Below are 72089 nucleotides of genomic sequence, written 5' to 3' on the forward strand. Positions count from 1 at the left end.
AGAAAAAACGTGAAATAATATGAAATTCAGAAAGACAAGGAAGTCTCCAAAGTACAAAAAGACTCAAGTTGCTAGAATTTCTGGTTGCTGGCGATCTACAGAGTGCGCTATAAGTCACCGTACGCCTAGATTTAACACCGTTCATATCTATTGATCTAACGGGTCTGTATGAATTCAATTATTGTTTCTGCAGTTTGATGCATCTCCAGATCCTTTGTGACATTTTATGTAACATCTGTTATGTAATAGCCTAGTTGCGAAGGCGATTGTCACAGTATCTTTTAGTTCATCATTTGGTAGCGATTTGTAACCATTTTCTCTTTGATGTATTTCCAAAGGCTGTTGTCCTATGTAGTCAAATCGGGACTTCGTGGAGGCCATGGTAATGATCGTAGTGATGTTGGAGATGTACAGCCAATCCTCTCTCCTGAGAAGTTATCGTTTAGAAAACCATGAAAAGGTAACGCGAAATGGACCGGTGTACTAACCATACCTGATACGTAAGTCCTCTTTCAGTTAGTTGGGGTTGATTCGCCCTGGTTGGGCTATTAAACAATCTCGAAGAATCTCCAGAAACGTTATTGCATTGACAGGTCGTTCAAAAAATTTGGCTTAATCACATAATTTGCAGCAACACATACCCACAACATAACGTATGATGGATTGTGCTTCAATTTCAACTTGAAATGTGGGTTTTCTTTGCCCAAAAATATATTTCGATCGCGATTGCTCCCGCAAATCGTACACTCATCATAAAAGAGGATATGTCGAGATAATGGTGGAAACTCCTGGAGTAATAAGGCACATGCTTCGGTACATTAGTTCATATCACCATCACTAAATTCATTGACGAAAAAAGATCGAAATGGTATCACCTGTAAGTCCTTCATGTGACGACGCATTGTTGTTACCAAAATATTCTTATTAGTCACTAGGTGATGTTCCAAGTTATAATTTACATAAGTTACATGAACGTAAAGTATCACGTGGTTATAATAATTAAACTGACGGTGTTCAGCGTAGCACAGTACGGACTGTAATGATCGTAGAAGAGTGAAACCTCGTAGATATGATTATAATTAAGCAATGCGCCCGCGAATTATGCAAAAAAATAATTACTTACATGTCTTGCCACCAGGTGAAAATATGGCGTTATAAGCAGTCAGAACGTGGTTTGGGCGCAGGAAAAAGGCAGGAATGCTCAAACACAAGATAACGGTGGTTATTCCGTATAATATATAATTTAATCAACAGTATAATCGTCATTATAGTTGACGAGCAGTATATATTTTATTTTCTTCAATGCAAAAATTAAAGACAGTGTTGGTTTTGACACTGCTTATATAGAAAATATTCCTAATGCGTTCGTTACAAAAGTAAGACCAAATTGGAAGAAAAAATATTAGAGAGGTGCTATTTCTTCAGCAGAATGGTGTCAGGCTTTTGTTGGTAGCGTGAGACGAGAAGCTGTTGATACCAACATGCACATCGGAAGCTATTGACCGAAGTTAGTATCTTTCATCAACTGACATCACAAGAATGATGAAATTATCCTCAGGTCTTGCCATTATGCGCGAGACACTTATAACTGTTTAACAGAACATAACGTCCAGTTTGTTATTATGTAGACGATAATATTGTAATTTTACTCAGGCTGGCCTGCAAATATTTTGGAGCTTTCTCAGTTTTGAGGTTTACAGCAATGTTAGGAGAGCTGAAAAAGTGGAAAAGTTACGAAGCAGAATCCTTTAGAAATCTTGAGCAGTAGATTTCTCTTGTAGTGGATTTGGGACCGATAGTTCATGTCAGAACGAAATTCTGTCAAATTGAAAACCATAGGCCATATGGCGCTGTTTAATTTTGTGAATGTCTAGACAGAAATACGTATAAAGCAATTTTACGTATTATTTATAGCAACATGCAATAGCTTGTTAATTTCATCGTTAATTCTGTGTCAAGATTTTTATTACATATGGTATGTTATCCTTACGAAGGAATCTGTATTCATGTGTTGGAATTATTAAGTGCATACATTTTGTTTTTGCTGTAAATCGTAGTGATTTATAAAGTCCAGGAAAAAGTTGCTTTAAACAAATATGATTAATTGTAGACGATGGATACTTAAATAAAAGTAATGATTATAATAATGATGACAAAGTTTCTTGAATCAGCATAGTTTTGTAAAAACTGAGAAGCTTTGGATCCCTCTCTGAGACAGTGGCGTCTGATTGACTGAGGCAAGTGAGGCCGGACCTCAGTCATTTGGCTTAACTGAAATCAAAATTTTGTGGTTTTAAATGCTATATTAGTTATTTGAATGAAGCATGTAGCGTAGTAGAAGTATTTGAAAACTTCGTGATATATTTAGACCTGTCTTGCAGTAAAATTTGTTCCTGAGGTCTGATACCTTCTGGCCGGGTCTGGCTTCTGCATTTCGTAAGTTTTTGCCGGTTTTGAGGTTGCACATGGAAAGCTGTAAATGAGGCAAAATTCTTCTGACCTCTTGGTCTTGTCAGCTTGAACTTCTCCCATCCTATGGCCGGTCTCAAGGAAGGCAAGAGGATGCGAATAGCAGTGGTGACTCGACTTTCCAAAAGCCATAAATAAAACAAAAATTATCGTCTAGCAGGCACGAGCCCACATTGCTCTCTCTCCTTATTCTTAGTTTATTACTTATGAGAGGGTGTCGTACTATTGTAATTCGCAGTACAATGGTGATGGTCCAGTGTTGTGTGTTTCGGAAAAAATATAAACAGAAACAGATGCGAGAAATAAGATGATACCTTAATTCATTGTTAGAATATCCTTTTTTGGAGAAGTTTGAAAGAAGGGAAGTTTTAAATAAAGGGATATGCGATCACTAACAATTTTTGAGGAAGACAATGTTTAGACGCGAGCTTTCAATGCATGTTCGTATGGGCAACATAAATTATGGTTATGTGTGCGAAATCAACTTTTCTGTTGACCGTGCTTGTTGTTGTCGGGTGGGGGGGAGCAGTGAGTCTACCCAGGATTTCAGCGGCCTGAAAAATATATACAGGGGAATTTGAACACATGCTTCTTCAGCAGAGCACAATATGCATAGCTTCATAATATTAAAACCGTCACTGAATAAATTCACAATATAGTAATTTATTTGGTGAGGGACATTTTTCGTTAATAATAATAATAATAATAATAATAATAATAATGAATATGATAATGATGATAATAATAGAGTAATCTTTATGTTAGTAGTTAATAAAAATAATAATTGCTCGTAATATCATGAATAATACACATTTTGTATGGGCGTTACCCTACTTAAACTGAAGTTAGGTACAGTTACCCTGAATAAGAATGAGACGATTCTTGGTCGTCGGAAGTTAAAGTTCTACAGTGCGGTTCACTCGATATCGACGTAACGATACATAACATGACAAATAGTACAAGAATTGTAACAAGGACAAGGACCAGAGTAAGGATCACGAAGAAGACTGCCATTTAAGGCCAGGATTTCACAAAATATCATTGCTTCTCTGTACCGAATGGCAAATGCCTGCTAAGGGATCTACATTCTGGACTGCTGCTGTCACTGTCTTGTCTCGTTACCTCATATAGGAGCGTGTCGGTTCCACTGTATAACCGAAACGTCTCGTGTTCGATCCCGGGTAAAACTTTTTTTTTATCGAGGTGTAATTAATATGTTCAGAGTTCCTCGACTGTCTAATTTGTCGAAAAATATGGAATAATTTATGCCCAATTTCTGGGTCTTACAAGTGGGCTGAACCTCGTCAAAAAGAAAATAAATAAATCTTATTTGGAAGTTAAAAGTATTCTTCCTCAAACAAAAATCATAAGAAACAAAAAGAGACATGTTAACTTAAAATCTTGTCCACATTCCATCAGCTTCTATTACAGCTCTAAGTCGATCCGGCATGGATGTCACGAGATTATGGAATAAGTTCTGATCCCCGGCGAGATCTTTCCAGGTGTCAACAACTTGATCCCACAATTCGTTTCGATTTCGAGGGCGTCGGTGGGCATAGGTGGCTATCCTTCTCTTTTGCAATTCCGCCCATAAATTTTCGACGACATTCAAATCAGGTGACTTCGGAGGCCAATTAATGATTTCGATCTCGGGTCTCCTTTGAAACCATCTTTGAATGCTTGCAGCATAGTGCAAGGGATGGTTATCCTGCTGGAACAGCAATGTTCCTTCGGGAAAACGTTCTCGGGCGGAGGGAAGGAATATATTTTCCAGAATGTGCTCGTAAGTTCCGGCATTAAACCGGCCATCGATGCGTTCTATAACGCCAGGTCCATCGTAAGACATCCACCCCCAACACGATATGCTAAAGCGCCCCGATCTTTCACGTCGGTGCATATAGCGCTGGTCATGTCGAAGACCATCCTCACGATAGACACGGACAGGACCTTGGTAATCACTCGAGATGGTTGTTTCGTCGGAGAAAATTACATTTCTCCAATCGAAATCCACTCGATTGGTAGCGAAGACAAGATGGTCGACAGCTTGTGCTTCCCCCAATATTTCCATTTGCGCAGCCCTCCGGCTCCTAATACCGCAGTTCCTCAACCTGCTGATCACAGTCTGTGAAGAGCCGGGAAAGTTAGATGCTGCTCTTATTTCGTTAGCAGTCAGAAAGGGGTCCTGTCGAACTGTCTCGAATAAGAGAGCATCCTTTTCCAATGAAGAAATCCGCGGACGCCCAGGAATAGGGCGATTTTCGACCTCCCCTAAATTTTGGTAACGATGAACCCACCTCTCGGCTGTACTTCCAGGAACACCGACCAAACGGCCAGCAGATCTAGCCCCATATCCAGCCTCAACTAGAGCTATAACTCGCTGTCTCATGTCACGTCGGTTCGCCATTACGGTGAGAAATGAGGGATGACGATAATACTTTAGTGTAGACAATGACTATTTAACGTGATATAGAATTATTGAAATAAGGGTCATCTTGCACAGTAAGAGTTAATAAATCAACCCAAAATTAAATATCTAAATAACAGGATATAACAGGAAGTCCAATTGTTGCGAAACTAATCAAATTAAATCTAATTACATTAAGTAAACAAACCCCAAATTATGACACCACATTGCTACAGCTAAATTGTAGGTTATTAACATAAGCATTGAATAGGTCCGTGGTTGTGCGTTGGACGACAAAACCATCATCGAAAGTTCGAATCTCGCGGAGGAATGTAACTTCTTGCTTTTTATAATGTAAATCAGACTTCTAACTACAATGATTCATATTTCTTAGATTATTTATTAATATTTATAGCGAACATTGAATTTGTAAAGAAAAGACTTTACAAATCTCATATGGAATTTGTGATCTGTAGTAACATAAACATAGATTATCTCTCGGAACTTTTCCGTAAAAGTAAATTAAATTCACTCCTTGAAACTGGAAACCTTAGTCGCAGAGTAATTTTCCCATAGCATACAAGCCGAAGTAGCACAGCCATTGATAAATGTTTTGTACACAGAATTACACTGAATTCCTATTCGACAGAACCTATATAATCAATGGTTTATCTGAACATGATAAACAAATCCTAAGTGTTTCCAATGTTACTGAACAATTTCAAAATATTAATTTAAAAACTAAGAAAAGATCGTAAATGTTGTATCTAGTGATTATTCACATTTATGTCTACAAAATGAATCTTGGAAAAACAGATATGATACTGGTACTATTGATATTAAGAGTAAATGTATTGAATTTTTCATTTAATTTCATAATCACTTCAGTGGATGTTCTCCACTCAATATTGTGAAAAAATTCAAAAGTAAAAACATGTAGATAACGCAGGGACTTCAAAATCTCATGTATTAAAAAGAAGAATCTGTATGTAATGTGTTGCAATGTAATGATCCTCATGTTCTTAAATACTGCAAGAAGTACAGTGTAATTTATCAAAAATTATGAAAGAGGGAAATATAATATATTTGAATAGAAAAGTACAAAATTCAGATAATACAATTAAACCTATTCGGAATATTATTAAATTTAAACTTGTAGATATCCTAAGAAAGAAAATATTTTTTTTTCATTAATACCAATGTTTATAAAGTAGAGGCTCCCAAATCTATTGCAAATTCTTTTAACGTATTATAGTATATAGTACAGAAATATTATTGACAACTTAAACATTCAATATTTTGCAAAAGATACTGCAATTGGTTGCTTAACAGATGCATTTAATAATTAATATTAATATATGTAATTAGTCAATAACTGCAACAGTGTTTTTCATTCAATCATAACATGAATAAAATTGAATGCACATTAAATTAAACACTATTTCAAACACGTAGATAAAATAGTTAAAATTGACTGAAGGGGTGAGAATGAAATAATCCAAAGCCATACTTTTAACAAAAATTATTTTGTGCGAGTGCATTTCTTACACATATGGGAAAGCTATTAAAAAATATTGTAATAATTACTCAACAAATGACTTAGCCTAAGGACTCAAGGGCTCTAAACCTTTGTCAAAGTTTGTTTATTATTACATATATTTTTTAATTTCATTTTAATTGTTAGTTTTTAATATAATATGCATTTACATTGTATATGTGCGTATAAATGCATTCATTAGATTAACGTTTTATAACTTGCAATTTTGTATTGTTTGCGATCATTAACACTTAATCTCAGGACTTTGTAAATCTATATTTCAACGTTACTTAGCTATTTCAACGTTATTTAGACAAAAAAAAATCGTTGAAAATCGTTGAAAAAAGAATCGAACTCGCACTCTTCTACACAACACGCAGAAGTCTTACCATCTGAGCTATTGAAACGACATTAAAGCATTCCTTTCTGTGCGGAGTGTCGATCTAGTCATGAAGGTCCATTGTCGATTTAACTACACGATTTATATATGTATATTTATCTTTTATTTACGTAATATTATCATATTTTTGCAGTTTTTGAAGTGAATTTCGGAACGATGCTAGTAACAAACCAAACAGCCTGAATTTAAGTAACTCAATATTCGTTATCTTGTGTATCAGTGCTCTGGCCTCCGATCATGCGCAGTGTCTTACATCTGAGACTTAGGAATATTCAATCGTCTCATCCTTTTCCAGGGAAACTGTACATCAGACCTCACCGGGGATTTCTGTCAGCGGCCGCTACTGCTCTGAGGGTTAGGTGGATGGAGCGTGATTTTAACTCTCACTGTTTTCTAATTTCAGTTTTTTGTATCATAGAAATTGTGTGTAGAGAGGCATGTACCATGGACTAATGTATTATAAAATTGTGTTGAAGTGTCCTATGAATAATCTGAAAAATGGCTACAATGTACGCAAGAGAGAAGACGTGCAACTTTAACGTCGCCAGTGAGTCACACTGCACCTGAGTATTGATGTTTGTCACTGTAATGACCCGTGCTATCTAAAGAGGTTACCTAGTATCGTGCTTCCTCCACGTCAGAAGATCTTCGTTGAATTTGCTGCCTAATTTAGATTGAGAAGAGTATAAATTCTGGAATCATTATTGAAATTACTCGATTGATTAAAGAAAATGACAGTTTCACAGTTGTCATTAAGTAGTTGCTCGAATAGTTTTAAATTGCAGTAAATAAATTACTGGCTATGCAATTTTTGTTTGTAACTTATCTCAACTGAACAACTAACCTGAAGTAAAATTTGCATGAATCACACATTGAATTGTGCGATAGCGCAAGTTATTATTTTTGCTTATGATAGGCCTATTGTTTTATCAAATTTGAATCAAGTAACGGTCATTTTTATGCATCCTGCTACTGTATGCGTACATTCATTTCAACTCCAGCTTTATAGTTTAAAGTTTATGTTGCAGTTTTATTTCCCCGTTTTAAAAGTACTGTGTGAATAAAATGTTATACTGCAGTTTTTTATTTCATACATTTTAATAATACTTCGCAGTGCATATAAAAGAACATATTAATTCTCAACAGAAGCGTATGTGTGTACATAAAATAGGAAGAGATATTTAATAACATATCGACGACTGTAAAGTCTGAAAATATTGGCGAGCTTCAAAGTACACTATCGGAATTAATTCTAAGAAGGAATAAACTTCATTTCCTTTATTGTATGCATTTGACAGAAAACAGCTACAGAGAGATTCTATTTATGATTTTAAATGAGACTTCACATAGGACTGTAATAACCACTGTGGATTAAATCGCATGTGGTTTCGAGAATCTGTTTCAACTACGAATATTAAAAAAAAAAAAAAAACAGAAGACTTCTTTTAAGGATGAGAACAAAAATGTTAGACTATGTGCAATTAAAGTCATTTGTATCACACTTCTTTACTTCAAAGATTAAAATATAATACTTCAAGATAAAGCCACAGGTACATAAGGATGTATCAGCAGTAGTGAAATTAGTTCTTTGAGGGAGTAAAAACATTGTAATGAAGTTCTCATTCTATTAGTCACATGGAATTACTTTGAGCTTATATAATTACTAAGCTTATACATGAAATACATATATTAGACGCAGTGCTACGTATATCAATAGGGTTACTAGATATTTTTGAGTCTCTTCGTAAACATTTAGTTTTATAAAGTAATCAAAAGTTACCTAAATTTTATCTCCTTACATACCCAATCATAAGAATAATCCTTGTTTTGTGCATTAATCATTCTGTTGTTGATTGATTGATTGATTGATTGATTATTGCTGTAAAATACTCTGTGTGAAATGGTTAGTTTTGATAACATTGAATGCGATGTTACACTTAGAAGTTATGTGTTGCTCCTTTTTCTTGTTCTTTTCAATTCTTTTGGAATAGATAGCTTCTCCATCTGCCCATTTTTAGATCATTTAAAAGTGATACAATGGTACATTCTCATTTCATCATTGATAGAATTATACTAAACATCATTCGGGAAACTGTTGCAAGTATATGTAACAATGCAAAGTTGTATGGCATATTGTTTTAATTGGTTTATTTAACGACGCTTTATCAACAACGATGGTTGTCTAGCGTCTGAGTGAAATGAAGGTGATAATGCTAGTGAAATGAGTCCAGGGTACAGCACTGAAAGTTAAGCAGTATTTTGCTCTTAATGTGTTCATTGTTCAGGGATAACCCCGGAAAAATCCTCAACTACAGCTCATGCATTTTGTGAAGACACTCGCGATACGCAGTAGGGGAACAACGTTTCTGTACAGGGGGTAGGAGTAGAAGGAATGGTCGGGCGTGTATCTACAGAGTTCAAGGCAAAGGCTAACCCATTTCCCTATAATTCGTAAGTAGACCCATCCGATCTCGTGCGCAGCTCTGTAGGAGGAGTGTCTGAACATAATGCATGAGCCGTAGATAAATTGTCTCAACCAGGATTTGAACCCAGTCCCGCTCTTTTCACGATCAGGCATACTAACTGTTATTCCGCGGCAGTGAACTATTGTTTTAACTGTGTTACAAGGAAATGTAATATAGATGTCAGGTGACATTCTCTGGTAGGAATAAATCAGGAAAAACGTTGTTTAACCAAATAACGTGTAGTCATTTTGAGCTGGCCATAATAATAAAATATTTCTATATTTGATTAAAGTAAGGTGATTTATTTGAATTTATTTAACAGAGCAAATTTAGCTCGGATAAGTTTGAGAAGTGGCCTAAATAATAATATTTCTCTCAATTTGACAATTCTAAATATATGAGATTGGTGAAATGATAAGAACTGTAACAAACCAGTATTCAGACTTCAGTGCAGGAGGAAAAGAAAGCGTTGACGACTATTTCTTCACCTTAGCTGCTGCAATTATTTGCAGAGATAAAACCCGAGTAGTCAAGATGACGGATACACCTCAACTAATTTCAATATTCTAACAACGAAAAGTTTCAAGTTAAGCTACAGATTGACAATAATGGAGATAATTACTACAGTTGTCTGAACACTATTTATTGATAAAATAAATAAAATAATAAAAGTGGTTAGAAACCATACATGTTTCGGGGGCTATGCTCCCCCATCTTCAGTGGTTGTACCACGACTGCAACAAGAGAATGGAATGTATAAAGATCTTGAATATGCTACAAAATTATAAAATTTATAAAATACTAAGTCTGAGACATTATCGTTAAAAAGTAAAATGTTCTAATGTATTGAATTGAAATTTTATTATAAACTTCATAAAAAATCTTGAGAATATATATTAAACATTATTAAATGATATCTTATAGAAGAAATATATATAATTCAATTCTGATGATACAATATATAATCTTAAGTAATACTAATGGTGACGCAAGTATAATGTTAAAATGTCATATTATTATAGAATGTCAATGACAAGATGTGAATGTTATTCATTCCAAGATATTTAGAATTAAAGATTAATCATCAATGAAGTTAAAAACATATGTTAAGAATTTTTAAAAGTTTCAAAATTAGAACTTATGTTCTTATACTATAAATACAATCATAATACTTCAGAAGAATGGACACTACTACAATTAGGATGCTGAACTCACCTACGGTGTAGATGTTCTACCGCGTTTCGTATCTTAAAGAGGACTGACTATGCTGAAGAGCAAGACAAAGAATACGTAACCAATACTACGTTGATCTTTTTATGTTCGAACCGGAAGTGATGTAGAGGTCAAATAGGATATTATTATCATAAATAGCTTTGTCGTTTAAATTATGAAGGTTAATAAGCTTATCTTTATAAATTTCTATTGATTCCAATATATTTAATAATTTGCCTTTTCTGTTGGTGTGTAGAACTTCCATAACAGAATTAATGTTAGTGAAAAAATGTTGACTGTTAAAAATATGTTCACTAAAAGCTGAATGCGAAGCTTCATGAGATGTATTTTTGTGTTCTTTATATCTTATGTTAAAGTTTCGGCCAGTTTGACCTATATATGTTGCTTCGCATTCTGGAAATTGACATTTCAGTTTATATACACCTGAATTATTGAATTTGTCAAAATTTGTAATAGGAAATTTATTAAACAAAATTTTGCCTGAGGAGTTGTTTGTTTTGTACGCTATGTTGAAGTTAAGTTTTTTAAAAATGGAGGCAATTTTATGAACATATGGATTTGTGTAAACAAAGCTTACGTAATCCTTCTTCTCTTTATTATTTGATAAATGGGTGTAATCAATAGATTGCTGGATACTCCTATGTCCATATCAGACTATGACAAGGAACTAAACACAATTTATTCTATAGCTTCAGACAATGGCTACAATAGGCAAACAGTTGATAGAATTATTTATCAAACTAATCGAAAAAGACAATTAAAAATTACACCCGTGGTATAGTATTATAGAAAACTTGATACATTTACATGCATGACGTGTTGCTTTTATTCCCATCTTCATTCGATTCTCAATTTCATACTTACTTTTCTTGACCGCAGGGAGATTTCAAGTCCCAGAAGCACGCCAGTGTTGGTGCATATGTTTATATCATCCAATCCGGCTGCCAATTTCCTGCTGGCTTCTATCTTTTTATAATTGGCGCCTGCATGCTGATCGCTATGATCCGATTTTTCTTATTTTGGCAATGTTAACGTCCGATTTTCTTATATGGCAACTTCTAACAATTTCTTGTAACACTCTTAGTTTAAAAATGTTTCTTTTATATAACAATTCTCAGCTATGCAAATTATTATATCAATCAGTAAAGCCACGTAAAATATTTTGTCTGCCATATTCACACTGCGGAGAATGGTCCAAAAAAAAAGTTCGTCGAACATCTAAATCTTCATAAAGAGACACTCGAGATGTATAACACACCGAGGATAAAAGTTACCGCCGTACATGGGTCTGGTACAATCCGCGTCATATGGAGCCGTATATAGTCACATTAGTACAGTGCGTTCATAGCTCGGTCGGACCGTTTCGCGACGGCCTTGGACTGGGTGAAGATTGGCGCGCCTGCCGCCAGAGTAGCGCTGTAGCTACCGCTGACGCGCCAGTCAGTCGCGTTGGATCTGTCGTGAGGGAAAGACGTCTGTGCGCGTGTTGTCAGTAAAATTGTGTTGTCTCGTGGTAATAACGTGTCTATTAATAATGGTTGAGTACACTTTAGAACAACGTATTTTTCTCTATGATGCATATGTGAAATACTCTTCTGCAAGAAAGTATGGAAGAGAATTTGAACATCGGTTTGCAGGTGTTCGAATTCCTAGCAGGTCAACTTACTAGTCATGATGTTGTCAATAAAGTCAGACGTACAGGTTCTTTTTTGAACAAGAAAAGTGTTCAACAACACCGTGTACTGACAGAAGAGAAGCTAGATGAAGTAGGGGCCCGGTTAGAGCACTCACCCCGCAAATCACTGCGACGTTTAGCACTAGAGGTTAACATTTCCAAGACGTCAGCTTTTGTGGTAACGAAACTCCTGAACTTACGCCGTACAGGGTAACTGTAGTTCATGCTTTACGATCACAAGATCCTGTAAATAGGATTAATTACTGCAGTTGGTTTGTGCTATCATAATGGCAACGTGGACCCACTTTTAACGTTCTTCACTGATGAAGCGTGGTTTCATCTTCACGGTCACGTTTCTCCTCAGAACAATAGATACTGGGCTACCTAAAATCCTCATATTATTCATGAAGTTCCTCACCTCGCTGCAAAGTTTGGGGTTTGGTGTGGAGTGAGTGCGAGTAGAAATATAGGTCCCATATTTTTCGACACAACAGTTGATTCACACGTTTATGTAACTTCAATTTTAAATAATTTTTTCCGCTACTAACAAGAAATGAACGATTGAGTGGCTGGTTTCAGCAGGATTCAGCTACAGTGTACACTGCTGCGAATTCTATACATGAATTGCGAAGTGTGTTTGGTAACAGAATAATTAGGCGAGTATTGTGGCCACCTCGTTCCCCTGACCTATCTCCGTGCGATTTTTATTTATGGGGAACGCTAAAGAATAAAGTGTACGCATCAAATCCGCACACGTTACATGAATTGAAGGACAACATCATGAGAGAAATACAAGCAATCAGCGAACATGAACTTTTGCGAGTGAACCAGAATTGTTTTCGGAGATATAGGGAATGTGTTCGAGTTGAAGATCATCACTTTCAACATCTGTTGTGATGCAGGTAAGCCTAATGTTAGTAGAGTAGTTAGTGTTCCGTACCCATGACTTGCCGGTATTTGACGTATAGCGGCATGCGCGCCAATCTTCACCCAGTCCAAGGCCGCCGCGGAACGGTCCGGCCGAGCTACGAACGCACTGTACTTATGTCTTTGCTGATGAACGTTACACATGTATGATCGTGTCTGAGGCTCATAATAGAAATCTTTTCTTAATTTACGAGACAGTTCGGAGTTAGACTTAATAGGCCTTGGCTGTTTGTTTCTGATACGCAACATTATCGTCGACTCTATTCGGAAAATTATTATTCTTACAAGGAATAATGGAACATGCTGTGTATTACCGGTATTTCTCTTTAGATTAAGCACGCAGCAGAATGGAATTCAATACAACGTGACATCAATATAGGTCTAGTATTGAAATGTAAATTTTAATAATAAATTATTGCTAGAAGAAGCATGCAAGCACTTCGAGTGAATGAAAATGATTGGCCATAATTCACGTGATCACAAATATTGCCTAAAATGTTCTTCCTCGTCCGTGCGGTTGTGTCTAATACCATCATTTAAGAAAATATGGACGTTACTTTTGGGAAACACGTGCCAGTAATCTGAAGCTGTACTGTAATTAGAAGTACACATGACTTTGGGCCAAGAAATCTCTCTCTTCAGTTTAACGTAGTAAAATCTAAAGCACAGAGCAAGACCTGGCGCCTGAAGCGGCTGCAACTTCTCTAACTCAAATGTAAAGCGGAACATTTCATGCGAAACCGTAACGCAATGCGAAAGCAGGGATGAAAATTGAAGGAAAATGCAGACACTATCAAATACATTTGAGTTAAAAAGTAAACAAGTTCCATGTGTACTGCTATTCTTTTTTAAATTTCAATCTTGATGGTTGTAGTGTCGGTGCCGTTCTCACATCACTTTCTTCTTCAGATGTTTGCTACCGATGAAGTTGGAGGTAGGCTAGTTTTACATTTCTTTACGTTCAGTTTTAAGGATGACTGAATTATAAATAAATGGTAGAATGTTTGGAGGAGAAGTAACAGTTCCATAGAACTACGTACCAACATAGTCTATGTCCTCCATAAATATCAATTTTGACTTTAATGTGAAAGGCAGAAACTTTTTGTTTAACGAAAGGGTTGCCGTATCACTCTTTGACACACATTCGTAAAGTCATCTTTCTGGCCCTCGTGTCTTTGTTAAACTTGACTTCGCCTCGTTTCATAAACTTTACACTCGTGCCAAAAAGAGAACCTTTACTAGGGTGACCAGACGTCCTCTTTTGTCCAAACATGACCTCCTTTTTAGGCCTTTGTCCGGGGTCCGGGCGGATTTAAAAAAAAAATCAAGAAATGTCCTCCTTTTTGTAACTTGTATGCCTGATATTTTGAAATTATTTTGACGCCTTTCTCAAGTAATTTGCCTGTAGGTGGCAGCAGCAACGACGGAATATACTCTTTGCCAATGACCATAACTATCTTTGCTCCTATTTCTTATTGTCGTTGCTTTCATACATGTAGCTAACTGAAATCATTTTATATGATTAAGTCTTGTCTTACGTAAACCTATGCTGTAATTGACTAAGTTTAAGTATAATATATGCCTAAGCCTAAATCTAAATAGATATTATCTGACCTCTTTAATAATTGAATCGGTTATTTCGAAAACGTAATATGTACTGTTGTGCGCAAACTACTTCAGTAGCGTTTATTATTGTAAACATTACGTAAGCTCCTCTGATAGAAGTCAGTGGATTGAGGACAGTCTTCAACTTGCGATGGAACATGTTATAACAGAAGGTATGAACTGTTTTAGAGCATCGCAAGCATACGGGATTCCTTACCGTACCCTTAAACGGTTCCTAAAAAAGAATGATAACCCATACATTACCCAAAATAAAAATTCATTTCTTATCCAGTTCTGTAGATGAAATATGTAACTTATTTTATGATTTTTAACAACAGTATGTTATAGAAAAGAGTAAAGAGCATTCTGATTAAAAAAATAACATGCGCGAAAATGGCACATGTTACGTTTTAGAAATAATCGAATCAATTATAGTTTCCTTGATTTTGATATGTAGCTAACTGTAAAATAATTAGTATTAAGTTTTCATAATTGTTTTGTGATAAAATAGATATTAATATACTTTTAAATAGTATGATGGAAGCCTAAATATCTACTGTAAATATTTTGTAATAAAATAGATATTGACGGAATTTAAACTACATGTACAATAAGCCTAAATCTAAATAATTATTTCCTGTCCTCTTTTTTTGAACAATGTCCTCATTTTTTAACCTTTGTGTACTTTTTTTATCGTTGTGAATCTGGTCTCCCTAACCTTTACGAACTTATCTCATAAATATTTTACACAACATACAAACATCGTTTAGTTTTGGTGACTAGAATTATTTTCCTATGTTAATCTGGGAATGACATACAACTTTTTGGAAATTTGAAAATTTAATGTACAGTAATTAATGTAATTTTTCAAATTTCCAACTTTCCTTTTATAAACTATTTGTGATCATAGTGGACCGTATATATGCTTAGGATGATTTTAACTGTCAGATTATGATCATGAATATTGTTCCATGAATAGTAACAACAGCAATATAACGTAAGATTATCTCAACAGGATTTAACAATTCACCCTACAGAAATTCACTTCTCTCGTTGTTTGTAGTGCGGCAAATCTTTTACAAGTGTTAATATACAGGGACATCATTTTATTTTCACTTCAATTTTTATTGTACCTGAGTTTTTGAATGTACGTCACCCCCACCCTTTCTACTAATGAAGTTCAACCGTCCTCCACACAGAACCAAGACCGCATATGCAGTCAAAGTAGCCTTACGGTCATAGTAAACAGTACGTTCCAAAAATATGTTCGCGTTTTCCAGTGACGAAAGAGCTTTCAAAATTGCATCATTTTCCATTTGCCTACGTCGCATCCCGGTTTCCCCAACCTGCTTCTATTCGCCTCTCTGTAAATGCTAGTGGCTGGGCTGTCTTAGCTCTTTTCTGGGAACATTCATTTCTGTTAGGAATTGGAAGTCTACGTAATATTATACAACTGTTAAAAATAACTTAAACAAAAGGGCCTCGTTAAGTAATTAACTGTCACGTGATTTCCTCCCTTTCTACGACGCTGCGATGTAACCACTTGGACGGACAGTAGATAGCATGTTTGAGTAATTTTATCTTTTCGGATCGGGCACAAGTGAAGTTTGAATTTACAGTACGTAAGGACTCTTTTATAGAGTAGATACAGAATTATTTCAACATGAGTTACTGATACGAAGTACGAACCTGGTAATTGGGATTAGGTACAATAGTCTATAGTGCGATAATATGCACATTAGAACTGAAGCCTGTATCGAAATGAACGGCCACCATTTTCAAAAATGTGTTTAAATATTCATATTATGATTATTTTTCAATTTAACTTCATTCTCTATAGTGTACGCTAATGTGCTGTAGACGGTATAATATACAATGCATAATGAATACGTCAGCATGGAAAGCTCAGTTCGTGAGTAAAAACACATATTGTTAATACTGTACTGTATTTTGATTAAACAAATGCCTAATGAAAATTATCAAACTGAAAATCGCGATATTTCCTAGTTTACGTAAATGAACTACTTTTCTTCCCTCCTATACCTAGTAAAGTGATTTGTTTGTATATTACGCCAGTATCATCGAACTCCAGTCGTGGGAGGAGGTAGCAAACGGTGTTTCCGGATCTTAATCGTTGATCCAAAGGTATAGCCAGGTTAATATTAGAAATGTTAGTAAAAATAAAATGATGTCCCTGTACATATTATTAACAAAGCGCATCCAAAGGAACGTCGAGTAAAAATAGTAAGTCAATTGCTAACAACAATAATTTCAACAGGTTCATCACAAAATCAAGATGTTAATAACTCCGACAATATTACACCTAACTATGATAATCATGATGACCAAAATTATTATTTGAGTGGATTGAATAGATAGATGTCAGTGTTCTCAAAATATTTAGGATCTGAAGAATTTGGTGAAGAACTTAATTTATTTTCTGTATTTTTGGCTAAGTCTATAGATTACCTCCCTGGTCATAAACATCGAGCAAGAAAATACTATAAATCCCGTAAACATGGAAAGGAAATTAATCTGGGATGGGTCCACCTGTGGAGTAACGGTCAGCGCGTCTGGCTGCGAAAACAGGTGGCCCGGGTTCGAATCCCGGTCGGGACAAGTTACGTGGTTTAGGTTTTTTCTGGGGTTTTCCCTCAACCCAATACGAGCAAATGCTGGGTAACTTTCGATGCTGGACCCCGGACTCATTTCACCGGCCTTATCACCTTCATTTCATTCAGACGCTATAGATGTTGATACAGCGTCGTAATATAACCCAATAAAATAAAATAAAAAATAAAATCTGGGATGGAATTGTTAATATTCTTCAAATCCAGCTCGATGTAGAAAAACACTACGCAAAGGAGGAGGGATACTTTTATGTGTATAAAAAACGCAATATGACTACTGCAATAAAGGAGAAAAGCTATAAGGACAGTTTTAAAAGAAATTAAACCCGCATGTCAGATTGATTCACAGCCCCTTTTTAATGTTTTAATGAACGTAAGTCATAAAAATGAGTTTGGAGTTAAATGGAAATTAAACATCGGACCCTTATTGAAAATAGTAATTTTCTACACAAATAAAACGCATCAAATGCTAATATAATTTTGTACACCCCCACACTTTTGTATTTCCTTGGGGAGAAAAACTCCATTTACACGAAAAATAACTTAACGTCCTCTACCCGAACACCATTGAATTGAAGAGTGTGATCCCAAAACGCATTAAGTCCAGCTTCATGAAAAAAGTGAGATAATTTTTGTATCCACCGGTCTACGGACTGAGCGAGTTTTCAAGTGATATGCACAATAACACAAACTTTTAGACAGGGATTGGCATTATTTTAAAAGAAAGAATGCTTAAAATACATAATGATAGAGAGCTCAAACATAATCATATATATGTATAAATCATAAAATTGGCCAAATGAACTGAGCGAGTTTTGGGATCACACACTTCAATTGTGTCCGATTAAAATATGACTCTTGCCTTGACGAATTTGAGTTTGACATGAAGAACGATATCTATAATGCCAGAATTTCTGTCGACGAATTCGAAGTACTTAAAACTATGAAGGCTATAAAAATAGACACCGCACCGGGACCAGATAGGATACTAATGCTTCCAAATTTTCTGCACTCCCAGCTTTCATATACCAACACAAGAATATCCAAGATAGGATATATTCCATCTTATTTTACTACTAATTCCACAATTTGGGACTGGCCGACATCTACGGCTGACCACTAGGATCCAGAATACAAAGCAGAGGTTAAATTGAAAATAAAATACAATATGATTTGCGGAGAGAATACAGAACAATAATAAATTTAAAAATAATGTACAATTTGATTTCGGAGAAACATGAGATGAAAATACAATGAAGAGTAATGAAATGAAGAAAAAATTAAATAAAATTGAAGTTCCCCTAATATTCATTTTGTATCTCTCACTGAAGTGAGGGATACATTGATTGTAAATAGACTTCTTTTCATCCTCAACGTTATTGGCTTGTTTATCACCCTTCTCAAAACGGACAGTGGGGTCAAGAATGGAGCTTCTTTGATTCCGGCGATCGATGGCTATAATGTCTGCTCTTCTCGTTGACCCATTCTCATAAAAACGGTGATGTGAATGATCCTTGGAACGTCAGGCCAATTTCTATATGTTCGATCAAAGAATTATCGAAAGGATCTCAGATTCTCGATTACGTAGTTACGTTACTTTAAATTCGAACCAAAGGGGATTTTTCTCAACTTCTGACGCACATACTAACGTAGGTATTTTAAGAAAGGCTAACTAAAGGAAAAGTGTGACAATTGTGTTTCTTTATGTATGCAAGGGATTTGACGGTATTGACTTTACCACATTTGTAAAACCATACAGAGTTATTAGAACTACTATTACTATTATTATAGTTATTGTTATTATTATTATTGTTATTATTATTATTATATATTATTATATGCATTTAGAGTGTTAATTGGGAGACCGGAGGGAAAAAGACCTTTGGGGAGGCCGAGACGTAGATGGGAGGATAATATTAAAATAGATTTGGGGGAGGTGGGATATGATGATATAGACTGAATTAATCTTGCACAGGATAGGGACCGATGACGGGCTTATGTGATGACGGCAATGAACCTCGGGGTTCCTTAAAAGCTATTTGTAAGTAAGTATTGTTATTATTATCATTATTATTATTATTATTATTATTATTATTACTATTATTTTAAAATAAAGTAACAGAATTAATAGATATTGTTGGAATTTTGAAGTTGAAGGGCGGATTCTGTAGCAGAGTGCATTTAAATTTTGATTACAAGTTTCCAAAACATTCTCAATCAAGGATAAAAAAATTGAAAATGTTAAAAATATGCGTAATATCTGAACAGAAACGAATTTAATGCAAATCATATCCATACGAGCAGGTTGATTTATTGTTTTATTTCACCTGTCCTTTGTTTTGAATTTGAAAATTTGGAAAATAAATTGTCACATAGAGATAGAAGACACTTCATAATAATCTTCTCATCTGTAAACGGCTTAATTTCTGCTACGTGATACGATGATTTTGTTGTCAATTCGTTTTTGTGTACAGTAGAATACATTACTTTCTGCTCAGATATTACGGACATTTTTTAAACATTTTCAGATTTTTCTATTTTTCATTGAGAATGTTTGGATACTTACCAAAATTCGACTACACGGTATTGTCATGTCTATTATTATAAAAACATTTATAATCCATTATTATATCAAGATATATAATAAGTGACATGCCGCTGCCTTTTTTTTAATAAAAAAAATACGTGTCGTTGTTAAACACCTTCACTGACAGTAATAATACAGGGTAATCAAAGTGTTCTCCAGTTGCACATTATTACAGAAATTAAAAAAATATATATATTGTCAGAAAAAGAATAGTAATAGTAATATTAGTTCAAGAGATGCAGTAAATACCATTGAGAGCCGCATGCGGCCTGCGGGCCACGTAATGAGTACCACTGCTTCAGACAACCGTCATGTGAACTGCCGTGGTAGCGGATGTCATGACACTTCATGACAACAATTTCGCGACATCAGTGTTACACCTGTGGAGTAACGGTTAGCGCATCTAGTCGCGAAACCAGGTGGCCCGGGTTCGATTCCCGGTCGAGGCAAGTTACCTGGTTGAGGTTTTTCAGAGGTTTTCCCCTCAACCCAATATGAACAAATGCTGGGTAACTTTCGGTGTTGGACCCCGGACTCATTTCACCGGCATTACTTACTTACTTATTTACTTACTGGCTTTTAAGGAACCCGGAGGTTCATTGCCGCCCTCACATAAGCCCACCATTGGTCCCTATCCTGAGCAAGATTAATCCAGTCTCTTTTCACCGGCATTATCACCTTCATCTCATTCAGACGCTAAATAGCCTAAGATGTTGATAAAGCGTCGTAAAATAACCTACTAAAATAAAAAAAATCAGTGTTATCGTGAGAACGGGCCTTTAGGTTGGCAAGAGTTAGCACGACAAACCCCTGCATCATGCCGAGAAATGTTTCTTTAACCACGATTTCTACGGTGGCTTCAGTTTCTTCTGATTTAATTCCCTTAGGAGTCATGATTAGGTCTACTATATATATGTATTTATATACTTTACGAAGTGGATACGCATTATTACTCTCGAGAGATTATTTCGTGAAAGGATAAATTTCTGGTTTCAGCGGAAGTTTCAAATTGAGAAAAAAATTAAACTACTCTTCATTGAAAAGAAAATCAGTCTCAATACACAATGCTACTTTGAAGATATTCAATCTTAGATACATCCAAAAATAAAAGATACGAAGTTGTGTTAAATTGTTGTTTTATGAAGATATAGCATGGAATACCTGCAGATGAATTGTGCTGATTTCATAGCATCGGATATATAGCTACCCTGTAGTTCAGGTCTCAATCCTATGGACTATTTATGTGTGGAATCAACTGCAAAAGACATTTCAGGACAAGACAATAGTTCATGATGATGAACATTTGAAATGACGCTTCATTGAATGTTGAGAATAGCTTCATCAAAGACAAATGCGAGTATATATCTGCTGCTATTCTGCAATGAAGAAGACGGCTACAGATGGTTGTAACATAGAGCATAATTTTAAATTTTTTAATTTGAAAATTATTCATTAGGCTAATTAAATATCAATTAATTATAGTATTTTAAGTATTAAATTGTATCTAAAATTGATTATTTTTGTATCACGTTTTATTTAACCTCTCTGAGATTTTAAATACCAGTAAGCCTCAAATCAACGTAAAAAATAATATGTTCTGTTAATATGGAAAATCTCCTCTTTCCAATGGTACATTAATTATAAGGAAATGTTATGCATTTCAGAAGATAAGAGTTATTCAAATTCTGTGCCCTTTTTTCCTGTTGCATAGAGGTATATAATATTCGCCTCACACATAGCCTACCTAGGTATAATAGCCCTACGCATTCTGTATGTGAACAAATACGTCAGCGCAGTACACATGCAAAATAAATTAAAGGTTACATAGTTTGGAAACTGGATTATGAGTTCATGTGTAGACTGCTTGTTTAATTAATGCATACTTATGTGGAACATCAGTTTTTGTTTAATACAACTATGTATTTTTCAATATCGACATCACATACATTTTAACAAATATGAGTTCATTATTATCATCATCATGAACTTCTACACTAGACACTTAAATCTGTTCAGTCCCCACGACATTCTACAGCTGATTTATTCAACTTTTTTCTGATCGCCCAATGTTTCGTCAGCGTATAACTGAATATTTGTTAGGCAATCGGGTTTGTTCCGTTCTTAAAAAGTAGCACCATTTTTGTCTATAGTTTTCTAAAATTTTTACTGTACCTGTTACTTTCAATCCTTATCAAATTCTGTTGTTTCTTTTCAAATCTCTTAATGTGTATTAGGAATTTAATTTCAGTAGTTTTGATTCTTTTACGTTGGTTCTTAGTTGATTTCCAGTTTTTGTTCCATAGAGGAGGGGAGGCACAGCGGTCGTTTTGCAAAATTTAGTGATCCATCTTCTCTTACTTCTTTCATTAATATTTATTTAACCCATTTTAAATTGTAGGAACTGATCATTTTTAGCTCTTGATTTCTTTATCGGACATTGGAGATGTATTCTAATCAATTAAAATAAGCAATTTGTTCTAATATATTATTTATTTCAATATTTTCTGTAATCAGTTGTGTGTATTTAAATCCAATTTTTTGTTTACTAGTAGATAATATATATTTTTAATTTATAGGCTATTTGTTAAGAGAAGTTAAAAGCAGAAAACATATTTTATTGGAGAACTAACTCTTTCTTAAAGTAAAATCTATACTTCTCAAATCATAACAACCTGTCTCTTTAGAATCTGTTGCTTTAAAATGCTGATATAAATAGATTACAAATACATATAAAAGTGAAGAGAGAAAAATAGAGACCGCAGAAATGAGATTCCTAAGGAGTATAGCTGGCTACACTTTGTTAGATAAAGGGAGATGACATAAGAAAGGAATTAGGCATCTTTAAACTAAAAGAGAAGATACACCAATATAGAACTAAGTGGAGGGAACATGTGGAAAGAATGGAAGAATACCGCATTCCAAAACTGCTATTAGATTACAGACCAAGAGGCAAAAGAAACATTGGCAGACCAAAGAAAAGATGGACTCAACAAATGTTTAATGCATGAGACCGGAACAAGCCTTTAGAGGCTTAAACCTTGACGATGATGATGATGATGATGATGATGATATGATGATGATGATGATGATGACAAATACATATTATATAACCAAAAGCAGCATTTCTTCGTTCGTCGTTCGTTCGTTCATTCATTCATTCATAGTGTTCTGACCAAGAGCAGGTCTTTCACTGCAAACTCAGCTTTTTCCAATCTTTCCTATTTTCTGCCATCCTCTTATTTATTCGATATAATTGTTTAAAATAACTGCCGGGAAATGGCAGTTATTGAAAAGAAGTCCGCGTAACCCAAATGTATTTTGAAACGGTATTTCAGTTAGGCGTAACTTAATAATATCTCTCATTTTTGTCAGTTTATTGGAATATTTTCCGTTTATCTCAAATGCTTGATATACAGAGTGTAACCGGAATGCGATTTCATGAAAAAATTTTGTTCTTGTCTACCCGTCTGACATTTCAGCTTCTTTAATTATATAAATTATTCAAGTCTACAGAATCAAACTTTGACAGTGTTCACAGTTGAGAATAAAATTGAGAAACGATAAAGAAACTAAGCTTATGGTTACAGCGAGTTGGCAATCAAGAATTTGATTCATTTCCTACTCTCTGTGACTTTCTAGTAACAAGTTTTGACGATAGTCTCTTCCAAATGATAGGAAAAATGGAAAGACATCTTGATTAATTGACATTGGAATTAATGGAATATCCCCTTTCTGCAATTACATAATGTAGATAAAACCCATTCTTTGTGACAGAAAGCGGTTTTCGCATCAAAGAAAAACAGGAGCTGTTAGGGTCACTTTTTATTCGAGCTTGAAAATTATTTTTCCTACAATGATACTTGTAATATTTTGGTTGCATTCGCGACTACGTAGCACAATATTTTCCTAATTGCAACAAAAAGCTTAATGCTGTTTACATCAACGTACTTGTTAAGTGCACATTTTTCGCACTAGTCTTCTTGAAGAATATAGTAATATAGGTCTATAAGTAAATCTAAATTTGAGCCAGACTTGCAACTTAAGAGGATGTATAATAATTGAACCAGACTCTGCAAACCAAAATAAAGTATGACCTTTAAAGAGTCTGTGACACTCAAACGTTTAGGAACTAATGAAATACAGATTTAACTTTTAAATTTATTCGTTACATGACATTATTTCCATATATTCCTGCTAGCTTTTACAACGAACCTAATTATTCATAATGAATTTTTTAACGTTTCGTGTAAAATGAAATCTTTGTGGATAATGAGGACTTGTGTGTTAAAGATCCAAAGTACATTTAAGGACGAAGAGGCCTTTCTGTTTCCTGTTTTATTCCTCGAGATAAACGTCCAACGATTACCGAAAAAGTTTCCTTCCTTAGCAGTGTACCCGTTGTCCTCATGAAAGAATAAGCAATGTGAACTCGATCCCGTGAAAAACACGCCATGCGCTCGTTCGAGGTGGAAAGCGATTCTCTGTTGCACGAACTAGAGAATGGATATAAAAAAATATAAATTCATCTTCTCTGAGCAAACAGCCGCCCTTATTCGTCTTGCTTGAATACAACTTCTTATGAGAGGTTAATTCTTAAGGCGGTAGACGAACATGAAACTAAAAATGATTTATTGCATATGTACTGTGAACATGATTTCCGTACATTTGATCGCAAAACATAGACTGTATACGAATACATTTCTATACAAAAGAACTTCCAAAATAATGTACCCATACATGACATACATACATACATACATACATACATACATACATACATACATACATACATACATACATACATACATACATACATACATACATACATACATACATACATACATACCTTCTATTCCTCTGTAATGCACACGTATCGAAACAAAGATCAATTAATTCTTCACATTTTCGCCGAATACTCGTTCAAGCATTTATCTCAGTGTGACACCTGTTTCAAAATTTCCTGTACGATCAAGTTCACCTGCAAGTTGGTAAGCCAATTACTTCTTTAATTTTCCACAGCCTCGTAAGCTGCAAAATGTTTTCCTCACAGGTGTTCTTTCAACTTTCCAAACAAGTGGAAGTCTGGAAGTGTGAGATTAAGTCTCGAGGGAGAAAGTCCGATAATTTTCAGCCTCATTTTAAAAATAGCTTCACTTGTTTTTCCAGAAGTATGGGAAAAGTTACATGGTCGTGAAATACTTCGCTCCTTTGTTTGAACCACAATACGTCCTACTAATGCTCAAATATATTAACATGCGTTAATACATGTTAATTATTGAAGAATATAATATAAACGTTTTCGCCTTTTTTGGCATCATCAGATACATTTATTTCGCGATATCCCATTGGGCTACGTTACAATGTTATTAAATTTGTATTCCATCCTGTTTCATTATAATAATGTATTAATAACTTATATACCATATTAGTATGGTGCTAATTCATGAGCTTCATGTATATGTTTTTATAGTGATGTCATTAGTATCTAATTTCATTAAAACTTTAGCCTATATACAAATAATTGTCATTGTTATGTTATTATCATACTAGTGTTTGAGATTATATATACAGTATATATATATATATATATATATATATATATATAAAATAACTCACGTTACATTTATGGGTAACATTTACATTTGTATATGTATTTTATAGAAGATTTGAAACCATTGTTTGTACGTATGGGCTATTCCATCTCAAATCGACCGAAATATAGAGAAAATTGACCTTGCAATTTTTAAATACAATGAAACTTTTTCTGTCTGTAGACAACTGTGATATAATGCTTTGTGCGAAGTTTGAGGCATCAGAACTTAATAGTGTTGAAATTAATAATATTTAAATTTATCGTATTTTCATAAAATTAGCAACTTTAAACCGTTGTGGCTCCGAAACCCTCACCCAAGGATCAAAATCATGGTTTGTTTTGATGCTGAGAAGTTAAAGTTTATATTGACATGTAAACAGTTTTTTCTTACTTTTTATGGAAATGGAGAAGTTTAGATTTTTCTTCATTAAGACGCCTTTGGCCAAGAACAAATATTTTTAAAATACATGGTTAGATTCCGCATTGAAAGTACAAATAAACACATATTTTTTACTTGTGCACCATTGACAAAGTATTGAAAATATCAAATAAAGAAAATAAATAGTACGCGCGAGAACTAACCAACTGACTGTGAGACAGGAGATAGTCGAGACAGGCAAGGCCAGGAGACAAACATGTGATGTGTCGTCTAGCAGTCATGGCTGGGCTAGCTTTATCACAAGTTATCATAAACACAGGAGTAAAATGACGCCCAATGCTCGCTTATCTTCAGCTCTCGGCCAGTGCGTGCGGTACTGCGCCGTTCAAGTCTAGGCGTGTGAAAATAATTTATTTAATACCCTTGAAACTTATTGCCGAGCCACTAAGCAAACAATGCCGAATTCCTCTTAATAATGCAAGGTTTTTTCTCAATATTTTTTTACATTTTTACAAATGGCCAAAAAGCCTAAAAGCAAGTAAAATTAGATTATCTGTCTCTCTGTGTAAAATAAAAATAAGGATTACTTCATAACATAACCTACCAAAATGTCAGCTTCAAAATACAGTAAGCTCTCGTTCATTGTTCTGTAGTAAATGGTTCCAGAGTCCTGAGCGCTGAAAAAGGCTTGTTTTTATAAAATACGCGAAATTTGTCGCTCAATAATACGAAAACCGTTAGACTTTCAGCACTCCCCTCAGCACCTTGTATAAGTAGGGAAAAAATTAGAGTATAAAAAAATGCGAGGTTTTTTACTGATCGATTTCATATGGAATAGCCCGTATATCTCGTGATATGTGTCGATTTATATATTTTTTGTTACTCTGGTACCTTGTATTAATCACTCGAGAAACAATCACTAAAGAAGAGAAAATATAATATTATGTTGGCTCAAGACACGAGGGGAAAAAGATGCATTTCTAACGTCCATATATATATACTTATTAATTATTAATAGATTATTGTAATAAAACAGAATGGAATACAATTTAATAACATTGCAACTTAGCACAATTAGTTATCGTCAAATGAATTTATCTGATGATGAAAAAAAAAAAAGCGAAAACGTTCATACATATTGTTCGATAATTAACATGTATTAACGCTTGTTAATAAGCCACAAAATAGTGATAAGTCATATGACTGATCAATTGAATATTGTTTATACTACTTAGTTGAAGGAAATATATCCAAACCGTTTTAACATAACTAAGGAAGATCCTGGTTAAATCCCAGGACGTAGTGGGATTTTTCTCGTTGTCACAGCTTCAAAGATGACCTTGGAGTCCACTCACTTCCTGTCAAATTGAGTACTGAGTCTCTCAAGGATGTAAAAGGCGGTCGGAATGTGGAACCTACCACATTACTTCATTCTAGTGCCGAGGTCATGAAACCATATGGAGCTCTACCTCCATGTCCCCCTGCGCCTTCATGTCGTTTGAAGGGGAAGGTCAAGGAATTTCTTTTAACCTTCATGCATTCTGTAATATTCGAAAATGTGAAGCGCAATAACTGTGAGCATTAATCGATTTCTGATTTTTCTGGCTTTAATGTAGAACGACAGAATATAGAGTTATATGTATGTGTTTGTGAATGTATACACAAGATTCGTAAACAGAAATACTAGCCATTAATGTAAGAAATGTCATTAAAGTGCAAGTAAATGAATGAATGAATGAATGAATGAAAGAAAAAGTAAATGAATACACGAATGAATGAATGAATAAATAAATAAATAAGTATATAAATACATGCATTAATATTTATTACATTAATTACTTAATTATTATATATAAGAACAAACAAACATAATAAACCCAACTCGAAAGAAATTAAACCAGTAAAATGAAGTATTACAAACCAAAACTAATAAAGCCAAAAATAATCTAAAATAGGAACAAAATAATAACATAAGTAATAAACAAATAGGTAAATAAGCAAATATAATAATATAAGCAATAAAATAAAACAAATTATTAAAGAAAAAATAAATGAACTAATAAAATAAAATTAATAAATAATTAAAAACGTTAGGCCTACACAAATGCGAGCTACGCAGATTTAGTGAATTGCTCGATTCACTGTTTTCTATATTAATGTCCGCATAGTATGACAAAGCCCTTGTTTGCAAAAGAAAGCTTTTTCCAGAAGTTGGTCATTTAGAAATATGAACCCCTAGAAATAAACGAGGTTGCAGTGTAATGGAATGGAAGTTATGTTTAATAACCAGTTCAAGTAATTACTGCTCCTCTGGCCAGAGAACCACAGTCGACCTCCGGCGTTGAAATCTTACAATTAATCATTTTTAAAGCTCATTGTCTTTATGCAACGAGTGTGAAATGCATCATCAAGATAGTGGATTAGGAAGCAGCAATAAAAATGTAAATTTCTGGAAGTACATTCTGTTGGCTTAACTAGAGACCTCGGGGAAATATTTCTGATGCTGGCATAGTGTCAGTTTCTATTTGCTAATTCTAAGAATATAATTTAAAGCAGACACCAGTTTTGCTAGAAATGGTTGAAATATTTTTCTCCTGTGCATCTCTAAATTTTTCAGTAAATATATAAAATTGTCTCTCAAGGTAAACAGTTGAGAGATATTGTTTTTTTTAATATAGTTAGATACTCAAAGAATACTTCTTGAACAAAGTTTTCTTTCTGTGCACACATTCTCTCAAGTATAATGTAGACTCATAAACATTAAGATTTGATAAGTTTTTGAGTTATGTTTGGTTCTACGATATATATATATATATATATATATATATATATGATGTAATTAAATGCATATTTTGTAATAATATAAAGTAACCAAAAGAATGCTCTCACACAGTAAAGTTTCTATCACCTTGTGCTGGAATACAAAGGAAATAGTGATGTGAAAATAGTAATAATAATAATAATAATAATAATAATAATAATAATAATAATAATAATAATAATAGTAATAGTTAGTAGCGCCACCTGCGTGGCTCAGTCGGTTAAGGCGCTTGTCTGCCGGTCTGAAGTTGCGCTCGGGCGCGAGTTCGATTCCCGCTTGGGCTGATTACTTGGTTGGATTTATTCCGAGGTTTTCCCCAACCGTAAGGTGAATGCCAGGTAATCTATGGCGAATCCTCTGCCTCATCTCGCCAAATACCATCTCGCTATCACCAATCTCATCGACGCTAAATAACTTAGTAGTTGATACAGCGTCGTTAAATAACAACTTAAAAAATAAGTAGTAGCAGTATATCATCGCTTTGGAGTAAAGGTTAGCACGTCTGACCATGAAACAGAAGGGCCTGGGTTCAGATCGTGGTTGGGGCAAATTACCTGGTCGGTTTTTTTCCGAAGTTTTCCCTCAACCAATCGAAACAGAATTGCGTTGACGTTGAACGTCGGATTCATTTCGCCATCATAAATACACTTCCTCTTTCATCATCATCTCCGTTTCTTTCCTAGATTTCGGACTTGCTGCGATGTAGAGTTGTCTGCGGCCTCCACCGAATTTGGACCCCATGGATATGTGTCATTCGTTGTTGGTGGTAGCGCTATGCACCGTGGGCTCTCTACTGAGCTTGTGGTAACTCATGGGACTGGGGTTAAGGGATTTCGGTGATGTCTACGTGGAAAGGTAAAGGGATAATTTAATCTGTTGAGGAGTTCGGGGACGGCGCGCGGAGGGATCTGTAGCACGAGGGGCCTTAGGGCATGCACATCATCCCATCTCGGGTAGTACAGTGGATCCATCCAAGTGGCCTGCGTGCGAGGACAGTCCTAGTCCGTGCCCTCCTGTGAAGGGGGATAATATAATAGTAGTAGCAGTATAATTAGTATTATACGAGTATACTTGGTTAACTAATAAAACATTGATATCACACTAAGATACGTAGTGAGGAAAGCTCATTGTTTTCTGTGATACTAATGGTTGCCATGTTGCAATTAAGTCTGAAATTTGACAAAGAACTTGGATTTTTATAAACAATGTAAATTATTCAGTGGCCACTTTTGGAAAGATTTCGTATATTTCAAACATATAGATTAATCCTGTCCCTGATTGAAAATGACTCTAGGCAAGATTACCGGCAAACTGAGTTTTGAAGATGAATAGAACAGAGAAAAATTCTCTCCGGCAACCCGGGTTTTCAGGTATATGTGCTGACGCTTTATCCACTAAGCCACACCGGATTCCAGTTTCGATGCGGGATCGAATCCCCTTAGTTTAAGTTCTACCTCTCAGTTTTGCCTTTGGTGACCTACCCTCATGTATTGTGTTACAGAATTTGTGACAGTGGCACAATGTCCAACACTATATAGAGGTGCAATCATTACGAGTGACTAAGTGGCAGGGACCCAAAGGGATGAGCGCCGCCCCGGTGCCGGAGAGAATTTTTCTCTCTTCTATCCATTCTTCTTCATATGGTAACACAGAATTCCTGCACGGAAATATATGTACTACGGTACATGATAATAATAAACTGAGTTTTGCTTCGTACAGATTTCTGCCTGTTAGATATCTTCGCTGGCTTATGTGTAGCTCTTAACAGATGGGCTTCCGTCAAACAAGTAAAAATAAAGTATAATATAAGGGAAACATAAGACTACAATGTATTCGGAGACTAGATAGCGGAGAGCCCTAAAAATAAAATGAAAGAGAGGAATTAAAATAGTTCCCGTTAGCACACTTCCAGTTAAACAAATATTCTCAACTATTTTTTTTTAATTCTTTTCCTTCAAATATCAAATATTTTCTCATTGGAGACAGCCTTGTTATTTGCATGATTAGTGGAAATCGTTGCAAGGAATAAAGTGTGGGTGGAAGCGTAATCATGAAGTTCTATGGATAGGAAGTGAATTCCGTTTATTTTCGCTTATTTTGAAATAATAATTAAAAATGCGAACATTTCCTTAATTTGAAATCTGAACAAGCATCATTACTTCATTACAATTGTAGGATATGATCACTAAAGTTAAATATTTGATCGTGTTTTTGACGTGAAACGTTTGTTCGATGTACAAGAGAGAAAAATTGTAACGTTTTGAAGGTTTTACTCTGTCACTCTTGGTATCACGGAAACAGAAGTGTAAGGCAAACTTTGTTCATCGTGGTTTTCTATGTGGTCCGTCACTGTCCATTCTCTGTGTAATATGCATCGCCTTAACATCTTCGGCGATCCTGTCCTGTTGCTATCTTATCATGCTTTCGATGTTGCTCCTCATTGGTAGCTATTAGGTTACGTTCATTTTCGGTCATTCCCTTCAAAATTATCCAATGTTACTTCAAATGGAACGTCGAAAATCGGAGTGAGACAAGTGTTCAACAGGCTTAGAACTTTCACGGACAGTGTCGGTCAATTTCATTCAGCTCCAATTTCCCTTTCAAGCACGCGTTTTCGCGTACCTTTTAAACGTTTCTCCTCCCATTTCCCTATTCATTCATTCTCTGTCATTGTCGTTGACGTTGAGGTTTTCTACACAACAGTCATAGTCAATAATACATGAAGATGAAAAAAAAAAAGCACTAGAGTACGCTATTAAAGGAAGAACATAATATTGTATTTTATTACCTCAGTTCGGGTATAGAGATATTTCACATATTGGGATTTTCATAATTTGCCTGTCAATTTTTATTTATTGTACAGTTCAACCACAGTCTAGTATATATAAAGTCACGAAGCTTGAGTTGTTGAGGGTACTAGGAACAATAGATTGTGCCGGTACTGTTTCGCATTGTCTGTGTTAAGGCGATAGTAGCGATCCTAGTAGTTAGCAACTATCTATGGATGCATATTTCCTACGTATTGAGTTTCGTGACTGTATAGCCTATACCAGGCCTGCACAAGATTTGCGCTTTCCGAGCCGGCTCACAGTTCATGAGCGGAATGCAGATATTAGCTGTGCTCTGTATAAGGGTGGACTGGAAGAAGGGGTGATCTCGTACAAAATATACACAAAAGGAAGTACTATTACGAGTGTTTATGAAATGAATTCCCGTTCAGTGTTTGCAAAACTATCTTGGACTATTATTAATTAATAAAGAAATATTTATTCTACAGAAATAATATAAATTCTATAGCTACTTAAATGTACAATATCATTTTGTTATATTTTTATTTACCAGTACATCAAAACGAAGTTTTATGCTGTTGGTAGCTGAAAGGAACAGTAGCCTACTGATCATAATGAAACATCAGTTACAGATGTTCGATGCCTGTCTTTATTAAAGTTGATTATAGAAAACAGTTGCTCACAAATATAAATGTTGAGCCAAACATAGCAACCATTTTCACAGCCAGCCTCTAGTCATGGATATTATTTCTAATGTTTAGTCTTGTAAAACTCAACCAGGCTAAATGTTGAGCCAAACATAGCAACCATTTTCACAGCCAGCCTGTAGTCATGGATATTATTTCTAATGTTCAGTCTTGTAAAACTCAACAAGACTAGCAGTATTATTCAAACGATCTTTAGCCCTTAGGTCACATTGAAGATCAATAAGTTCGAGCTGTAAATCGTTAAATGTTAAATGATATGTTCTGTCTTTTAGATTCCTCCATACTGTACTGTAGAAGTAGGTAAGGAACGAGAAACAGTTACTGGGAATAGGCCTACTCACTGCACTCCACTATATAACTGAGTGGTGGTTTCCCTCTCCTCTACCTATAGCAAGTCTATGTCATTCTCACGTATCTTCCTCTCCGTTTCGGCGAGCGGTAAACACGGTTCTCCCGCTCCGAAGGAGCGCGCGCGCTCGTTGAGCGCTTTTTGTGCAGGTATAGTATATACTAGACTCAACGATGACCTCATTGCTGTTAAATAACATTAGGATAAATAGCGTATATCCCGCAAAATGTACTTACACCAGAGATATGATTCACTACAGTGCCATAACCTTCTGATCAATTATAAAAGAATGTTCGAAATGTTTTAAATTAAAGGCGAAATGTACTTCTCATAGTGAGATTTGCATTTCAATTCATTGATAATCTCTAGAATATCTTAGTTCATAGATGGCATTACTTGTTAACAATGTGATGCTGAAACGTGTGTTCAGATTTATGCCCGGCGACATTTCTGATATAGGCCTACTGTAGAAGGCCTGCATGCATTTTATTTTAAGAATGGTTAAAATTAATAACCCGGCACAATTGCAATCATACTCGCATTCAGTCCACACCTGTGGAGTAACGGTTAGCGCGTCTGGCCGCGAAACCGGTGGCCCGGGTTCGAATCCCGGTCGGGGCAAGTTACCTGGTTGAAGTTTTTTCCGGGGTTTACCCTCAATCCAATATGAGCAAATGCTGGGTAACTATCAGTGCTGACCTCGGACTCACTTCACCGGCATTATCACCTTCATCTCATTCAGACGCTAAATAACCTAAGATGTTCATACAGCGTCGTAAAATAACCCACTAAAAACAATTCTCACATTCAGTCAAATATCTGGACTCTAGACACCCAGGGAACTTTTTTTCTTCACGAAAAATTCCACGTGGACCGAGCCCGGGAATCGAATCAGCTAGTTTGCTAACCACCAGACCACGGAGTATATGAATTGTTTTGCTTGGTTATTTAACGACGCTGTATGAACTACTAGGTTATTTAGTGTGCATGGAATTTGTAATAGGGAAATGGTATTTGGCGAAGTGAGGCCGAGAATTCGCCAAAAGATTATCTGATATTACGGTTGGGGAAAACCTCTGAAAAACACAACCAGGTAATCAGTCCAAGCGGGAATAGAACCCCCGCCTGATCACAGTTTCCAATCAGAAGGTAAGCGCCTCTTCCGACTGAGCTACGCCTGCCGCTGTTGTGCGAGTTAAAATGATAGTTGTAATGACGATAATGAGAATAATGGTGGTAGTAGTAGTGTGGACAATTGAATTTCAAAGTGCAACAAGGAACAATTTATAAATCGGGACATAATAGACCCTAATAATAATAATAATAATAATAATAATAATAATAATAATAATAATAATAATAATAATACCGTATTTTCTCGAATAGCCCGCGCCCTCTAATAAGTCACGCACCCTACTTTTGAGAGATCAAAAAAAGAAAAAAAAACTTTCAGTTTTCATTCACGACTTATTAAATACAAATACTTCAGTTAAAAATAAATGTTATCCTGGAACAAGACACATTTCAAACCCATCCTATGCGCACGCACTGCATGCATGACAGTTGTCTTCATCGGCCGTTTACATGATATCCTGCAACATTAACAGCACGCGTCAGTAAATTAATTACCCTTTATTTTGTATGATCTACGTGGTTTGTTGTAATAAATACCGCAACTGCTATCACTATTAACTTTTTCGATCTGTGCTCTTTTTGTCGTCATCGTCGTCGTCCGACCATTCGTTTACAATCGTCCTCTGTTCCGTCCAACTGATTGGAAATGCTACACTTTTTCAAGCTCTTTTCAACAAAGGGAAGCGATATGCGTGCCCATGCATCACGAATCCATTGAAAATATAAAGACGTACAAACTATACATTTATCACACTAGGCTACCTGCGCGGGAAAATAATGGCCTGCGCTACCACCTTAGGAGTTGCTCCGGAAGAAAATCAGGGGATGTTGCCAAGTTATTTTCGAATAAGCCGCGCACCTCTATTTTTTAATTGTATATTTGGAAAAAAAAAATGAGCAGGATATTCGAGAAAATACGATAACAATAATAATAATAATAATAATAATAATAATAATAATAATAATAATAATAATAATAATAATAATAATAATAAATACCTTATAGTAAGTTAATAAAATTACCTTTCTATTTTTACGTATTTTTCGGAAAATGATTATTTTGATTTATTTTCTTGGTTGCCCATTATTGAATTTCCATTGTGTTTCTCTTTGCAATGTTCGTAATGCTGCCTAAGTCAGAATTTCCAAATATATTCTTTGCTTCTATATATACTGTATGTGCTTGATGCAGAGTTTAATGCAAGAAAGAAGTGTAAAATCTCTCAATTGACAGAAAGAGCTCAGAAGTAAGCTAATTTCATCTGCCGTGACATGTAAAAAATACTTCCTTGAATTTGTGATTGTTTGTGAATATATACTATTACCTTTCTGAGAGCAGAGGAATACTCTTTAATATATAAAGACTTGTAAATTCTCACGTTCTATGTTTCAAATGAGACATATAATAAGAAATATTAACAAATAGTGTAGGCCTAATAAACTTGCTCATACGCGTAGGCCCCTACCTATTGTCGTTCCTGCTTTAGGGAGCCAGTTATGCTGTAGCATCACCCTTACTACCCAACTCCTGTACTTTCTTTCTCGTTGTAATACCGGGGAAACATTCACACCTTTACCAAACCCACCAAAACCTGTTGACTAGACGTATTTGCATTTCCCATTCTCACCAAAATTCATCTCTTAGTACACTGGTCGGCAAAGATTACGTCAAACAAAATGCCCGCAATACACAACAAAGGGGAAGGTAGGAGAGGGAGGATACCAAGCTGTTTGACATTGAATGAACAAGTAATGGTTAAGAGTAGAGCAAATCATGCTTTCCGCCTGTTTGTGTATTAGGGAGTTGACTCGCGAATCACGAAATGCCGACAGTTGCCTTAGTGCAAGTCGTAAAATTCAGTGAACATTACATATTTACATGATCTAAGATTCCAAAGCAGCGATTCTGTCCGTATACAGCTATTTTCTCCTAAACATATGGTCGGATTTTATTTACGTTTAATATCTACGGTCAGTTGATCTGGAAATGACAAATATTTCGTAGACCTATACAATCATTTTATGAAAGCAATTCTTTCTTTTTTCTTAGGTCTATATTCCAAAACAGGCTTGAATAACCCGTTATCATAGATATACAAATCAAGTTCTTGTGCTTCCGACGTTGTATAGCAGGCATTCTCAACCTGGTGCTCGCGAACACCATGGTGCTCTTTCAGTGATATTTGGTGCTCTCTTCAAGAGAGTAAAAATGTGCTCGCAAGCACGAACGCTCCTGAGGTCCTTTTTCAAATCAGAATTTGTTGAACGAACAAAATCTGAATAATAATAATTTCGTCTTCAACTTATCCTTCAAGTACGATCCGGAACAAATAGTGTTCCTGTCCATCCATTATAATATCTTACAGACCTGATAGGGGCTTCTCGTATTTGAATTTAGTATCGACTTAAACAGAGATTAAGGGTGTTTGAGAATAAGGTTCTTAGGAAAATATTTGGAGCTAAAAAGAATGAAGTTACAGGAGAATGGAGAAAGTTCCACTACGCAGAACTGCACGCATTCTATTCTTCACCTGGCATAATTAGGAACATTAAATCCAGACGTTTGAGTTGGGCAGGACATGTGGCACGTATGGACGAATACAGAAATGCAAATAGACTGTTAGTTAGGAGGCCGGAGAGAAAAAGACCTTTCGGGAGGCCTAGACGTAGATGGGAGGATAATATTAAAATGGATTTGAGGGAGGTGTGATATGATGATAGAGAATGGATTGATCTTGCACAGGATAGGGACCGATGGCGGGTTTATGTGTGGGCGGCAATGAACCTGCGGGTTCCTTTAAAGCCATAAGTAAGTAAGCAAGTATGGATTTAAACAGAACAATCAATATCATTAAAGAGAATAATATGTCTGCATATGAAGAACTTGAATTGATAGATCTCTAGACCTTTTCAGCTCTGATATATTTGTTTTAAAAGGAGGAATCATAGTCTTTGGGGAGGAGAAGATATAAAATGCTTCAAATACTGCCTTTGTCTGACCATGTTCGAGACAACCTTCCTATGCGGGGAGAAAAAAAAGAGAAAGAAACTTCCTCACTTATGGAATACCTGAAGAACAAATCGCGATCATGATAAACTGATTTACATCTGCAGGCCTACTTACGTGTAGCTACAAGAGATTTCTTGGACATCACTGAAATTCTGACTAACATTCAATTTCAAGGATATCATTGTCCTGGCGAGTCTTTAAAATTTTACTTCTTTGTTTGTTTATTTTATTTATGTATCCACATAGGCCTATTGAACCTATTCCATTCATGGTGCTCACTCGATATTACATGTAGCGGTGCTCACAATCTTCAATAGTTTATGTTCTAAAATTCTTTTTGTTGGTGTAGTTGGATTCATGTCATTGTGTTCTGTGCAATTGAATTTATAACCATCATGATTTTTTTTGCTTTAAATTTAAAAAATTGTAATTCGTCACATATTGTTGTATTACTGACTTGAACTCTCAAGGACGAAAGCAATTAATGGATTTTTATTTGAATTAAATAACAGAACATAATGATTTACTAAAAATTGGGACAGATAGTTTTTCTTCATCATTTTATATAAAATTAAATAAGAAGCGTAACAATATAGTCCACATAGCCTACCTACAAAAATACAGTACAACAGGTAACTAAGATATTATCTGTATGAGAAAAATTTAAGAAGCGGTGGTTGAGAATAACATTTAAATATGTCTCTTAAAGGGAATGTTAGCATGCTGGAGTCGATATGCTTTTTTATTTGAAACTGTTGTTAGTCTCTGAAAATATTATATCTTCGGAGCTGCGCGCTGAGCGAATATTCGTAATATAATATTATTTTTATATATTCCATTCTCACAGTTGGAAAGAGACAAGTAGACATATATATATTAGTTGGTTATTTAACGACGCTGTATCAACTACGAGGTTATTTAGCACCGATGAGATTGGTGATAGCGAGATGGTATTTTGGCGAGATGAGGCCGAGGATTCGCCATAGATTACCTGGCATTCACGTTACGGTTGGGGAAAACCTCTGGAAAAAAAGCCCAACCAGGTAATCAACCCAAGCGGGGATTGAACCCGCGCCCGAGCGAAACTTCAGACCGGCAGGCAAGCGCCTTAACCGACTGAGCCACGCCGGTGGCCTTTTAGACATCAGGGGTGCTATTCATAGACATTTCGCAGCACGCGCTACGAGCGTACTAAGCTAGCCACGGCTATCCACTGGTTACTAGTACAGAATTCAAATCATATCCTATCGCTAACACTGGTTTATGAATACGAAAAACGCTGATCATCCACCGGAAGCCCGCGCTAAAAATGTCTATGAATACGCCACGTTCATAGCGCGGGCTAGCGAAATGTCTATGAATAGCACCCTAGATCTCTGTTGGTGACTTAGTTGATTATACGAGAATATTATGAATCGTTGACATCTGTCTTATATTAATCAAGTTTAAATACTGTTCGTAAATAGCGAAATTAAATGGGGTGTAATTACAAAATAAGAAAGACCTATTTCATATCAATTTGTAAAATCTAATGACATACTTCTACCGAAACCGTAAACTTTCCGAGTGAAGTTAGACACTTTATTTCTTGGATAATAAAACTGCTTTTTTGCATGCATTTTGGGGGAGAAAAAAAAAGAATTTATTCCCACATCTATTTACTTCCAACAGTTTGAAATTTAAGAATGTATGTAAGCAATTTGTTGTGATTATTAATTTTAGTACGTTATTTCACTGTAATTTATGCATGTAAATGTACATATTATTTGTAAAATCCACCCCTGATCACGGAGGGGAGTGGTAGAATTTTGTTAATTTACAATTTCTTTACATTGTATTTTTCTGGCAATAAACAATATTATTATTATTATTATTATTATTATTATTATTATTATTATTATTATTATTATTATCATTATTATTGTTATTATTATTTGTGTAGATAGGTAATTTCTTTTGAATGAAAGTGAAATAGAATAAATTATAAATTGGAAAACAATTTGTAAAGTGACAAAAATAAATTTTTACGAAAAAGAGGAAAACTTATAATGGCAAAATATGAACCATCTTCATGATTACATATGTATGTATGTATGTATGTATGTATGTATGTATGTATGTATGTATGTATGTATGTATGTATGTATGTATGTATGTATGTATGTATGTATGTATGTATTTATTTACACTGCAAGTGGGCAAGCACCCGGTGGCAGTGGTATATACAATATTAACAATGCACAGTTAAAATGATAAGCAATACACAATAAAATTTACAATACATAGTACAATTTACAACACATATACAATTTTATACACAATACAATAAGAATACACAATACAATTTAACACAATAATAATAAAACATAAAATACAAACACCTAATTTTACAACACAACCTACGTAATTATGTATAGGTCCTAAATAAGTTTCAATAGTCTTTCACTTTACTCTCATCTCATTCCCTGTAGTGGCACTATGACGCATTTCACTGACACTTTAGCACACATTTCACTGACACTATAGAACACATTTCATTGACGCTATAAATTATCACTGATCGGAACTGTTCACTGCACTGTAAAACCATAACTTCACTGACTCACCTCGCTTCACTGATACAACAGTTCAAATAAGTCAAATAATTGCATTCTTATGCATACTTATAAACAGAACTACATTTAAACTAAACATTTCTAGTCTAAGGCCCGCTTACACGCTATTTTTAAATAATTTACAATTCAAACCAAGGAAGTAAACTCGTACGATACTCTCCAACATATTTCAATTCAACTCTTGAAATAAATACTAGAAACCACGGGAGAAAAAAGTGAAACTGGAAAATCGACCCAAGTGTATAATAAAATTACTTCTTCTCTCTAATAGTGACAGTAGATCTCATTTAATGAATAGAATTTGGAATAAAATGTAAATATATTACCATAGATGCTGAAAACTGTTAACTCAGCCCCACATCTTGAAATCTCAAATAAGTGTTTCAATGTTTCACTAATGCTAGAATCTGACATTTGTCTAAAATCTAAATCGAGATTCTGAAACTGCTGCAGCCTCATAGATCTGTAGAGACAGTCGTCCATACAAGACAAGGAAATGGTCGCCGATGATGTTCCTAAAGTCGTCTCGTTCTCAAATACGTGCTGTGCTTAAACCTGAGACATCTGAATCTATTAGTTTTATTTTTATTCCAAAGTAAATCACGATAGGAAAATATTTATCAGGCGTAACGTACTTCAGCGTTAGACTAAATTATGTTTTTTGGGGAGGGAACGTAAGAAAGTCTTCGAGATTGCGATTATACGGTGTATTGTTTGTACAGACCTATCTTGAAGGAAGGTATGAGGTAAATAATCTTAACGGGTGGATTTTAAGTCCCGAAGATGCCACAGATACAGCCGGATAGTTCTTTAACAGGGATCTGCACTAAAAATCAGACCTTGATAACAGGAATCAGGTCTCATCCTAGGCGTCCTCAACCAGGATTGTGAAGTATGTTCCTGAACATTACAAAGATAATTACAACTCTCCGACCATTTGTATCTGGGATTGCCGAGTTGTGTGATGAATTGAAATCAAAATTGAGAGAAATAGAGAATGTTGGTGAAATGGAATTTTAAAGTTGAGGAAAACGAGAAAATTCCGGAAAAATTGTCATCTTCCGGTGTTTTTCCCCTGGTATTATTCCAGTAAAGTCAGGAGTCTCATCCTAATCTGCTTTAATGATAAGTCCGCGGTATAGCACTGACTTAATGGAAGGGCTATGTTACATTTTGTTCCTTAAAAATGTTTAAACATACCTATCATGAACAAAACTAAAGTTTTTGAGTAAACTGTGTACCATGGACTTGTTAAAACTAGGAATCACAGAATCCGTAGATAAAATGAACTCAAAATCTCTGACGATAATAATGTCTTCTAGATAATTTTGAACCTATAACCAGGCCTGGACACAATGGGGAAGTGGAACGGAACTCTGAAACCCCCTCCCATGCCCTTTCCGCTTACACTGCCTTATAAGCAAACACATAGTGGACATCGTGTATCAGTTATGGATTTCAGGCGACCAGCGAGAGCCGAAACTACGTAAAGCTATGATGCAATCCGTCACTGAGCAGTGTTTAACTGCCGGTCTACTCGTCTCAGCCGGGAAAGGTGGAGTGGGGAGTTAGAGGGAAATCTACAGTGACTCAATTGAGTTAATAGTATCGAGGCCTGCTGTAGACCCCCTATTAATAATTTAACGTATTGGTTTGTTTTCTTTTAAGCTATACTAACTACTAACTTACATTTGTAGTTCGGAATGATCTTTGGAAGGACAAGAGCCTCTTACCGTTGGATAATAATAGAAATAATAATATAAAAGCTCTTAAAGAACAAGGGCCTCTTGTCAGCAAGGCAGCTTGATTTATGCTATCCCGAGAAGCCATTCCGAAAATGTTCAGCCCAAGGTCTTACTGTCTGCTGGATTATACGCCGTCATTCCTCCCTCTTCTTCGCAGTGGTCTACCATTGGATGCCGAAGTCTATCTTCCCTTTTCCTTGCCAACATTCCTATTGCTAATTCATGGGTTCCGGGCAGTAGTCTCGATACGCCCATTTGTTTGTATCCATTGTCATAACGAGTTCTGCTCACTTCCACTTGGGACAAGTGGCTGTGACTGCAATATCTTTAATTTCTGTCCTTTTCCTGATTTTATCATTCCAGACATTGACTTGCAATCTCACTTCACATATTTTCGTTTGATCTTTCTTTTGCATATTCTGAGCATTTCGACTTCCTTCCCCCCCCCCCAAAGGACCAGGTTTGGGCTCGATATAAAAGAACTGGGAGAATTCTTGTTCTCATTACTTGTTAACTTCACTTTTGATACTAATTCTGTAACTTTTGTTCAAAAGAATAAATTTGAAACTCCAAGTTCCTCTTATTCTTCTTCTTTTCTTCTTTTTCTTCTTCTTCCATAATAGGGATTAAGCGTTAATACCCGTTCCACATTCACAACATTTAGCTCCATATACTCCTAGGAAATCCGACATTTCTCTTACTTTTAGGTTGATATATAATATTGCTGGCATAATTTCATAAGTCATGGCAACTATGTTATATCTTCTGAATAACCGAAAATGTGATTAGTTCAGTATATACGTTGGTAAACCTGTTGTGCACTGTACGGGAGCCACTCTAGATTGCTTCTGTATGCATTGGTGGCTAGTTGACAGCACACGCAAAAGTTAGTATGATAGGGGTTGTGCTCCAAGATGGATGTAAGTAAAGTTGAAGAGCGGTCATACGTGAAAATTGAGTTCTTAGAACATTCTCCCTACTCGCCTGATCTCAATTCATGCGACCTTGATCTCATTCCGCAATTGAAGAAGCCGCTGTGTAGGAAGCGGTTTGCAAACATGGAGGTCATCTTAATAGTGTTTCGACGAGAGGTGGTACACATAGATTAATCGCACACAGCCGATGGCATTCAACACCTGCATCATCGTTGGCAAAGGTGTGTGGAAGCTTGAGGGATTATTTTTAAGGGTGTTAGCTGCGAGCAATGTACCTTATTTCCTTTTGTGCACAATAAAACAATGATTTCTATTTCACATATTTCAATTTCCCTTACCCATTGTCTCCTGTACCCGGACCCAATTTGGTACTAGCATTGCAAAGCACATTCCAGTGACCTTCAATCGCATATAGTGAAGTTTTATTCCTGCAGCTTTATTGGCTGGTAGGCCTATAATATAGTTGCCATGACTTATGAAATTACCCTCTTATTTAGATGTTCTTCCCAATTTTCTTTATATTCTTCTGTTTTATTGTTTATATTGTAAATATTGAGTTCTTCCTGAATTGTTTCCTTTCTAATCTGATCTTGCCGTGTAGAGCCTTTAACTTTAAATAGAAATCTCACCTATGTAGCTTGTAATTTATTCTTATCCTTTTCTCTAATATATCCATGATTCGCTTTCATAAATGAATACTGGGACAACCATTGCCTTAAAGAATTTAATTTTTGTTTTATTTCGAATTTTGTTTTGCAGCGTTCTATTTATTGTCTCACACATTAATTGAAAATTATTTATTTTCTATGACTTTGTCTACTTCCGTTGCATTATAAGTTATGACAAAGTGAGACTCTTAAGTTCTCAGTATAAATTTGAGATCTTGGATTTTCATCTGATGTAAATAATATACAGAATTTTATATTTTGGACAAAATATATGGTTTAAATGTATCTTAAAACTTCATCGCCCTTGGTCGGTTTTGAACCTGCTAACCTCGGCTTGTATTGAAAAATAGTAATCACTGAATTACTGTTTGTATGAAATTATTTGCTGTGTTCGAAAGGACTGTCCTTTGTCACATTTGTATGCTGTATTCACAAATAAAGCAGTGAAACTGTGACCTAGTTACTGACGATTTATATCTTCCTGTGTTCTCAAATGACTTCCGAAAACAATAAAGTAAAAAAGACAGAGAATAGAGATATAGATTGTAATATATATTCGTATTTAACATGTGATGTTGATATGCGTTTTGAACTGTGTGTGCACGCAATTCACAGAATATGGTGCAAACATTTTAATGTGAGCAGGTTTCAGTTCACATCACTAGTCACATTATGAATTTCATTATTATATCGGAACTCTTATGAATAAATGTAGTTTACTTTCGTTTTAAAGGAAGAAAAAGTAGGTTAAAGACATAAACATTCTGTCTGCATTTATGTGCGTCTGCGTCCTCGATTGATAACTTTAAAACTTACTTGAAAATCGATAGGAACATCATTTTGACATCAATCCGAGATCGTGGGCTTCTGATACTTCAGATATACAAAAAATTAGAGCTATGTCCAAAACTTTGAATTTTTATATGATAACTAACACCTTTAAATTATGAACACCTTTTGTTAAACTTAATTTTGGATAAACAAAACATTGAAAGGGAGAATTACAGTAGCAGCTTACTGTATTAAAAAGGCGAAAGCTCAATTGAAACGAAATATATACATTTATTAAAATATTTATAAGTAGGCCTAATGCATACAACGAAATATAATTTAATAAACTAAATCTTATAATTTGCTGCATGATCGTTCACCCCTGCGGAAGCAAGTGCATGTGAGGCTAGCAGTCGACTGGTCGGCCCTAGCTCTTAATGGGATGTTGAACCGCGGAGTTAATTTAATATTAAATCTTACAATAAAATAACAGAGAATAGAGATAAATATGCTCCAAAATAACACAGGATGACACTGTCATAATTAAGATTTTAAATACATAAGTAAAGAAATTAGTAACGTATATACAATATAGGGTTTAATAATCAGGCTTCGGTCCAGGGCACAGAAACGCATGAAGTTCAGAACGCACGGACGATAGTGTTCTGTTGGTTGAGTGGAGTGGGAGATGAAGAGCGCCGTTACTTAGTGTCTCAACATGTAAACAGTCCGTCACAGTACGGCACAAATATATTTCACCCTGTACAGATGCAGTATATACAGTACATTCCTAGTGTAGACAATAAATGTCTACCATTAAAGTATTAACGTGAGTTGTAACCTTCAATCAGGTGTCCCTACGCCGAAGCCTGTTACACGTACCGCAGCCAAGTAGCAATAGGCCTACACACAACGGTAATGCACATTACGGACCAACCTATGCTGTTGCAGTCGGGTAACTGCACACGGATCATGACGTCATTTATACTCCGTGTACTCTAAACCTCATACTGGTTACTTTGTGTATCTAGGCCGAAGCCTGTAAATAATGCATAATAATCAGTGTACGCAACTTATGATCCGATCCCTCTGTGTGGTCTGCCATATCTATAGCCTAGTTGTAGCGGGGAGTGGAACGCTTGCTGCACTGAAGTGTGAGGGGTGGGTAGGGCAGGGAAGAATACATCGTAATGAAATTAATTTTACTTTTAATAAGAGAAACTTGCAATATTAATATCTGTAATATAATACATATAATATTCAGTATTATGTACAACATACAGCACTCGTATTTTTTATTGTATTGTATTAAACTAACCTTGTTTCTATGGATCACATTTCCAAAATTAAAATTTAGTGAAAACAAAAAGAGAGAAAAAACTACATTGTAACAAAATTACTACTGATCTACTACTGTCCTTCCTGGATTACAATGTCTTGACAGTTGCGTTGCAATGCACTATGATATTCATACGAATATTCTCAAAACGAAAATTTCTACGTTGATGGTAACTTAAGAGAAGATTGTATTGAGAAAAGTTTCTCTCTTGATCAGAGAAGGTAATAGGTGCAAAACGATAATAATTTATTTGAGTGTCTTTTCAATATTGCTGAAATTATTTTGCATTTTCACATAGCATATTTCTGAACTTACAAAATGCAGAATATCTACCATTCTTGCAAATACATAACTGACTATGGTATCGTTATCTACGGTCATTGGTTTTGTAGGCACACGCAAGTCCCTCATGCATTTGTTTGTGCTCAGTACCTCTCGCTGCAATATATTACGTCATAGCAAGCGGAAGGCCGGTTTACTGCATACAGTTCTAACAATGTAGGACAGAATTTGCATACACTGATAATAATAATAATAATAATAATAATAATAATAATAATAATATACCTAATATGTACAATAATAATGCATTACTAAAATAACATACAGCATTTTGATTATAATTTATTAAATACTTAATTAATATTCAATACTATTAGCGCCGCGCCGCGTGCATTAGCTACTATTTCTGCTTCTAGCACTAATGCTACTGCTACCCCTCTGCTACTGTTACTGTTACTACTACTATTCATGCTATTGCTGCTACTACGGATATAATTGCAGCCTTTACTACTACTTTTACTTGCAACATTGTTAATTACAACTGTCAGCAAAGGAAAATATTTAAGATTAGTACAAGAGACCATGTTAAAAATAACGATATCAAACAAGTATTAAAACAAACTCGGTGCAGCATAAAATAAATCGCATTACAAACAAATGTATAAATACGTACTAATAATACAGAACGAAAAAATTCGAAAATAATAGCCTAATTTATAAAGCAGTTATATTACCGGTTGTTCTATATGGTTGTGAAACTTGGACTCTCACTTTGAGAGAGGAACAGAGATTAAGGGCGTTTGAGAATAAGGTGCTTAGGAAAATATTTGGGGCTAAGAGGGATGAAGTTACAGGACAATGGAGAAAGTTACACAACACAGAACTGTACGCATTGTATTCTTCGCCTGACATAATTAGGAACATTAAATCCAAACGTTTGAGATGGGCAGGGCATGTAGCACGTATGGGCGAATCCAGAAATGCATACAGAGTGTTAGTTGGGAGGCCGGAGGGAAAAAGACCTTTAGGGAGGCCGAGACGTAGATGGGAAGATAATATTAAAATGGATTTGAAGAGATGGGATATGATGATAGGGAATGGATTAATCTTGCTCAGGATAGGGACCAATGGCGGGCTTATGTGAAGGCGGCAATGAACCTCCGGGTTCCTTAAAAGCCAGTAAGTAAGTAGGCCCTAAGTAAGTAATAGCCTAACACTCAGTGCATTGCCAAGTGAAAGTAAAAACCTTAGGAAACATGGAATGAGTGAAATTAGTTGGAATACAAATAATAATGGGTTAAACCACAAAGTGAATAAAAATACGAAGAAATATAATGTGCTGCATCAAGTGGAGGTATGTTAATAGTTAACCATTTAAAAATAAAGAAAATAACCTTTCCAATGTCAGAATCTTTGTAACAATTCATTTCCTGAATGCAAGTTATTGAAATGAAGACGAATTCAAGGGAATATCTAAAAGTATTTGAAGATTGCGGTATAATCCCAGTAAGAAGGTTAACATTCACAAAATACTAAAACAATATACTTAAATGAAAAGCTAGGCACACAAGATATAGTGCATTTGCATCATTTTTGGTCATAAACATATTTTTCGTTAGGGTGTGCTCAAGCGCAACCAACCAAAATTGGAAAGGTCTCTAAATTAGTTACATATCTTATCTCTGTACATTTTTCGTCATAACAGTTATAATGGGAGGTGTCGCTCAAACCAGCCCATGCTCTTGAATTCATCGATCACACTAAAATCCACTGAACTCGTAATGTCTTCCTCTGCACTCAATAATGTTTGACTCCAAACGTTCTTGTATTGGATGGCCCGCAACTTGCTCTTCACAATAATAAGTTTTTGGAATAATATTTCATAGGAATAACTGGTGACTGGGATTGTAGACAATATTACTTCTGCTTTGTGAAAGGCGCTGTAAACTTTATGTCGTCCTTTTTTTCCAAGCCACTGACAGTATTCCTTTATGGTGTTATTTGAATTATCCTTCGCCACAGTGACAGATGGGTCATTTTTCAGTCATGTCTGTTGAGAGATTACGGTATGAAGTTGCACTTTTAGCACTTAAAAAAAAAACAGACATATGGTACAGCTTGATTCAGGGATTTTGGCCCTTGCAAAAAGTAAGTAGATAGACCAAGAGCGAGTTACTCATCACTGCTGGCGGGCTGGGTCACACAGGTCAGGCCGCGCAGAAATAAAACCTAACACTTTTTTCTTACCATGTCGCGGTACACTCCGTCTTAAAATGCAATACTCTTCCACACGCCTCGTTATAACCACTACGTCTGTTGACTAAAAAATGTCATGATGACTTATATTTCCTGACAGGGGTGTCCCTCAGCTACGAGCATTGATATTATTTTCATTCTTCCTCTTCCCTCTTCCGTCTTCCCCTCCTATCACTTCTAAAAGATGAACCATTGAGTTCACTACCTTAACAGTTTCTTCTTCATATCTTGCATCAATTCTACTCTTCAGATAATCCAACAAACGGTAGATGAAGCTACTCGCATATTTACTTTCTTCCTTAGTTTCAAACCAGAATTGTGTTCTGGAACAGTGATTCATTTTTGTTATAATTCGTGTGTCCTAATAGGTGGATCGGAGATTTCCTTTTCATTGCAAATTTCAGTAGCTTTAGAGAACATTTCCTTGATTTCATATGGTATTAATAGATATATTAATGCTTCACATAGAACTTAATGTTTGACATGGCTGAGAGCAACTTCATTTAAGGATCCTAAAATAGGCTTCGTTGTCACTTTGACAATCATTTAAAGTTTTGAGTGTGGCATGTGTAGACAACATAAACAAATCTTAAATAATTTATTATTCATATTATTACTTTTATAAATATCATCGAGAGGCAACATAATAGCAGGAAGGTTATTTTTATGGCAGCTAAGGCTGCAGCTCGACAAACCCATCGTATTGTTGACAATGACTTCAAAGTTTTTAGTTCAACATCTACCTTCTCACAGATATTTTCAAATATGACTTGTCTAGACTACCTTCAATAAATTAGTAGGGAAATTGAATGATTCCAAAACTCCGAGAAAAACAAGATTGAATGTGACACTGTTGCTACTACGTTGTTACTGTTGCCGCCGTCACTAATACTGTTACTGTTTTGGCTGATGATAATATTACTAGTTGCACTAATCTTACTTGTTAGTTCAGCATACCGAAGTCTGCTGCAAGCAGAAATATGGCTTTGTCCATGATCAAATTGTTGTAACGAGGACATTGATATATGTTTGTCCACCACTGTGGAGTAATGGTTACCATGTCTTACATTGAAACGAGCGGATTTAAGTTTAAATTCTGGTAGGAACGAGTTATGGTATCTGTAGAGTTCCTCCGTGGTTTTTCCTCAATCAGAATTGCTGGATACTTTCAGCGTTGGACCTCGAACTCTTTCGCCACCATAATTACACTTTCCCTGATTCATCATCATCTGCGATAGGCTATTTCGGGTTTGCTCCGATGTAGAGTCGACTGTGGGCCGCCGCCGAACTTGGATCCCATGGATATGTAGTCATTAGTTACTGGTGGTAGTGCTATGTACCTGGTATCTTGGTAGCTTGTGGGATCGGGGTTGGATGACCGCGGTGATGCCTACATGTAAAGGTAAAACGGATTCTGCAGGCTGTAGGGGAGTTCGGGGGTGACCAGCAAGTGACTCTGTAGCCCGGGGGACCTTAGGGCATGCACACCATTCCATTCCGGGTAGCAAAATGGGCCCATCCAAGTGGCCAACGTGCGAGGATAATTCCCTGTCCGTGTCCATCTTCTCAAGGAAGACTAATATGTATTTTTTTTATTTTAGTAGGTTATTTTACGACGCTTTATCAACAGCTCAGGTTATATAGCGTCTGAATGAGATGAAGGTGATAATGCCGGTGAAATGAGTCCGGGGTCCAACACCGAAAGTTATCCAGCATTTGCTCATATTGGGTTGAGGGAAAACCCCGGAAAAAACCTCAACCAGGTAACTTGCCCCGACCGGGAATCGAACCCGGGCCACTTGGTTTCGCGGCTAGACGCTCTAACCGTTACTCCACAGGTGTGGACTCTACTAATATGTATTTTCTCCAGTTTTCTTTAGGACGGTTTGCAGGTAGTCATGGGTTTTATTGGATAGAATTAGGACTGCAATGCTTTCTAGAAAGTCTTGAGAACTTTGATGTTTGAGTAACGATTCTAAATTTTAATTTTCGAGATGAAACTATAATATTGTATTTTTATGTAGCCTTTTTGTTTTATCACTCTTTGAGGAACTATATAACACCACAGTCTAGTATATACAAGTCACGAAGCTTGAGTTGTGAAGGTACTAGGAACAATAGACCGTACCGATACTGTTTCGTGTTGTCTGTGATGAGGCGTTAGTAGCGATCCTAGTGGTTAGCAACTATATATGGATGCATATTCCCTACGTATTGAGCTTCGTGACTGTATATATTAGACTGTGATAACACTGAATGTTCGTCTGCTACATAACACAAAAATGTGAGTAGCTACCTGGATATTTTCTTGGGGCTAAGGCAGCGGGCACGTAGCACTACCATTAGTGTCCGTTGTCTGTAACACAGTTGGGAACCTTAATCTCCCGCCACGCTCTGAGCCTGCATTGCGTGTAATATGAAGGACACTATTACAGTATCATTAAAAGTACCAAGACTTGGCACTGTAACCATTAGGATTAATTACGATTATCCTTGAGCGAGGTGCATTCCCAGTCCACACCGCCTGATTACAATAACATTCGCTGAGCATCCATATTTCGAAAAGCCACCCCATTCGTCCCTAGCCCAATTCCTCCGTTCGTCGCCAGGCGGCAATCAGGGAATGCTATGGAATGATAATGGGATGAATGTTGAACGGAATGATGTTGATGCCTAACGTGAGAAACGGTGAACCCCGAGGAAACCCCAACTGCTACCTTGTTCGCCAAGAGTCAATACTGATTTTTAAATCAAATATCCCAGACTTGATCACGACTGTAACTCGGACCGCCTGTGAGGCATGCAGTTTGAAGTTTGTAGTATACTCTTTTTAACAATTTGTAAACATAATTCATTCCATTATGTGGTAATTTTCCGTCAGAAGGAACCTGGGTAGTATTCCAGACTATTCTCCCAGACAGAGCAGTTGTGGTGCATGTAGTAATTATTTTTTAAAATTAGTATTTCGATTCATTGCACCTTTATCTTCCCATCCTCTCTAAATACCATCTGCAATTGATGACGGACGTTAAATAGAGAACTACTATTACAAATATCAAAATAGAATTACATGATGCTATTTTACTATTAAATTATAACACTGTGAATTTAGATGCGCTAGTATTGTATTATGTGGTGTACACAAAGATTAGACCACAATTTGACGCGTGAAAACCGTGATCATGCTTTCGAATCACGCATAGTGCACACGTGATTGTCAGTTGGCATCACATTTACACATTCATATCCCAGACGGGATTCTAAATACACAACCGTAACTGCGACAGCGACACTAAAGCCGTGCGATTTATCCGGTGCGTATACTGCAGTCAGCCCAAAGTAATAAATAGCCAAATTAACTAGGCTATGTTAAAAAATGTAAATAAATATACATGATGAGCCGTAAGTAATGTCATTAATTTCAGGCAGTTATTCTTTGAGGTATTTCAAACAAAAAAGTTTAATATCACATACAATTTGCTCTTTTTTTGCTTCCTTTTCGAGACGAAAATGATTTTATGTGAAACATTTCAGAGCGTAAGATTATAAATTTATTTAAGTTTCTCAATCATACGATTTATCGTTAGTTGCAAATTAATATTTGCTAATACATCTTACTAATGAAACTACATGAACGTTTTCGCCTATACATCATCAGATATTCAAATATTATAACGATATCTAAAATGTAAGTTCAATATAGTTCACTGTGATAAACATAACAATAAATTAAAATTATTAAAATCATGAGTTATATGTAATGAGAGTCTAATACGGTTGTGAGAAATGTGTTCAATTTGACTGATTTGTATATTATGGTTTTGCTGATTTGCCGAAAATGTAAAAAATGAAATATAAATATAAAATACATAGAACTCATGTCACATATAATGTGTTTGTTGCATAGCACTATTAATATATAAAATTGATAAAATATAAAAAGTTTGTACTTACGTATATGTGATGTAGTTGACGTGAATTTTATGCAAGTACCGCTGATGTTGTAATTAATATTTACAATGTTGTAATAATGTATGTTTTGTATGTAATACAATTTGTTTTGTTGGAATCTTCTATGTATGATTGTTTATCAGATGATTCTCGACTTCTGTAATATATATATATATATATATATATATATATATATATATATATATATATAATGATAATGATATAATGTTGACAATCTTACGTATTGTACTATAATAATCATTCTTAAGGAAAATTTAATTCAATTAAATATGAATGAACACTGCACTCATCTCACACGTACATAATACGTAAGTTCTAATTTATTTCAAATTCATGTATGTGAATGAAAGCATAATTTCAGGTATGTATTTCCCACATGTAGATAATCAAAATAGTTCATTACAACATGTGTCCGGAAATGCTTCATTTCCGAGTTATGGCCTTCACAACATTGAAAATCACCGGAACGTTTTTCTTTCCGCAGGTCGTTGTCATTACAGAAGATGTTCAAAATGTCCACCTCCTGCTTGAATACAGACCTCACATCGATGTCTCATTGACCTGCGAACACGATCCCAAACTCCAGGAGTATTGCGTATGTCCTCAGAACATGCCACAATTCGATTCCGAAGGGATTCCAAATCAGGCACCGGAGACGAATAAACCAATGATTTTAAATGGCCCCACAAGTAGAAATCGAGAGGGTTCAGATCAGGTGAGCGTGGAGGCCAAGCAATTGGGCCACCTCTACCTATCCATCGATCAGGAAACCTTCGATCCAAGTACCGGCGAGCCGTACTACTGAAGTGAAGTGTGCAGGAGCGCCATCATGCAAGAAGTGAATGTGTTGACGATTGCTCAGTGGAGTGTTTTCTAAAACATGAGGTATGGTATTTTCCAGGAAGTTTGTGTACGTCTGCCCCGTAAGTCTGTTTACAAGTATATGGGGTCCAACTAATCGATCACCAATGATACCGGCCCACATGTTGAGGGAGAACCGCACCTGGTGATGAGATGGAACAGTTACACGTGGGTTTTCATACGCCCATACATGCTGATTGTGGAAATTTGTTATGCCATCTCGTGTGAACTGTGCTTCATCTGTAAATAATACTAAGGCAGGAAAGTTCGGATTTACACCACACTGCTGCAAGAACCACTGACAGAACCTAACTCGTGCAGGGTAATCTGCTGGTGACAGGGCCTGTACACATTGCAAATGATAAGGATACAATTGATACTCTTTCAACAGTCTCCAGACAGTCGTATGAGGAACATTGACTTGCAACGCTACCCTTCGTGTGCTGATAGAAGGAGTCATGTTCACAGCCTCCAGAATCTCCTCCTGTACTTCTGGAGTTGTAGGTCTTGGTCGTCCCCTTCCCAAACCAGGAGAGTTTAATTTTCCATACTCGCACAGACGGTAATGGAGACGTAGAAATGTCTTCCGATCTGGACATTGTCGCCGTGGATACCTCTCCTGGTACAAACGACGAGCCAGCGCAGCATTGCCGTCCGCCTTACCGTACATGAAGTTTATCTCTGCCAGCTCTTGATTTGAATACATGTCGCACAGTCTAACGCCTACACAACACTGAATGTAACCTTCGCCTCGGAATGAACTGTCAGAGTGCCCTCTTAATGTCTCGTTTGACGGCAACGACCTGCGGAAAGAAAAACGTTCCGGTGAATTTCTATGTTGTGAAGGCCATAACTCGGAAATGAAGCATTTCCGGACACATGTTGTAATGAACTATTTTGATTGTCTACATGAGGGAAATACATACCTGAAATTATGCCCCGTATTTTTGAAACACTCTGTATATATATATATATATATATATATATATATATATATATATATATATAGGGTACTGGCGCCTGTGATGGGTACAGTGAATTATTTATTGTAATAATAAGGATTTGCGGGTTAGTATGTAGTTACTTTTTGTTCTATATAATTGGCAGTACTGTTAGCAACCATTCTAGCGCATGACCTGTGTCCTGAGAGGATGTGGGAAGCTTTATTTTCGAATTGACTGTGGTCATGTGCATACCCATGATTATTGTCGCTTAAAATTAATAATTCGTTAAGGTTCATTGTTGTCATAAATAGTGTTTGGAGGTTCTGTTGTTACTTTTGCTGTATTCGAAGATCGATTATTAGCTCCGTTCAGTGTATCTCAGTAAAGGTAAGTGTTTATAACGACAAAAATTATCTTGTAGTGCTTTAATGGCCCATGCCCATCACTATGTACTAAAATCAATTGATACACAGTGATGGTCACAGTATGCCCATCACTGTTTTTTGTAATTTTACATAATTTAAGTTGTTCATCATGCATATTTGTAGATCTTGGTACTACGAATATAATATTATAAAACGGATGTTTTAGAACTATTCTAAACAGTAATGGGCACAGTGCCCATCACTAAATATTTCTAAGTGCCCATTACTAGAGCAATGACATAAAACTCACAGACATAGACTACTTCATGTTTAGAATCCTTTTATGTTGGAAGATTCTGGAGTAATTTCCGTAGTCAAGACGAACCGCTTTGAGTAGCTAAAAATTTAAATATCCAATGGTAAAAATTAACGCATTAATGTCATATGCATTGTGTTTCAATAGAAGCGCACATTCTTATAAATATGCTTTTTCTTCATATAATTTCATTCCACTTTTGGAATACAATGCATAGGCTAAATACACAGTAGATTGTGCTGATCTAATCAATTTCGTTTCACGTAACTATACACAAAAAAATTAAATATAGGCTATTATCTTAATTTAAATCACATTTATTTTCTCTATTTTCGATGTCAGTAATTGAAAATTTCTACGTTGACTATACTTCATACTGACTGCATTACGTAGCGATATGTTTACTAAGGAGCCTTGTTTCATCTTCCGAGTTGCTTATGGTTACCAGGCATGGAATGATTAAGTTCACTGTGTTATCGAAGTGAAACATTCACTGCAGACCAAGGGTTCACGACAAAACAAAACACTCATAAATTGCATGGTATAACTTCTAAGAAGTCGTTCTAATTATAGTTTGCTTAGTCAGGACATGTCACATGGGAAGAAATGTAATATCATAACAATGCTTCAGAGACATTATCTTGTTCTCCACCAAAGCATAGTACAGCAATCATTCTATGACAACAAATAATCAACATATAGAGAACTTTTATTTTATGTTATTGAGTTCAGAAATACTGACATCACCAAACGATAGATTTAAATTAAAAAAATATTTCCTCCAACTTGTTCCTGTTACAGTAAACTTTAAAAATGCAATATCATAAATTTAATGATTTCCATATATGTATATAGTAATAAAAGTCCGACGTGTAGATCTACAGCTTTAGTCAAACTCTATTTTATGCCTATTTTTCTTTCAGTCTCAGAATGCCTAATTTTGGAATAATTAAGTACACTAAAGATCAGTTGATGTCAGCAGTTGCAGCAGTTCGAGATGGTGAGAGAATTAAACCATCTCCTAAGAAGTTTGGTGTACCAAGATCAACACTCCAACGGTACATTAAGGGGCAGGATAAATCTACATTTGGTCCCAAGTCTGTTCTCTCAGGTGACGAGGAGGAGGAAAACAGTGAAGAGTTCTATGTTCTCTTTAGACTGTACGAAGTATTTGCTAAAAAGAATGAAAAATATTTTGAAAGAAAGGGGACACCTGTAGAACCAGAAGAAATAACGGTTGATAGCATGAAAGTAGTGACAGATAAAGAAAGAGATCAGCCAGAAGATAACGAAGAAATAATTGAAAGACAGTTAAGCAGTCAAAGTCAAGTGGATGCAGTAGAAATAGCAAGTAACGAACATTTCCAGACAGAAGAAGTGGGTGCTAATATGAGTATTCAAGAAGATAATCTACTGAAGACACCTGAAAAAAATCTCAGCAATGAAGAAAAGAAAACATTGAGACGATCAGAAGTCCGTACATTGGAGGATTGCTTGATATGGCCTGAAACTCCAAAAAGAAAAAACATTCGTAAAACTGAAAGAATGCCATACGTTTTAACATCGAAGAAATGGAGAGCTCTTTTTAGGAATAAAGAAGAAAAGAAAGCAGAAGAAGAAAGGAAAAAGGAAGAGAGAAAAAGGAAAAGGGAGATGAATAATGGAGGGAAAATAGCTAAGCGTAAAAGAAGTTCCTGAATCAACAAAACACGTAAAACATGGAAGAAAAGTTACTGAACTGTCAACATTGAGCTCTCACGAGAATCCAAAAGACAGTAGTTTAATAACTGTGAGCCTTTCATATGACAAAATTTTATAGCAACTACTAGGCCTAGTTCCGGTATTGGTACAAACATATTAGAGAAGAGAAAGGACACTTCAGAAGAGCCGAATAAGCTGCTTTCATCAGGACTCTGTTACAAGTGTGGTGGGTGTTTAAATAATAAGTGTCTTGGTATTTCCTGCAAAAAAATGTCTTAAAGTATTTCACAAGAAGTGATTCAAACCGAATTTAGTGATAATGATTCAGAAGATGAGAATGTATACTTTTGCAACAAATGTGTGAGAGAATTAGACGACAGTGAAAGTGATTAAGCCTAATAGATTGATGTAAGAAAGAAAAAACATTTAGACTCATAATTAATGGAGGCAATGGCATCTTAGAAGTTGAAAACGAATAAATTAGTTTTAATTTGAAGGTAAATGTCTCACTTTTGTATCAAATATTAAAGTGCCCATCACTGTATACTTAGGTGCCCGAGTCAGAAGCTTGAGTGCCCATCACTATGTTTTTCTCCTATTTCAATATTGATGTAATTTTAAAATAATCAGACACATTATTGTAAGTTCTTTCTTGTGTAAAAGAGTCACAAATATATTCAGTTCTTTATTGGAAAAAAATGAGAAATCTACCTCTGTAAATTAGATGTTCCCAACCAAATATATGTTGCAATGTGCTTAAAGTGCCCATCACTATATACTTTACCCTATATATATATATATATATATATATATATATATATGTACACACACAATATGTGTGTTACAGAAGTCGAGAATCGTCTGATAGACAATCATACATAGAAGATTCCAACAAAACAAATTGTGTTACATACAAAATATACATTATTACAACATTGTAAATATTAATCACAACATCAGCGGTACTTGCATAAAATTCACGTCAACTATATCACATATACATAAGTACAAAGTTTTTATATTTTATCAATTTTATATATTAATAGTGCTATGCAACAAACACGTAGGCTAATATGTAACATGAGTTCTATGTATCTTATATTTATATTTTATTTTTTACATTTTCGGCAAGTCGGCAACAACCATATACAAATCAGTTAAATTAAACACATTTCTCACAACGATATTAGACTCTCATTACATATAACTCATGATTTTAATCATTTTAATTTATTGTTATGTTTATCACGGTGAATTATATTGGACTTACGTTTTAGATATTGTTATAACATTTGAATATCTGATGATGTCATATAGGCGAAAACATTGATATATTTTCTTTAGTAAATATACTGTATTAGCAAATACTAATTTGCAACTAATGATAAATCATATGATTGAGAAACTTAAATAAATTTATAATCTTGAACTTATTTATCTGAAAAAAAAAAAAAACAAAAACAAAATTAATTGTAAGATATTTCATAGCGTGTCCTGGCAAAGCCATTAATTGAATTCCCAATATGCTCATTCAATTTAAGAGAGCAGTGTATTATTATGACTATTACACTTTTACTGCTTCACACTACTTTTTACCAATAACACAGTACGAAAGGACGTCTTTCAACCAATCATGGCTGCTTACCGCACAATTTTATCGCGTTTCTAGCATTTGTTTATTTTTATCACTACCCTAGCATTTGTTTCTTTGTTTGCCAACATTTCAAACTGCACTGATTTGGACGTCAAAAAACAGAAAATTACAAACCACTCCAGTCGATGCACAGCACTTTCAAATATGACTCGCATTGGCATTCAAGAACAAGAATTAATAAGGATCACTGATCATAGCTATGCATCTTCCCTGAAACCCTATTTACAAATAAATGAAGAGCACCATTCGGAAATCCTGAATAAGTTGAGGGATACACCATGTACATTAACGAGTTAACTTCTTTTACCCACACGTCCAATATAACATCAATTGAACCACCAGCCACTAAAACATTAAAATTTGAAAATTGTACTTTCAATAATTGTTTATTTTAAAATTATTCATGTTTATTTTTTATTTCAACATCATTAATTAAAACGTTTCTTGTTTATTTCATCATTCCTAATTAAAACTTTTCTAACACTAGTTTATATTATTTAGGTTATGTTTGTTATAGCTTCAAGCTAATATTAATAGATTCAATTTTTGAAATTAAAGGACGAGGAAACTAAGCAACGTTATCAGGTTGAAATTTCAAATAGGTTTGCTGCTTTAGCAACTGCTGGCGAAGCTGAGGAAGAGTTAGATGTAAATAGCCTGTGGGACAATATCCGAGATAATATCAAAACTGCAGCTGAGCGGAGCAACGCGGAAAGTCTAGTTGAAGCAAGTAAAGCGATAGGGTTGGAAGTAAATCCCGAAAAGACTAAGTATATGATTATGTCTCGTGACCAGAATATTGTACGAAATGGAACTATAAAAATTGGAGATTTATCTTTCAAATATCTTGGAGCAACAGTAACAAATATAAATGACACTCGGGAGGAAATTAAACGCAGAATAAATATGGGAAATGTGTGTTATTATTCGGTTGAGAAGCTTATGTCATCTAGTCTTCTGTCAAAAAATCTGAAAGTTAGAATTTATAAAACAGTTATATTACCGGTTGTTCTGTATGGTTGTGAAACTTGGACTCTCACTTTGAGAGAGGAACAGAGATTAAGGGTGTTTGAGAATAAGGTTCTTAGGAAAATATTTCGGGCTAAGAGGGATGAAGTTACAGGAGAATGGAGAAAGTTACACAACGCAGAGCTGCACGCATTGTATTCTTCACCTGACATAATTATGAACATAAAATCCAGAAGTCTGAGATGGGCAGGACATGTAGCACGAATGGGCGAATCCAGAAATGCATATAGAGTGTTAGCTGGGAGGCCGGAGGGAAAACGACCTTTGGGGAGGCCGAGACGTAGGTGGGAAGATAATATTAAAATGGATTTGAGGGAGGTGGGATATAATGGTAGAGACTGGATTAATCTTGCTCAGGATAGGGACCAATGGCGGGCTTATGTGAGGGCGGCAATGGACCTCCGGGTTCCTTAAAAGCCAGTAAGTTAAGTAAGTAAGTAAGTAAGTATAGCTTCTGCTATATGATATTATGGATAGTCACGTATCAGAGATTATTTAATACTAAGATTTATTGAAAATCATATCTCAAGTAATGTTGATTACTGAGATCCGGATGATTGAAGTGGAATGCAAATGCTTTAATAAAAATGAAACTGAATCAACAAATCCTTTTTGACTAGTAACCATCCACAGAGTTCAATGAAGATTCCATAGTTGTCACAACTAATAACAAGAAAACAGCTACTGCCATCTAGCGTAATGTTGATATGGTACAATAATACATTTGAAGACAGTTGTATTTTCTTAAGTCAATTAATATTTTATTGTATTGGAGTACTTTGTTACTTCTAATCTTTATATATACTTTCTTCTAATCGTGTAATAGTCAATTAAATCCCACTCGAGTTTTGATTTTCTCTAGATAAATCAAAACCTCTAGTGAGATTACTGTTGATAATAAATAATTGAAAGAATTTTAGTTTTGTCCTTTAAATGTGCAAAAATTTGATCCCAGGAAATGTAACTTTGCGTTCTGCAAAATAATTTTACAATGTTACAGGTTCGACCCCCGGCCTGATCGTGGTGGAATTTGTGGTCCTCTCATTTCACTAAAACTCTGTACCCCCAATTAAATTATCAATCATATAGGCCTACAATGGTTAGAAATAGGCTGGAGTGAAGTCTTGGGGATAATAGCGGTCTCGATGCTGATATAAGATTTAAGGGCTTGGGGTTGCAGCCCTGGGATTATCAGATGATCGTCTGAGGACAGAGGACTGAGGTAGAATGGCCCGCCTGTCAGCATCAGATTCGCGAATGCCATCAGGTAACCTGTTGGATTGGGACCACCATCACATATAGATCGCACAATTGGCCAATGTAATTCTTAGATGCGACCTTCGAAAAGCCAGTCAACCATGGTTACGAAATGTGGAAAATTCTGGAGATCAGGAACGAAGTACAGATGTGGCAGAATGAGAATCTTGAGAAGTTTGAAAGAATATACACTTCCTGATAAAAGCTGAATATAGATATCAAGCAAGAGAAACATTAGAAACGTTTAAACTAATGGACTAAATAAAGTAATCCCCAAAAGATTGGTATCATTATATAAAAGGATGAAAAGTTATTGGACGCTGGATCATAGGTAGATTGAAGAAAGGCTCTTTCATCCTTCATGAGATCGAAATGAGTTTTACAGCCCTAATTCAGAAACACTTCTGCTTCGTAGTTGCCCGATTCCCTTCTAAATACGTAGCTTCATTGCTTCCCAAGATAAGGCACAACTCTATTCCCTTTCATATACTAATGCTAATACTTTATTGCCAGAACAAAGATATATATATATATATATATGATATATATATATATATATTTCTTTTTTATATGAAACACTCTAGCACCTCCAGAAAGAGTAAGTTACATACTCGTGCTCAGGGGACATTTCACATAATGTTAAGACACTTCATTAAATAAGAAAGTGAAAAGTAAAAAAAAAAAAAAAAAAAAAAAGAAGAAGAAACATATATGATAGTAATTGAACTTTAAATTTTCTTTCTAATCAGCAGTTTTTAGTTGATTTTTTTAAATAAGGAGCATTAACAAATTGTATGTTTGGGAATTTAGCTGTTATCATATTATAAAACCTTGGATCGAAGTTGCTGCTGTGATTATATGCTACAGTTCTGGTAGATTTGGGTACTGTCAAGCATATGTTGTCTGATTGTTTGATTTTATATCTGTGTGAATATAAATTAAATATATTTCGGTTTTTATGTACGAAATTCAATAATACATTGTTATAAATTTGATGGAAGTCAAATATTTTAAATTCTGAATACAACTGTTCTGAAGGATAATCAAGAGGTTTATTGAGGCATATTTTATTATGCTTTTCTGTAGCAGAGTTATTGGCGTAAGGGAAGTACTACAGTATAAGCACTGAAATCAAATTCACGCATTTGATGCACTAATACCTTCCGGATTTAAATTGTAAACACAGGTAATCGGTAGACTTATTCCCTCCTGTAATGAAAATACACAACTGCAGAATGACGGAAGTTCAAAGTTTTCTAGTGCATATCCATCTTTGTATACCATCCTTCAATGTCTTATGGAAACTGTATTTAAAACCGTTACTTATACTAAATCATCATCACTCTTCTGACAGAAATCTTTCACTACTTCAATCATGCTACAAACTGGTCCAATGCAATGAATGATTTGTTCCCAAATTTCGACTTTAAGCTACAGGTTACACGAGATCGATGATACTGCAATCTTGTGGCAGTGAATTAGTGTTGGGGCGGTGTAGCTTACATCATCTTACATTTTACAAAATTCGGAGTGCAACAAAAACAAAGCATGAATTACGTAAGAAAGTGAGTGCTTACTTTTAGTGGATGAGTGTTCCAAATTAAGTTTGAAATTAATCTATCTGAAATTGTTGCGGACCTTGAAATTCCTATACCCAGAGCAATACAATCATTATTAATTTCGAATGCTAATCTGATCTTATACATTTAGTCAACATGTTTATTAGAATTGGTCTAATAGCAACTTGGCTTTAGAGCTGGAGGGAAGAGAGCTGTTTGTATTTCTAAATAAAACGTGACCTGGAGGGAATTGGGTTGTTATCTTTGGACCTTATTCGGCAGGGAGGGAATGACTTTGTGAAAACTGATCACGAGAGGCAATTGACCCACATCCTGCTGCTGTTGCTAATGATGAAAAGAAGTAAAAAAATAGAAATTAATTTATATTTTTACCGTCTAAAATAGAATATCAAATGCTAAGTGAAATTTATTCACTGAATTAGAATAATAAAATTTGTATGACAATGTTACATAGATGAACGTTTTCGGTAATGTTTTGCCAGCTTCGGATCATTTAGGTATGAATGTTAGAATATAGACCTATGAACACTTTACAGGATTAGAGTACAAACAAATAAGTTAAAATAAGTTAACATATAAAATAGTTGAAATATTATATAAAAATGATTTCTGCTAATTAATAAGTTATTTAAAATGTAAGAATAAAACAATGAAGAAAATTAGCTTCCATTAATGTGTTGTGTCACAAATGATATTGTTTTTAGCTGTTTGTTTTCGTGGGACATTTATTAACTCTTGTAACTAAAGTTAGTAACATATTCCTCCATAAGGAAGATTGTTGCAAGTTGTGTAAATCAAAAAGCCAAACTTGCAACGATCTTCCATACACTTTACTTTTATTTCACTATTGGCCTATACTTAAAGAAAAGATATATTGGCCTTACATTAACAAGATGGTAGGACAAAGTAACTTGGAATGAAAAAAGATCTAGAGCTTAATTCCAGAAAGCAGAAGAGGATATGTAGAAAATGAATTCATGAATAATTCAATTTAATTCAAATTCAATTGAATTTAATTTATACGTTCTAAAAACAGTAATAAAAGAAACACTAAAATTTAAACAATACAATGGAAACCTAAAATAATTTGGAACTTTTAAATTAAAGAAAACAGTTCACTCTTAATGCATTAATTGTAACTAACTGAAATTAAACGTATTTATTAAAAAAATTCATACAAGTTTGTGTTGAAAAACTCAGCAACAGAATACAAAAGATTATTTATTAATCAAAATTGTAAAATCTAGTTTTGAAACTTTTGATTGGTAGACTAATTTATAGTATTGACAGGGGAGCATATTATATAATTTCATCCCCATAATTGGAAAGTTTGTGTTGCTCTTGTGTAATCTGCAATATGGAATATTAATTTGTTCACTGTTTATAATTTCATGATCATGTATATTGGCCGTTAATGTGTAATTGTCGATATTTTGTCGAGTGTAAAGTACTAGATCGTATATATACAAATTTATGATTGTTAAAATCTGTGATTGTCTGAAAAGTGGCCGACAATATTCCAGATAGTTTGATTTATATGAAATTCTAATGGCTTTCTTTTGCAAAATCAAGATACTTCCAATTTTGGTTCCATTTCCCAGAAAATTAGGGCATACCGGATTATCGACTGAAAGAAAGAAAAGTACCGCTAGGAACATCTTAAATAATTTTGAGAAACTCAAGTCGTTAATTTCTTTAACAAATATAAAACTCTTGATGTGCTTATCCCATGTTAAACTCTCTAGAATGCGATTTCCAGTCATTTAATCAGTATGGTTAAAATATAAGTATTGATAAGAGTAACAAATGACGAAATAAAGAAAATACTATAAATAAAAGACAATAACCTTTGCTTCTGTCGCTTTTCAAACACAGTGTTCAGAATATTCCTTATCCAGCACTCAATTCCCGCACCATCTGCGATGATGTATCGCTTGTCCCCACAAGCGCTAGTTACAGCATATTCAGCGAATATTGGAACTGTTACTTGATAGATTGTTCGTGACGTGGAGGAGAGGTCCAATAACCTCGTGACTTGAAGAGGGGAGTAATTACACAAATAGCTTGTTAATCTGATCGGCTGACAGCTGGCACTGGGTCACCACAGACACTCTGATTAATTGCCAATAAAACTTTACCGCAGCTTTAGCAATTAATTTTAATGTTGCAGCCAAATTAACATCGCCTGCGCTTGAGACGAATCCAAGGGGCAGTTACTTCCTCATACAAAGTGAAATATATACGTACGTACAGTTGCCCAAAAAAGGAATGAGACGATGGAATATTCGTTCTTAGTTGTATGATACTGCGCATGATCCAAGAACAGAGTACTGATACACAAGTTAACGAATATTTGCATTACTTAAATTCAGGCTATTTGGTTTGTTGATAGCATCGTTCCGAAATTCACTTCAAAAAGTGCAAAAAATATGGTAATATGACGTAAATAATAGATCAATATATACATAAATTGTGTAGTTAAATCGACACTTGAACCTTCATGACTACATCGACACTCCGCACAGAAATAAAAGCTTTCGTTTTGTCTCAATAGCTCAGACGCTAAGTCTTCTGAGTATTGTACAAAAGAGAATGGGTTCAATTCTTAGTCTATACCAATCATTTTTTTTGTCCTAATAACGTTGAAATAAAATTTTTCAGAGTCCTGAAATTAGGTGTTAATGATCACAGACAATACAAAATTGCAAATTACAATGTTATAAACGTTGATCTAATGAATGCATTTACATTGAAGCGGTTGGCCTGTGGTCGTTGGGGCGCCAGAATCTGCGACGGTCGTCGGTCGTCGTCGTTGTTGCCCACGACGCCTTTCCTTGCCCTCGGCTGCCAGCTCCGTCGTATATGGAAAGTATCTCAAGGAGGCACGTCGATGTCAATAATTAACTATGTACACTGATTAATTTGGGCGCCAGCCTCCTCGAGATTACTCCGGTAGAGGATGAGGTTCCCAGGTCAGCTGCAAAAACGGTCGGGACATGGGGTTTGGGAGACGTGCTCGTAGATTGAAATGACGTAGGCGCACACCAGAAGTTGTTAGTAAGAACTATGAAAACTTTTATTATTACTAATTGTTCGTTTCAGATTAGCAGAAATGCGCGTCCAAGTGTATAATTTACTGTTCTCACTTCCCACAAGTTGGTAGACTAATTTCTGAGTTCACGTAATTATATATATTTTGTACTATAAAACACCAGTAATATAACGGAGAGTTGATAACTTGATGACAATTTATTCCGAATGTAATAATAATGATGAGAAAAGAATTCAGACTTATAATAATGATACAACACACGACTTCTTACTAAACCCACTGAAAAAAATCCTAAGTCCGTAAATTGTTATACTTCCGAGTTAGGTTTGCCGAGAATATGTGGAGTGCGTCCTCTCCGAACGCTGTCTATATGCCTTCTGTCCATCTGCCAAATCTATCCTCTACTTTCAACCACCAAACATACAATTTCGCCCTCCTATCTATATATCACGTGTCTCTATTAAGAATCCTGATTGGCCATGATTACACTTACGTCACTTAAGACGCGTTCTTCAAAAATTGTTCGTTAACTAGAACATCCCCTTACTTCCGGCGTCCTGACAATTCTCTGACATATACCAGATCATCTCTTTTGGAACCTGGCTTGGCGTCATCTTGCTGACCACCCGCAGGCAAAGTCCATACATTCCCTCATCAGTCAACTCCACGCCTGGACACATGTTTCCTGTCCGCGTAGCTTGGCTTCAGCCTTCCTGCCCACCTGTTACTTCCGCCTTACATTCTGAAACTTCCCTACACGTCCATGCTTCTTACTATCCATATGAGAATATTAACACGAAATACTAATCTAATCAAAACCTCCTTATCCTATACGAGGAACCGTCTCAACATCAATTGTATATTGTATATTATATATATATATATATATATATATAAAACCAATAAATACAATGAAAAAATGTAAAATGATTTAACAACAAGCATGAAGAAATTGATTTTAAGTAACGACAATTAATTATTAACCCTATCAACCACCGAGACAAGATGGAGAGACAGACATTTATCCAGCTTTTTAGTCTCATCGCAGGCAGGTTCCCATTCAAAATACTGAAAAATGAATATTATAGCCCGTGCCATTTAAGAAGATGTTCCAAAAGAGGAAACATGCGAGTGAGATTGCTGATTTCCTCTCCTCGAGAGCGCTTTAAATGAGGGTTTTCCATTTCATTTGAAGCATTGAAGCTAATGAGTCGCCCTCGGTAGCGCAGTTGTTATAGCGCTGGCCTTCTATGCTCGAGGTTGCGGGTTCGATCCCGGCCGAGGTCGATGGCATTTGATTGTGTTTAAATGAGACAGGCACATGTCAGTACATTTACTGGCATGTAAAAGAACTCCTGCGGGACAAAAATTCCGGCACACCGGAGGCGCTGATATAACCAACGACCAAGACGACGATAACAAACATCACCACCACGACGACGACGACGACGAGCACCAACACGACCATCACGACGACTATAACTACGAACATTACCACCACAACTACCACAACCAACACCACGACCACCAACACGACTACCACCATAACCACCACCACGACCATTACGACAAAAACCAAAACCACCACGATCACCTCCACGTCCACCATCATGATCACCATCACCACCACCACCACGAACATGATCATAGCAACCATGGCCGTAACGACAACCGCCACACACTACTATTAAAATCAACACGAGGTTGCATACGACGATCATCATAACCAACACGACTAACAGCACTACCACGACCACTACCAACACATCAACAACCACGACAACGACGATGACGACCACCTCCATGACCAACACCTCGACCAACACCACCACCACAACGACCAACACGACGACGACGACGACCAGCATAACCACCACCATCACCACGAACAACTCCACCACCACTATCACCACCACGACCACCCTGAGACGACCTCGACGATGACCACGACGACCAACACGATCACGATGACCAACACCACAATGACCAACACTACCACCATGACAAAGACGAAGACGACCACTACAACAACGACCAACACGACGACAATCACGACGACCAATATCACCACCACAACCAACAACACGACCACCAACACGATCACAACCGCGACCAACACCATGAGCACAACCCGTCCATCACCACCTCGACCAACTCCACGACCAGCACAACCACAACACCACGACTACCCGTACAACCACAACCAACACCACGACGATCACTACCACCACAAGGAGTATAACGACGATCACTAACACGACCAGCATCACCACGACCAACACCAACACGACCACCAAGACGACGATCACGACGACAACCACAACCACAACCACCATCACCACTACGACGACCACAGCAACGACCATCATAATGACCACCAAGATCACCACAATCATGCCCAACATCACGACCAATACCACCATAACCAACACCACCACGACGACGATCACGACCAACACGATCAACTTCATGACCACTTCGAAAATGACGACCACCATGACCACGGCGACCAACACCATAACTACCACAACCATAACGACGACGACGATTAACACCAACTTGACCACTTTCACGACGACAACGACCAACACCACAACGACCTAGATCACCACCACTATCACAACAACCACGAAAACGACGACTAGCACAACCACAACCAACACCAAAACAACGACCACATTCACTACCACCAGCACGATCACCACGATAACTACCATGAACACGACCACCATCACCAACATGAAAACCACCATGGCGACGACAACGATCACTACCATAACCACGACTAACACAGCGATCACGACAACCACGATCACGATAACTACGATCACCACGACGATCACCACAAACCCGACGACTACGACGACTACCGTCCACACCCTGTGGAGTAACGGTCAGCGCGTCTGGCCGCGAAAAAGGTGGCTCGGGTTCGAATCCCGGTCGGGGCAAGTTACCTGGTTGAGGTTTTTTTCCGGGGTTTTGCCTCAACCCAATATGAGCAAATGCTAGGTAACTTTCGGTGCTGGACCCCGGACTCATTTCACCGGCATTATCACCTTCATCTCATTCAGACGCTAAATAACCTGAGATGTTGATACAGCGTCGTAAAATAACCCAATAAAAACGACGACTACTAATATCACCATGACCACCACGACGACGATCACCACCACGACCAACACTACCACGACCAACACCACCACTACGAAATACACCACCACAACCAGATCGACGAAGACGACGATCAACACCACGAAGACGACCATAGCGACCACGATGACCACCACCACGATCAACACGACGGCGACGACTACCACCACCACTACCACCACCACCACAACGGTCACCAACACGACGACAAACACTACGAACACCACAATGGCCACCACAACCAATACCAACAACACGACGACGACCACCACCACAACGGCCATCATCATGACCAACACCACCAACACGACAACGACAAACACTACGAACACCACCATGGCCACCACAACCAATACCAACAACACGACGACAATCACCACCACCACAACGGCCACCATCATGACCAACACCACCAACACGACAACGACAAACACTACGAACACCACCATGGCCACCACGACCAATACCAACAACACGACGACGACCACCACCACCACCACAACGGCCACCATCATGACCAACACCGTCAACACGACAACGACAAACACTACGAACACCACCATGGCCACCACAACCAATACCAACAACACGACGACGACCACGATCACCAACACTACGACGATGACGACCACCTTGACCACGACAAGAATCACGACCCCGAAGACCACTACCACTACAACTACCACAAGGACGACCAAAACGACTACGACCACCACCACCATGAACATCATCACGACGACCATCACCAACACCAACACCATCACGTCAATGAAGACAACCACAACCACCACTACGGCCATCACAACGACCAACAACATGACCACGACTGCCACGAACACCACAACCACTACTATCACCACGAAAACGACCACGACGATCACCAAGTCAACCACGATGAAAAAAACGAACACCACGACAACCAGCACAAACAACCTCCATCATGACCCCAACACGGCCACCACCATCATGACCACAAAACACCACGACCAACACCTCTATAAAGTCCATAACCACCAACACTACGACAACCACAACCACCACAACGACCAACACTGCCACTTCTACAACGACCACCATCATGAGCACCACCATCACAACGACGACCACGACCACCACGACTATACCATGACCACGACCGCTACGATAACCGAACGACCTCGAAGATCACCACTACCACGACCATGACGACCTCCCCAACTATCTTCAACATCACGACGACGACGACGACCGCGACGACGACTTAACACAACGAACAACACCATAACTACCACCACAACCAGCACCACGACGACGACGAAGACGAAGACGACCACGGCCACAACCACGACCAACACTACTGCCAACATGACGACGACCATCACCACCACGACCAGCATGACGACGACCACCACCACCACGACCAACATGACGGCCACCACCACTTCCACGACAACCAGCACGACCACAATCACGACAACAAACATAACCACGACCATGACCAATACTATTACGTCTACCACCACAATGACCACCACAACCACGACCACCAAAATCACATACGACAACCTATTATATAAAATTATTGCTTCTGTAACCATTGTAATTGTCAAGTCACTTTTCGCTTTATTAGATTGATTTAAAAGTAGGAACACAAAAATACAATTATATTGATCTTACCAACTGATACATTTCAGATCGCTGGCGATTTTCTACGTTTAGTTGGTGGTCTGTGTTCAAATGTAGTAGGAACAGGATCCAATTGCAAGGATCTCTTGTTATCTTTCGTTTATTTTCAAATTGATTTTCGGTAAAACATGTCTGTAAAAGAATGGGCCTACATTAAAAAAAACCTGCAGAGTGATAAATTAAATTAAAGTAGAGAATAAATTTACAATAACAGGCATGAGATAAGTGAAAACATTGTAATACTGCAGTTATTTTTTCCTTTCTAGACTAGAAACAAACCTCACAAATTATATGTTCGCTGGAATAGTGGGTCCATCATTTTTATATTTATAATCCACTTCTTTCTTTATTTCTCTCGCCTTGCGGCAGAGAAAACAAACGGACACCTTTTTCAATTCTCTGTGAACAGCTTGGAACACAACAGCACTGTATTTTGCCGTACACACATTACATTTCTGTACGGTTGCATATGGAAATAGCGCGTGCTGGAATAACAATGGCCGATTTGTCGGCGCAGAGGATTTTGGTGCTGTAGATATAGCCTATATGGATTCTCGTATCATGCAACATGACTTTTTTTTGCAATCAATTGCCGCTAAACTCTGTCATTAGTAATGAATAAGTGAGTGAGTGAATGAATGAATGAATGAATGAATGAATGAATGAATGAATGAATTATTGATTACATTTATTAAGTAATTTGTTCTTTTTTCCTGATTTTACTTTTCATCATAACTAGAAAATTCAACTTAAATATTGGAAAATGTAAAAAATGGTTTGGTTTCGACACAGGACAGATCCTTGTACGTAGGTCTTGTGGATAATACCATACCCCTGGAAGAAAAGTGTTGTGACTAAAAAATGCCAACTTTTTAGGAGAGCGTTTTAAAAGTTTAAAAATTGCTTCTCTTATCAGAAAATACGATTTTTCAAGAATTTCTTTTTCCTCGTGAAGAAAAATGAATTTCTTCATGTTATATATAAGACTTTCACTTGGAATACCTAATGTTTAATAGTATTAAAAATTGCATTTTTCTACTTATGACAGTTTTCTACTGGAACAAAAAGCAATAATTACCTAAAAATTCTTGGAAATATAACGCTTCTATACTTACGACAGTTTTCTACTGTGTTCCAGTGAATTATTTACCTTCATATTACTGCTTTTGTTGTTGAATATATTGAAAAAATGCGCAATGTTAATACCATACAAAGACTATACTACGATAAATTACAAATTCAAGAATTTATTAATACAAACAAGTTTATCATCAAAGAAAAGAAAGTAATCTTAAGAAAGCATACTTTTTGACAAAATTATACATACTCAAAGTGTCTATTTGAAAAATTCCAACAGGCTTATCATGAAGCAATAACAAAGCATTCTACTCGAATCACTAACAGTTGTTGTGTGTGCATTATTTGCTTCTGGCAAATTTTTATAGGCCTAGTGATAATGGTACCGAGAAGGTTTCAGATTTCAAACATAAAGCTCTACTAGGTCTTTATTCTTTTTACGATAGTAGATACGATCTTCCTCGTAGCTATCATCGTCGTCGTCGTCGTCGTCGTCTTCAGCATACTCTGTTTTGAAGAAAAAGACCTAGGGAGTCTTTGTTCACCTTTAACATCTTTATTTCAACCTACTTCACCTTCCCTCCTCCTGAATTTACTCTAAATTTTTATCAAAATTCTTCTTCTGATTACTTTTTCAGATCAAAGAATTTGTTAACTCCTACTTTACTCTGTACCCACTGACTGGGCTACCGGTAACCAAAACTCGAACGGCAGTGACACGCGAGAGAGAGTCTAAGAAGTAAGGAGACGAGGGAGAGGTACTTGGCATAAAAACTACAACCAGTAGAGGTTCGTGCACTAACATTGATTTCTTCATCAACCCCGCGAATAAAATAGCAAGCTTTGCTGTATCAGTAATGTCACTACTGTCATCAAGAACCAATAAAAAACATATATATATATTTATATAGATTTTCTTGCTTTTTTAAATATTCCTCAATGAACACAATCAGAAATTTCCTGAATTCTCTTCTTGATATTTAGTCGAGAAACGCACAGTGTTTTTCAGAATTAATTAACAACGTTCATTGCACAAATCAGCCAATTTGATCATCACGCTTTTATAAAACTCTCCTTTGTTCGAAGGCTTAAGAGAACGTACATTTATTTATGTCATCTTTCTCTTCATGACGATGATTAAAGGCTGATTTTAGTTCTTGGAGTTTAATAACTCACTTCATTGCTACAATAGCACGTAATATTCAGTCAGTTTCTCTATATTATATTATTATTATTATTATTATTATTATTATTATTATTATTATTATTATTACTGCTGCTGCTACTGATAAAGCTATCAGTATTATTATTATTATTATTATTATTATTATTATTAAATCAATAACTAGTAAATAACTGATAATAGTCATCAAAAATTAAAAATAGTACATTATGCAACGAGCCTATAACGGTAGTAATTAAGACGCTAGGATGTTTATGAAACTCGCTTGCGCTCGTTTCATAATTTTCATATGAGCGTCTTAATTACCATTATAGGCAAGTTTCATACGACTTTTTGTGCTCGACCATATTTCTAACTTGAAATTATTCATAAGTATTCATGTTATTGTTATGTGAGTGAGTGCAATAGCCTACCTCATAAATTGTGAGATGTGCGCAGTCGCGAAAGTATTAATTTTTTCCGGGAAACGAATGTCGACTACTTTGATATAATCTAGAGACGATGAAAGAGTAATGGAACGGAGAAAAATTCTCTCCGGCGCCGGGATTTGAACCCGGGTTTTCAGCTCTAGGTGCTGATGCTTTATCCACTAAGCCACACCGGATACAACTCCGACGGCGGTTAGAATCGTCTCAGATTAAGCTCCAACTCTTGGGTTCCCTCTAGTGGCCGCCCTCTGCACTACGTCATAGATGTCTATGAACGCAGGACCGAAGTCCACACATGTGCTGAGGTGCACTCGATATGAGTGACTAGTTGGCCGGAATCCGACGGAATAAGCGCCGTCTTAAATCACGAAGTGATTTACGCATATCATATATATTATTTCAATGTACCGAAGTACATATGATTTTTCCATGCAGATATTCTGCGTCATCATACGATGAAAGAGTAATGGAACGGAGAAAAATTCTCTCCGGCGCCGGGATTTGAACCCGGGTTTTCAACTCTACGTGCT

This window comes from Periplaneta americana, chromosome 3, assembly GCF_040183065.1.
Source record: "Periplaneta americana isolate PAMFEO1 chromosome 3, P.americana_PAMFEO1_priV1, whole genome shotgun sequence".
Lineage (NCBI taxonomy): Eukaryota > Metazoa > Arthropoda > Insecta > Blattodea > Blattidae > Periplaneta > Periplaneta americana.